The 72,089-nt window shown below is 41.7% G+C and overlaps 2 protein-coding genes across 2 annotated transcripts in view; both read left to right on the plus strand.

Moving 5' to 3' along the window:
• GALNT10 (polypeptide N-acetylgalactosaminyltransferase 10) overlaps positions 1 to 9,918 on the plus strand; it is a 298,618-nt gene extending 288,700 nt beyond the window's left edge. The window contains exons 10-12 of the mRNA XM_089682819.1: positions 5,598 to 5,714; positions 5,792 to 5,941; positions 6,241 to 9,918. Coding sequence (XP_089538945.1) covers positions 5,598 to 5,714; positions 5,792 to 5,941; positions 6,241 to 6,408 — 435 coding nt within the window. The 3' untranslated portion in view covers positions 6,409 to 9,918. The remainder of the gene's footprint in view (positions 1 to 5,597; positions 5,715 to 5,791; positions 5,942 to 6,240) is intronic.
• A 25,432-nt stretch (positions 9,919 to 35,350) lies between these two features.
• On the plus strand, positions 35,351 to 53,909 carry SAP30L (SAP30 like). Its single transcript, XM_089682820.1, has 4 exons — positions 35,351 to 35,650; positions 45,092 to 45,214; positions 49,580 to 49,678; positions 50,477 to 53,909. The coding sequence occupies exons 1-4, from the start codon at positions 35,459 to 35,461 to the stop codon at positions 50,606 to 50,608; spliced, it is 546 nt and encodes a 181-aa protein (XP_089538946.1). The 5' UTR covers positions 35,351 to 35,458; the 3' UTR covers positions 50,609 to 53,909.
• The last annotated feature ends 18,180 nt before the right edge of the window (positions 53,910 to 72,089 follow it).

The following is a 72,089-nucleotide window of genomic DNA, read 5'->3' on the forward strand; positions in this document are numbered from 1 at the left end:
AGGACCTCCATACCCAGGAAGGGGTCAACCTTTTTGTGTGGCAAAATAATATTAAGGTGTAAGTCCAGCAAACGGCTTTAAAGACAAATAAAGTACATATTACTGATGTAAGGCCCCTTTCACATGGGTGTCATCCATTCAGTCACGTCCACAGTTACATTCATTTTACATCCATTTACATCAGTTTTCTGAATGGAACATAAATGCAGAAAAAGAAATGGGCCTGAATGGAAGCGGACGAAAAACTGATGTAAATGAATGATGATTACATCCATTTGCCCATAGGAATACGTTGCTATTTGTTTTTCATTTGTCTACAGACAGATGAAAAACGGACAGATGGAATGTCCGTGTGAAAGGGACCTAGGAAGCTGTTTTAACTGCAAACTAATTTCACAGTCTGGTGGATGACACCACTTTTTCTGTTAGTTTTAAGATGTAGAAGGGATACAATGGTGTCCCTTCTCCATACCTAGCCTGCTGGCTAAGCAGCAGCAGCAGCAAGTAATGAGGTCATCCCTCTGCTCTCTCCTCTTGTCAGCATGACTCCCAGTGTTGCCATTCCCTTTTCCAGACTGAGTGCTGTTGTGCAGAGGATCAAATCCACTGTCAGGTGGACTCTTCCACAGGAAAGAAGAATAAAGCAACCGGATGCATGTGCTCTTGCATTGGACAGTGGACTCCACAATGTCATTATTCCCACATGAGTAAGAAAGGAATGCAAGCCTTGCAATGTGTCAATGGACCAGTGAAATCCAAAGAGAACTGTATATAAGAAACAAAAACAGGGTGCACAGGCCTGGTGCATTACCTTAAAAATGAGATTTATTTATAAATTGTAAAATACTCACAAGAGAAATATAAAAACAGATAAAAATTAGAAGCATGTTGCATGCAGAGTGGTCCAGGACACTGGCTCTGAAGAAGAGGTACAGCCTCGAAACGCGTCATCCACCAGCTGTCCAGAGGTTCACAGTTCCCCACCAGACCACCTTTAGGGGTTCCTGAACCACTCTGCATCCCTTATGACATGCTTCTCATTTTGATCTGATTTTATATTTCTCTTGTGAGTATTTTACAATTTATAAATAAATCTCATTTTTAAGGTAATGTACCAGGCCTGTGCACCCTCCTTTTTGGACTCTGCCACAGAACTGTGATAGCAGGGCAGCAGCAAGGTGGTTTGGTGTAAAGCAGGAAACAGGAGTACAACCTACTAAGCCCATTGACACATTTCACCTGACAAGCTGCTTTGGAGGTACATTACGTTTCAATTACAGTAGTAATGGTGCAGTTTAAAAACCATGTCGGGTGTGAATGCCAACAAAAAAGCCACACTGACATATCCCAAAACTTTGAGCACCCTAAATCAGTGCTATCAATGGATGTATGTCTTTAAGCATACCCAAACTACACTGATAGACTATCTTAGTGTGTTACATTCTTACAAAAAGTATTTATATAATTTGCCTCAGCACAAAAAATGAAAAAACTATAACCTCATCTATACATTAGGCAGAACTTTTATGGTGATAAATAATAAGAAAAAAAAACAACCCAAAATCATTTTATAAATGACAAGCAATGTAAAGCCTAACACTACGCTTAAAGTCCCTTTAAATAGTTTGCCTGGGCTGGGCCAAGCTGACCCAAACAAACTATTTACTATCAGGTCCACTTGCTTGGCCTCCGCTACATACAGTATACAGTGCTGTGTTCCAGCAGAGGGGTGAAAACTTCCTGTCCTGCTCCCAGAACAAAATAGTGTCATCCCAAATGCTGCTCAGCCAATCATGGGAAGCTTTATATTCTATGAATAAATGCAAAGCTTCTCCTTGTTGGCTGAGGTGAAGATCGTGATGTCAACTGCTTGCCTCTCCACCTCAGCCAATCAGAAGAAACTGTGTATTCATTCATAGAATATAAAGCTTCCTGTGAAAGGCTGAGCAGAGATTAGCCCGACAATATTTTGTTCTGGGAGTGGTAGGTGAAACCCCCATCCCATTGCTGGAACACAGGGCTTTATATTGTATGTACCAGAAGCTTCCAGCAAGCGCACCTGTGCAGAAAATTGTTTGGGCTAGCTTGGCCCAAATGAACAATTTAATGGGACATTAAAGGAAGGCGTTCAAACTTTTTTTTTTTTTTAAATATGTGGGCAATTGTCTGTGCATATTTGCCCTTTTGCATTATAATTTACTGGTAACTAGAATCAGAACTGATGTGAATGTACAGTATATATGTAAAGCGCTGTGTAAATTGACGGCGCTATAGAAGTACCTATAATAAATAAATATTTAGGGTTTTTTCTTTAATAGTTTCATTTGTAGAGGATTATGTTCCTTATTCTATCAAATAAAAAGATTTTACATATACTTTAAGTACCAGACCAGTTTACATACACTATATTGCCAAAGGTATTGGGACACCCCTCCAAATTGTTGGATTCAGGTGTTCCAATCATCTCCATGGCCGCAGGTGTATAAAATCAAGCACCTAGGCATGCAGACTGCTTCTACAAACATTTGTGAAAGAATGGGTCGCTCTCAGGAGCTCAGTGAATTCAAGTGTGGTACCGTGATAGGTTGCCACCTGTGCAATAAGTCCATCCGTGCAATTTTCTTGCTACCAAATATTCCATGGTCAACTGTTAGTGGTATTATAACAAAGTGGAAGCAACTGGGAACAGCAGCAACTCAGCCATGAAGTGGTAGGCCACGTAAAATGACAGAGCTGGGTCAGCACATGCTGAAGAGCACGGTGTGTCTGCAGTGTCCATAGCTAAAGCCCTCCAAATGTGTGGCCTTCAGATTAGCAAAACAACAGTGCGTAGAGAACTTCATGGAATGGGTCTCCATGTCCGAGCAGCTGCATCCAAGCTTTTCATCACCAAGCGCAATGCAAAGCGTTGGATGTAGTGGTGTAAAGCACACCGCCACTGGACTCTAGAGCAGTGGAGACATGTTCTCTGGAGTGACGAATCACGCTTCTCTGTCTGGCGATCTGATGGATGTGTCTGGGTTTGGCAGTTGCCAGGAGAATGGTACTTGCTTGACTGCATTGTGCCAAGTGTAAAGTTTGGTGGAGGGGGGATTATGGTGTGGGGTTGTTTTTCAGGGGTTGGGCTTGGCCCCCTAGTTCCATTGAAGGGAACTCTTAAGGTGTCAGCATACCAAGACATTTTGGACAATTTCATGCTCCCAACTTTGTGGGAACAGTTTATGGATGGCCCCCTCCTGTTCCAACATGACTGCGCACCAGTGAACAAAGCAAGGTCCGTAAAGACATGGATGAGCGAGTTTGGGGTGGAGGAACTTGACTGGCCTGCACAGAATCCTGACCTCAACCAGATAGAACACCTTTGGGATGAATTAGAATGCAGACTGCAAGCCAGGCCTTCTCATCTGACATCAGTGCCTGACCTCACAAATGCGCTTTTGGAAGAATGGTCAAATATTCCCATAGACACACTCCTAAACCTTGTGGACAGCCTTCCCAGAAAAGATTAAGCTGTTATAGCTCCAAAGGGTGGGCAACTCAATATTGAACCCTACGGACTAAGACTGGGATGCCATTAAAGTCAATGTGCATGCAAAGGCAGGCATCCCAATACTTTTGGCAATATAGTGCTCATCAGCTACAGTTGTGTTCAAAATAATAGCAGTCAGACATCACTAACCTGATCAATCACTGTTTTTGGTAGAAATTATATTTCTACATGGCAAATAATTTACTAGCAGGTGTAGTAGAGTAATAGAAATCCAACAGTCATGACATGCATGCTGCTAATTCTGTGTAATTGAATCACTCATTGAAAGGGGCATGTTCAAAATAATAGCAGTGTGGAGTTCTATTAGTGAGGTCAGTCATTCTTTGAAAGACAGGTGGCAATTATTGCCCTTATTTAGGGAAGGAAGGCAGCAAATGTTGTACATGCTGGTTACAGTGCATTTCTCTCTGAAATTCTGAGGAAAATGGGTCGTTCCAGACATTGTTCAGAAGAACAGCGCACCTTGATTAAAAAGTTGATTGGAGAGAGGAAAACATATAAAGAGGTGCAGAAAATGATAGGCTGCTCAGCTAAAATGATCGCAAATGCTTTAAAATGGCACCCAAAACCTGAAAGACGTGGAAGAAAGCGAAAAACTACCATTCGAATGGATAGAAGAATAGCCAAAATGGCAAGGACTCAGCCAACAATCAGCTCCAGGAAGATCAAAGAAGGTGTAAAGTTCCCTGTGAGTACTGTTACAATTAGAAGACGCCTATGTGAAGCCAAGCTATCTGCAAGAAGCCCCCGCAAAGTCCCACTGTTGAAAAAAAGACGTGCTGAAGAGGTTACAATTTGCCAAAGAGCACATTGACTGGCCTAAAGAGAAATGGCGCAACATTTTGTGGACTGATGAAAGTAAGATTGTTCTTTTTGAGTCTAGTGGCCGGAGACAGTTTGTCAGACGACCCCCAAACACTGAATTCAAGCCACAGTACACTGTGAAGACAGTGAAGCATGGTTGTGCAAGCATCATGATATGGGGATGTTTCTCATACTACGGTGTTGGGACTATTTATCGCATACCAGGGATCATGGATCAGTTTGAATACATCAGAATACTTGAAGAGGTCATGCTGCCTTATGCTGAAGAGGAACTGCCCTTGAAATGGGTGTTCCAACAAGACAACGACCCCAAACACACCAGTAAACGTGCAACATCTTGGTTCCAGACCAACAAGATTGATGTTATGGAGTGGCCAGCCCAATCCCTGGATCTTAATCCAATAGAAAACTTGTGGGGTGACATCAAAAATGCAGTTTCTGAGGCAAAACCAAGAAATAGAGAAGAACTGTGGAATGTAGTCCAATCATCCTGGGCTGGAATACCTGTTCACAGGTGCCAGAAGTTGGTTGACTCCATGCAACACAGATGTACAGCAGTTCTCAGAAACAGTGCTTATACAACGAAATATTCATTAAGTGATTCAAAGGAAAGCAAAATCTTCAAACATTTTTCAGTTTATATAGTGAATGTTTGAGTTTGTAAAGAAGAATACAAACACTGCTATTTTTTTGAACAGTCTAATAATCACTTTTCTTCAATTTTTTTAGAGGAACAACACAAATTTGATATATTTTTCTTCATGTTTTGATTTGGAATAGAATGTGTAGTGTTCCCAATGCATTTGTGTGTATGGAAATACAAGCTATTAGAAGGATTTTGAGCTTTATTCACTTTTTTCCACACACTGCTATTATTTTGAACACAACTGTATGTGTCAATTGCTTTGACAGGACTGTATGCATGGGCAAACTAAAGGTTAATGTGAAGCATTAGGGTTACTTCTACAGATCTGCCAATCAGTTTCAAACTTGCTAAAGTTGTGCATCTAATTGGTGACTGAGCAGAAGTTCTTCCAATAAATACGTGTATACAGACTTTCAGTAGGTTAAAAGCGATCTTGATCTACAAGATATTATAAAAAATGGTCAAGGTAGAGTTTTCTTTTAAGCAATGTTTACTGAATCCATTTATTCAATGTTATGATTAATTTTTAAAAACGGGGAATATTGGTTTAGTCTTCTTTTTTCCTCCCTTCTACAGATTCGGAACAAGAAGACAGGCCTCTGTGCAGACAGTAAGCATGCCTCTGTGGGCTCTGAGCTACGACTGGAAACCTGCACCAAGGGGCGTAAGGCAGATGCATGGAATACTGTGCAGGTAGATAGGATGGATGGCTCAGTCTTCTTTACATATCACAGCTCAGCAGGAAAAAGCTAACACAAACTTTCTTACAGGTATTCACCCTGGGATGGAGAGAAGACATACGTCCTGGAGATCCATTGCACACCAAAAAAGTATGCTTTGATGCCATATCTCACACCAGTCCTGTCACACTCTTTGATTGCCATGGGATGAGAGGGAACCAGCTTTGGAAATACAAAAAGGTCAGTAGGTCTAAGTGTTTCCTTTATAGGCAGGAAAGGGTGCTAGGTGATGGATGGATGGACGGACAGGTGGACTGATTGAGAGAATGCTATAGCTAGACTGCATCTGGCTGTCTGCTCAGAGTTTCTCAGATCAATCTCAGTCTTCCTATGTCAGTCTGTCTGTTTGGTATTCAGTAGCTGGTCATAGACATGTTCCTCTCTGCCATCTCTGTCTGTCTGTCTATCTATCTTTCTATCCTATACATTTCCACAGGTACACCTTCACGCAAATAATAATCTGCCTATTCTGTTCCTAGGATAAGACCATCTATCACCCCGTCAGTAACAGCTGTTTAGACTGCAGCGAATCAGACCGCAAGATCTTCATGAACATTTGTAACCCATCCTCCGAGACACAGCAATGGACTTTTGAAAACACCAACTCCACAATATTAGAAATCTTCAACAGAGATCGGGGCTTATAATGCAAATGGAAATGGATATACATATATAAATAGGAATATATATTTTAAATCTATATTTTTTACTGATGGGTGGGTGGGAGATTTGTTTCTTTTTGGCAGGAATTTTTTTCCGTTCTTCATTTGTGTGTAGGATTAACAAAAAAGGGATATTCTGAATGCAGAAATGCAGGTTTTGCTATTTATCCGTGATGCTGTGAATGAACATTACTTGATTTAGAGCTGAAAATTATTGAAAGTCAGGCACGTGTTGTGGTTGGCCTGCTGGACAGGAGGTCTCATTGCCCCTGGGAGGCTGACACAGAGGTCAGAAATTGACATACACTTGCACACACATACACTCCAAACTTGAACTGTTACAGCCATGCTGGTGGGGGAGATCTCTGCAGAGGGTCAAACTCTGCCCACTTTAAATGGAAGAATTTACTCTGGGTATAGTAATTCAATATTTTGGACTTTAGATGAGTTTTTACTGTGGCACCAGGGTGCCTTCTATTTGCCTCTGGATGAAGTGTGCTAAACGTTTGTTTAGAGAGATTAGATTTACCAGGTGGACTTGAACTGTAGGTCTGGACACAATTACTGTAAACCTGATGCAGTACTTATCTGCAATATGCTGCAAATTCAGAAAATATCAGTTTATCTTGCCAGGAATGCAGTGAGCTCCTGTTATCCTGTAGTGAACTGAAAATGCTGCCTTTGTTGCAGCTGAAGACCAATTAATACTATCAGCCGTGCCTGAGTTCTCTTCTACTGGATCACAAAACATCTCCCCCTTTCCTCAGCTCAATAATTTAAAGGCTAAGTTTACTTTTCAAGAAAAAAATAATAAATGCATTTTTTTTCTGCAAAAATATTTGCATTTATTATTTTTTCCTACAGGAGCCTGCAAAGCATTGCACCTGCAATCAGTGGATCGTGGGTGCACTGTCATGCTCCTGCAGACACTTCCTCCAGCTTTTATGCCTGTACTCCTCTACAGGCTTTCTGTTAGAAAACTGGAGGAAGTTTCAGTGCTCTACAAGAGCACTCATCAGTGCCAGACTGGACTTTTTTTCATTTGCAGAGATCTGGAGCCCTGCACAGCCTTGCCAGTTTTGAATGTGATATCAGCTGGGGTGGAGAAGAACCCCCACCCAGTATCGCAGGGAAGGGGGGGGGATGAGGGAGGTGCTGGAAAATATTCCATCTTACATATTACACCCGTATTTAGAGTGTAACCGGTTCCAAATGTAAATTTGGTCTTAAAAATGGAACTTTACTATAAAAAAAAAATTAGGATTTGCGATTTGTTTTTTAATACAGAAGAGACATACTATTATTATTATTATACAGGATTTATATAGCGCCAGATTTATATAGCGCCAAGAGTTTGTGCAGCGCTTTACAAAATGAAGGTAGACATTACTGTTACAATACGGTTTGGTACAAGAGGAAACAGAGGGCCCTGCTCGTTAGAGCTTACAAGCTATGAATTCCTTCTTTATTAAAGTATTCTTACCCGCCTGTTCCCAGTGTATATGCGCAGCCTGGTGTATAATTTTGGCATATGCCAAGATGAATGAACACAAGCGCATGTGTAGGAGTGGCATCATCCTTGCCTGGCCAAACAGAATGGTTGAAGACCAACCAAAGATGTCAGCAACCAGCGAGGGAGTTCCAGGATACCACATCTCTGGCGTGGAGCTGAGCATAGCTTCACTTTAAGGAAGAGGACTGGGCAGGGCTGACAACACTACTTGAGATTACAGTGCAGCAGAGGCAGCATTGTCGGCTCACTACAGGAAGTTAGGAGTCACTGGATTTCTGGCAGTTCAAAAGATGTTTTTCTGAATGTTTTTCTAAAGAGAGAGAGAACATGGGGAAATATACATACAGGACATAGCAGGGATGTACTCAATAGGTTTATTTTGCCCAGACCTACAGTTTAAAGAGAAAGTAAAGGGCACTTTTGGTGTGGACATATTTGGACTTATTATTGCAGTGTTTACCCTAAAGTATCAGGCTGTGACTTTCACTTTTTAATAAGCATCAATATTTTTGTTACGGTATCAAATAATTCTTTTAAAGAGCAGTTTGTCTTAATTGAATTGACTGACATTCCTTCAGATCTGAATACACCTCAAGTGCAGTACTGGGAATGTTGTCTGTCAGCATTGACTATTGCATCTCTGAAGAATATATCGGTACATAGCAACCAGACAGCATTTTGGGGAAGGGGTTGCTCTTTCTTCTTTATGGGGAACCTGTCCGTTCACGTCACACCTACCTTTTAGCTGAGGTTCCTGTCCTGGGCTGGAGGCTGACCTCTTCCAATTCTTGGGATTAGAAAAATTCTGGCTATTTGCACACATGTACAGCTTCATGCTCTGTGATATGTTGCCTCAGAGGTACAGGATGTGACCAAACTTTTATAGACACCTGACCATCACACCTACTATGCAGCGTAAAGTACGTAAACACCACTTCAAATACTGAGTTCTGTCTATTCAGTGAAGGGTTCTAATAATGCTACAGCATACAATAAAAAGACATTGTAGACAGTTGTGTGATTCCAACTTTGCGGCAACAGTTTGGGGAAGACCCTTTTCTGTGCCAGGTTCATTAAGGCATGGTTTGATGACAATTGATTTTGTCATGTAGAAACTCTGTGGTCTATGCAGAGCCCTGACATAAACCCCACTGAACACTTTGGGGATAAATGGGAATGCTGATTGTGAGCCAGATCGTCTCATTCAACATTAGTCCCTGCCATCACAAATGTTCTTTTAGTTGAAAATGTACACATTTTCCCATGCAACCTGCAATACTTTGTAAAAAAAAAATAACCTTCCCAGAAAAGCGGAGGGGCCAATTCAATAACATCCAAAATTTTGGAATGGAATATCCAATAAGCACACATAGGTTCAATGATCTGGTGAACACAAAGTTCTGGTCATATAGTATAGCACTAGTCCCAACGAAAAAGAGGGTGATGTCTCCCTACACTTAATTGGAGCTTCTGCAGGAACTGATCAAAGGTGGTCTAACAGGTCCAATTTAAAATGGAACAGTTTAAACACAGCATCACAGAAATGGGAAAACCTGCAAAGCATATTAGTAAACAGCAAATGCCGAAACTTGAAATATTTTCTAGTGCCTTGCTGGACAAGAGGACCATGGGAGTTGGGTGGAGCCCGTTCAATTTGTTTTTTCATCTTTACCTCTCAATAACCAGGAGCCATTTGTATGACTGTGTTTTACAAACCATGTTTGAGTGCTTTTATTTGCATGTCCTAGCAATGAAATACAGCTTCCAAATAAGTTGTTGACAGTGAAAGAAGGCTCTCTTATGAGCTGCTATTTTCATCAGCTAAGATAACGTTTTTGTCTTTACATGTATATTGGAGCTGCCATATGGATACAATTTACAGGGATGCTTTGTTGCTTAAGAGCGACTAAACTTCATAGCAAAGAGTTAGTTTATGTGAGCTACTAGTAACATGCACGATTAAGATATTTGATGTTTTTGAAGCTTTGCTGTGCAATGTTTTGCCATTTGAGACAAACGGAAGCACCATGTTTAGTTTTGGCTTTTTCCTATGAGGTTACTGGACTGGAAGTCAGTCAGTTAGTTATTTCTATTATGCATCACCTCCCAGATAGCCATCTACTTTTTGAAAAACCCCTGAGACTTCTAACCAATATGTAACAGAACTGTACTAGGCTTGAAACAGCAAGGCAGCAAAGCAATAAGACAACGGTATTGCTGAAATTCAGTTCTTTGTGGTGCCTATGCTTAGCCAGCCAAACACTTGACTAATTTCATGTGGTTCCTAATGAACAAGTCAAAAATCGATCTGACATCCTTCATCTTAAAAATCAAAAGAGCCATGAGCGAACAGTGCCTGCATCCAGTCAGACACAAGCATGGTTCAGGATTTTAACAGCTGGCGGCACCATTTGTCAGAATATAATAACCACAGTGGGAGATTTGTCCACCGGCACTGTTTAGCATAAATGAAGAAATGTGTTCGATTTCTTATATTCATCCCGCAGTCTGAACAAAAAAATATCAATATGCTAACTTAAGTCTTCAGTTCAGTCCCTGTGGAGCCCAAATCTGCAGGAGCCTCACCCCTGTCATTCAGCTGTCAAATGTCAGAACTTCATTGAGTGGTGGAGACTCTGGCATTTAAATAATGATCGGCGGAGCCGGGTCTAATCTTTGATATAACACAAGATATGAGGCGAGCGCAGATAATATGGTAGCCGCAAGCACAAAAGGCAAGGTAACAAACCCACAGTAATCAAGTCAAATGTAAGTGCAGAGCTAAAGCACCACTGACAAATGCAATCATAAAGTGCTTATGTGAATAAAAGTGATCATACAATATTCCAGAGGAATAAATCAAATAAAACGTCTCCGATCACATAGAATCATAAAAAACTCTAAAATTCTGAATATAAATAGTGGATAGTCCGTGACACTGCAGGTCACAGAAGTGCCAAGTGATATATGTGTGCTTATTTAGCAATAATGGTGATTATACATAGTCCATGGCACTACAGGTCACAGCAATGGCCAGTGTTTGTGGAACTACAAGGTGCAGCAATACCAGCTGGGATGCTCAAGAGTGCTCATGATCCAATATGGGAATCCACCAACATGGGAATCCATCCACCACCACCACCATGTGCACTCACCAGAACGCTACTTGTATACTAGCATTAATGCTGATCCTTATAGGGGGTCTCAGGAAACCATAAATAGGGACTGGACTTCTCCTAGGAAGGATCCTTTGCTGGTTTTGCATAGCCCTGACCCTGGAGAAGTCCGGTCTCTACTTCTAAGGTGGTGGATTCCCATGTTGGATCATGAGCACTCTTGATCATCCCAGCTAGTATTGCTGCACCTTGTAGTTCCACAAACACCGGGCATTGCTGTGACCTGTAGTGCCACGGACTATGTATAATCACCATTATTGCTAAATAAACACACAAATATCACTTGGCACTTCTGTGACCTGTAGTGCCACGGACTAAACACTATATTTAGAATAATTGAGTTTTTTATGACTCTATGTGATCTGAGATGTTTTATTTCACAGGAATATTGTATGAACATTTCTATTCACATAAGCACTTTATGATTGCATTTGTTACTTATGCTTTAGCACTGCACTTACATTTGACCGGGTCTGATCTTCACTTGGACAGCAAGGCAATCTGTACAGCCTGGATCCAAAGAGACACAGAGACTGATCTGAAGACCAACACCAGGTGTCTACATTTCAGCACATCTGTTCAGCTCTATCACACGAATGGTGAGGCCAATAGACCGTTGTGTGCAAGCAACCCATGTACGTGTATAGAAACATGGCAACTGAACGGCCACAGCCACTTGTCATAATTTGGTGTACAAAGGCAGATGAACAGCCCCAAACGCACACAGCCTACAGGCCTCATTGTCTGTGTGAATGAGGCCTTACTCTTAATAAAAGTTTACTCTCACGTAACACATTTAGCATGATTGGCAACACATAACTGACAGTTCTGCATGTTTGTTGCCTGAGCCATTCCTCTATATTACTCTGAGGCCAATGGAACTGTTACACAAATCCCACAAGGTCATTGTAAAGCTAGATTTCTATCAACCTAATCCATATCTGAATGGGTACAGACTGATGCCGGAGTCAGTACAGTTACACCATAGCTTGTAATATTGCTTAAGCGTATCATGTAAAGTTGTATTCGTTCATAATCTGCTTATCTCGTGAGGTCTGAAACTGTGTTTTCACATAACCACCTACCTACCTCTTAATCCTGGAGACCGCAGCACAATGCATAGTGTATGTCTTGTTACTGTATATACACTGCTGATCTTTAACTGGTTATGCTTTGATGTAGATTTATAAACTGTGCAGGTTATAAAAGAGCCCACGCATCCAAGAACAGCCAATTAAAATCTACAGTGAAGGAAATAAGTATTTGACCTCCTGCTGATTCTGAATGTTTGCCCACTCATGAAGAAATGATCAGTCTAAAAATCGAATGGTAGGTGTATCAAATACTTATGGCCTTCACTGTACCTGGCCTTATGTGATAAAGTAATTGCCCCCTAAACCTAATAACTGTTTGTGCCACCCTTGGTAGCAATAACTGCAATCAAGAAATTGCGATAACTGGCAACGTTTGACTTATCGGTCCACAGAATATCTACCTAAAAGTATTGGGGATAATCAGTATGTTTTTTGGCAAATGTGGGGTGAGCTTTTGTGTTATTTTTGGTCAGCAGTGGCTTTTGCATTGGAACTCACCCATGGATGCCATTTTTGCACAGACTTTCTTATTGTTCAAATCATTCAAAATCAGCAGGGGATCAAATACTTATTTCCTTCAATGTAACTGGGAATACATTTTATAAGACGCTGTAGCCTGGCTAGGTAAGCATATGGAAAGGCAGGTATAGGCTGCAGTGGGGGCAGGCGTACAATTAAAACTCTTGCTTTGCCCTGCATAGGTAACCTATATCTCATTTGTTTGTTATGGATAGAGTAGGCAAGGGTTAGAGCCTCTATCAGATTCTTATTATGTTCTGTGGTTACGGAGATTTACCCCTTCTATTTGCTCTGGTAACCAGTATCATTGGGAAAAAATTACAAGAAAATACAAAATGTTGCCACTATATTTGGAATATAGGGACAATCATACCAAGGGGACACTTGTTGCAGTGACAACTGTCTGAGAGAAGATTTCCCAATACTTTGGAGAGCTTTTCGTTCACTTCCACTACAGGACAGAAAGTGACGGGAAAGCTCCCCAGTTCAGCATAGACTGAAAAACACATGATGGGTTTTAACTATTTTCTGCTCTATCCAAAATGAAAAAAAAAAAAAAAAAAACTTATAGAAATAGAAGGGTCTGTTCTGTAATGTCACAGTATAAGAAGCACTAGGACACATTTATGAGCCATGTCTGAAAGCAGGTGTCTGTGGGTCAGGTGTATGAATTGTCTTCAGGAGACTGGAATCATGGACCCTACATTATTTGTATGTTTGGGTGGTAGTGTCCTGGACTAGCCACAAAGATCAAAGAGGTGGGCTTAGAAACAATGGGTGGAACCTCAGAATTTGATATATTTATAAAATTTCATATGACATGGAAAATGTTCTGGCATGGTGTATGGAATCTGACACTTTATGTATTGTTTCAGAGTGGGCCCTACAGGGTGCATTCAGGGACTCTCATCCACATGTCATATGTCATGTCAGCGGCTGTGTCCATGTAGCTGCATTTACCAATAGAAATGAATGAGACTCTGTCACAGGGATGCATGCAACACCTGTGCACCCCTTGTCGGGAAAACATTGACCTGCATCGGGCCCTCAGTAAAGCGCCCTGTATGAACAAGCCCTAAGCCCCCAGTCACACCAATTTAATTTGTTAGTTCAAAATTGCATGACAAGCCGCACCCTATTAGTGCCTATGGAACTGTTCAAATCAGTGGACTAGATTCGGCAATTGGTTCCTGCACTTTATTTGGTGATTTCATGATATCAGCAAGCTACACATAAAAACGCACTGACCTGTGGCTTTGAAGTTGCGCTACTTCAGCTGAAGTAGTGCAATTTCAAAGCCACATTTGGTGTGAACCATGGCTAATAGTTCAGGTTGGTAGATCAATTTCTTTCATATACTTGCATCTTTGCAACACACTGCAAATCTGTCAGATTTCATATTTTCTTTTTTTTTTTAAATCTGATTAGAGAAAAAAGGAAGAATCTGATTAGTAGATGCAAGCAACACATGCTTTATTTTGCCATGCATCCCCTCCAGCTAAAGAGGTGTCAAGGCTCCCCTTCTTATTTTTATATGTCAGCAGCTTGGCTGTAGACATGGCCCTCTACCTGGACAGATTTGACATCTAGAACATCAGACAGAAAACTGAACAGTTTCAGAAACTGATACGTCATATTTCCCCTTATTACATATACATTTTTTTTGCTTCCTGTGGCTTTTGTAAGTAACAAACATATCTTCTGTGGACCAGCTAAGTAGGCCACGTAGAACCAACAAAACATCTATTGTGCTTTTGAACTATGTTAACCATCCTGCTAGTAGCTGGAAGTTTCTGAAGAATGATGGAGGGAACAGTCCACCCAAATTCATTCAGGTTTGAGTAGAAGCTTTTCTTGTGCTGCTGGTGAAGAGTAATAAGCCTGTGCGTGTTCAGACCTGAATTCAGACCCGTGTGTACAAGCCCACCTGTCCAGGACAATCATCTCTGGTTGGAGCATTGCCCACCCTGCAGCTGCACATATACACACTTCTTGTAGAATTGCAGCTGCAGGGTGGGGAATGCTCTGGCCGAAGACAATTGGCCAGTACAGGTGACAGCTACCTCGTGGGCTCGCACATGTCAATTTGAATCCTATTCCAAACATATCAAAGCTCACCCCTACTGGTGAAGTCTTAAGTTGGCCAACCATGGCTCAAATGTCACTTTGATTCCTGTGAATCAGGAGAACCACCTGGCTTGAAAAATATCAAATGAGAAGTTGAAGGAACCAGACAGAAAAAAGGCAGCTGATCGGCTGCAGTTACTATTCCAGGATGCTGACAACCACGGGTGCCAATTATGAGCGCAGGAGCCGGCAACAGGAGATTCATTCATCCATGCTGCTTGGTGTGTATGGGGAATCTATGGAACAAGTGTTTTATTCAGTTGCTGAGCTGAAGGGATAAATCTTTGTGCTTTGTTACTTTAATAGCTCCATTCTGTAATGTAAAATTAATGTATATTTAAAAGTCTGACAAAGATTTTTTTTTTGTTCTGGCTTCACCTTTTGTAGGGTTCTGAAAACTCAGCTGCAGGTATCTGTGAGCCAGGGAACCCTAGGAATATGAAAACCAATAGGTGACTCTTCTCATTACCTACCTAGAACAGAAAAGGCACACCCACTTGAACTGACCCTTTAATTTCTTTTCATTTAATTTTTTTTAATTTTACTGTTTTCATATCCTGTACTTACTGTTATTTTCTCAAAGCCTCAACTTTAAATAATGTATTATACTCTTGTTTCGGGTATGTGAAAATGAAATTGCCAAAAATCACATGTACAGTATTGATAATGTTGTGAAAAGTTTACCTTTTATTTCTTGCCAGTGGAAGAGAAAATGACAAGTATTTCTGTATCATAGAAAATGTGTGAGCCTTATAGAGGCCGTTGTAATACCGATACAAATGTGTAGCCCTGGCTAAAGTATCAGGTGCTACTCAGAATGGACCTGTCACCTTGTAGCTGACATAATACTGTAGAAAAGACAAGAAGGAAGGAATGCTTTGCTTGTTAAATATAAATGTGAAACTTTTAGTATGTTTTTAAAGCTAAGGTCTTCCCTTTTCAATTTAATCTCTGCTTCCCATTTTTTGCCTGCTTCTATGTGGTTTGGTTTAGGCTAGGCTCACACTACTCACACTACTGCGATCCAATTTTGAACTGACTTTTAGTGCAATTGTAGTGCAACTTAGATGCTACTTTGAAGTGGTTTGCATATTCTACGGGGCCAAAATCGTTCTGGAATTGTACCAAAGTAGTAGAGGAACATTTTCCAAAATCGCACCATGCTGTGTTGCATTGATGTGAATGAGCACCATGGAGAACCATGTGATTTCATTGCCATGCAATTGTATGTGACTCAAGTCTCATCTGAAATCGCACTAGTGTGAATGGAGCCCTAAGCTGAACTCTAATATATGTGAGCTGTGACCTGCCAAAGAATTTTTTATTTCTCTCCATCCCATCCTGGAAATGCCACACAGTGTAGCCATATCTGGCAAGGCAGGACCTAATTTTTTTCTGCTGTAATTTACGAACCCCACCTCAGCCTGCAATTGGACAAAGGAGAGGTAGCAGATCTCTCCTCCTATCAGCATGTTCCTTGCAATGCAGCACAATTGACAGGCTCCTTGTGCAGCCTTCCTTCCCCAGTCTGAGCTGTGCTGTACAGAGACTGCAAGGCTGATACAAAGTCAAATTCAGGTAGTCAGCCCTTCTTGCATTAAAAAATACACTCAAAGATATCTTCATTAATACAGAGCTGCGTCTTTTATGTCTGCCTGAAGTTCAGCTTCAAAGGGTGTGATTTTGGCTGCCATTGGGCTTGAACCCCTCCTAGCGGTAACTATACAATTTTGTGCTTCATTAAAGCCAGCCATAGATGGATTGAATCTCGACCGGTTGAGCAGGGACCAGCCAAGATTCGATCCAGCTATGGGCAGGCTGGTTGTACTGAAGGCACTCCATCAATTGACTTCAGTACAACCAGCCTATCTGATTTTTTTTTTAATTTATTTACTGCTGCCGGATATAGCTGCCAGCAGTGATCATTATGTTCTGCTGACAGGGAAGGCTCCACGCTGGTAAAATACAAGAGGGCTGTTGGAGGGATTACCCAATCAACACTAACTATGCTGATGGGGGGGGGGGGGATTGACCGATTTTCTTTCCTTCCACCAAGTAAATTCTATATTCTATGAGCTGCTGGTGAGATGGCCTAGATTAGAAGCCGCAGCTGATGTTGAGCAGAGCTTCAGTGTTTTTCTCAGCCATTGGAGCTATGCGATACTGCGCAGCCTGTTCTCCATAGGCCCTAAGTGAATAGCCATCTCTCTGTAAATGGTGTTGATTAGGCCCTATAGAAAAAGGTCCCCTGCACTGTACTGTGCAGCTTCCGACTGTTGAGAAGAGGATTGAAGCTCCGGCTATGGCTCCTGGACCAGCCCACCCATTGATCAATAGTAAGTAAATGGTGGTATAGTTAGAAGGGGGTGTCAGTTGGGATTAAACTGTTTCAAAGTATAGTTACACATTAAGGGAGGCATTCTCATAGTTATTGTATCTCTTCTGTTTTTATTTGCTTAGTCCAGTAATCTTTTTAGACCTTCGTTTGTCTTTACACCAGCATCTCGGAATAACAGAACAGACCACAACTTGTCAAACTGCTAGCAATACATATAGCATAGGTGAAGGGTTATCAGAATCAAAATCATCAGTAATCATTTACAGTAGTATGCTGTGATTAGGTAGCTCTGCCTGGATGTCACTCCCCCAAAGACCCTTTGGCAGAGATCACAAAACCAGAAAAAGTGGGATGATAAATTCAAGGATTCTGGGAACAGGTAAGTATTTGTGACTTGCCTACACCATTTCTACTACATGATTAAGGGGATACATTATTTAACAAAACCGTTATTTAAGCTGTAGATCTGCTTTCAGTATACTGTAGTTAAACTTTCAATGCCTGCAGCATCATGTTCCTGCAAGGTGACAGGTTCTCTTTATCCCATTGCTATGTCATAGGTTGTCTGAGTTTGCTGTGGTTCTTGAAGAGAGAATATCTTCTTTTTTTTAGCCATTTCTACAAAAGACAATCTTAATGCTATAATTCCTCTAACTATAGGGACGTTTCCTTCTGATCGGTGGGGGTGGGTGATTTTAGCACTTTAACCTTAGTGGCTTGGATAATCCTTGATGAATTTTCTGACATAATGCATTGCTAGGTTTTTAAAGGCTGAAAGACGACTTATTTTGTAATGTATTTAAATTAAATAAATTTTACAAAGATTTCCTAAAGTGTGCTGTGGTCATGAGTCTGTAAATTGTTGGGCTTGTCAAGGTGACTTCGTCAATGAGAAGTTTAGACTGCAGCTGAGCTGCTTCTGGGACATAATTTAGTGACGGTGGAAATATTCAGCCAATAAATATCATTCTTTCCTTTGGTAGGGATAAGGGTGGCACCACCATTCCTAGGGGCTCATGGATTTATGCCAGCTAACAAATTAGTATTACAGGCGTACCTCGGTTTATGCATTTAATGCGTCCTCCGGGACCTCTTGTATTGCGAAACATTTGTAATCCGAAATGGGATTTCCCATAGAAATGTACTGAAAACCAATTCATTCGTTCCAGAGGTCAGAAAAAAGTAAAAAAAGTATTTTATGTGTTCAAAACTCTTTGTAAAGTGCACTTTAAAGGCATGAATACTGTACAGGGACATGCTAAAAATTAATTCATAAATGCGCTGAAAACCAATTAATCCATTCCAGAAGTCAGAAAAAAGTAAAAAAAAAGTCTTCTGTTCAAAACTCTTTATAAAGTGCACTTTAAAGGCATAGTACTACTATACAGGGACATGATTAAAAAAATTTCAGAAATCCATTGAAAACCAATTAATTCCAGAGGTCAAAAAAATTTAAAAAGTCTTATCTGTTCAAAACTCTTTATAAAGTGCACTTTAAAGGCATAAATACTATACAGGGACATGATTAAAATATAATTCATAAATTCGTTGAAAACCAATTAATCCATTGCGGTGGTCAGAAAAGAGTAAAAAAAAACCTCTTTATAAAGTGCACTTTAAAGGCATAAATACTGTACGGGGACATGATTAAAAATTAATTCATAAATGCATTGAAAACCAATTAATTAGTTCTGGAAGTCAGAAAAAAGTAAAAAAAAACTCTTTATAAAGTGCACTTTGAAGGCATAGTACTGCACAGGGACATGATTAAAAAAAAATTTGTAAATGCATTGAAAACCAATTAATCCGTTCGTACTGTGAAAAAAATTTGTAAACCGAGGTTTTATTTTCAATGGATTTTCATTCGTAAACCGAAATTTATATTAACCGAGGCGTTTGGAAACCGAGGTACATCTGTATATGTGAGTAGTGAAGTGGTGGATCTTTTGGGGGTTGAATAGTTTCCTCGTCGAAACAGAGAGCCCAGTAATGGATGCAAGCAGGTTGCTATGCACAGCTTTATGTAAACCTACCAGTAATTTTACATCATCAGAATATAATGTACACCAACAGTATCATTTAAAAAAAAAAAAGAAGCTCCCCCCTTCTGTCTTTAAAAATCAGGACTTATTCTGCAGCCAGTGATTTTGCCTAGGCTGAGGTGATATCAGATTGCTGCAGACAGGAGGACGTATTTCCTAAATCTCCTTTCCCCCAGTGATCAGACTATACATTGTAACTGTGTAGGCTGCAACAGCAGATGATCTTTAGGAGACTTCAACAGGAGCTGGCCCATGTCAGATATCTGCAACTGCTGCCATGAGCTGCACAGACACCAGGATTTACAAGATTGTGTCATCTCTGAGTTACTATAGTCCATGAAGTAGATGCTGACCATGCATAATGCCTGAACAGCAGATGAAGACATTTTCAGGTGGAGGACTATGATCTCTGTGAGAGGCAATGAAAACTTGTGTTGTGCTAACATTACTTGGCATGCATGTGCATAATATGAAAACAGACTGTATATCAGTTGACAAGTCTGATTTAAAGAGGCTGATAATTGGCTAGCAGCTAAGTTACAAATTTGTGTAAAAGAGTTCATAATGTCCAGAGAATTAGGACCCAAAATGATCAAATTTCTTCCAACTCCTAACAAAATAATTTGAATATTTTGCAAATTTTACACAGAAAAAAAGGAAAACCTTTTATGTCTTGATGGGTCATTCATACTGTCATACTCCTTCGACCATAGCTACCTTCATTAAAAGTTGTCATTTATGCAAGGAATCACAAGTCCAAAAATTCTTTGAGGTTTGGAATTCTACATTTCACCAATGGTTACACTGCAGAGGTAAAGAGATATTCCGGCAGCTGCACATCCATCCCCGCTCATGCAATCACCAGATAAAATCAGTCTCAGCTCACACCATCCAAGCCATGCCCCCTGTGTGTTTCGCCCCACCCCATGACCTTCATGATGAAGCCCTGGGGTGGGGCAAAATGCTTTGGGGGCGTGGCTTGGATGGTGCCAGCTGAGGCTACTTTTATCTGGTGATTTCATGAGTGGGGATGGTGTGCAGCTGCCGGGAATACCTCTTCACCTCTGCAGTGTGTCTTGGGTCAGGACAGACCCACTCCTAGCCTTCAGCCCTGCAATGCATGGTTTCCACCCCATAGGACTATGGTTGCCTGAGCGGGGCCCCTAAGCTGCTCATCAATCTTTAGTACAATGCTTTCAATATACCCAGTGGTGCCAAACCAGATTTCTAACCATCAACTCCACTTTGTTATAATCTGTTATAATCCCACTAACAGTTGACCGTGGAATATTTAGTAGCAAGGAAATGGATCAACTTTTTGCACAAGTGGCAACCTATCAGGGGACCACGCTTGAATTCACTGAGCTCCTGAGAGCGACCCATTCTTTCACAAATGTTTGTAGAAGCAGTCTGCATGCCTAGGTGCTTGATTATATACACCTATGGCCATGGAGGTGGCCATTGGATTCACCTGAATCCAATGATTTGGAGGGCTGGCCCAATACTTTTGGCAATAGAGTGTAGATAGACTAGGATAAGATAAATAGATGGATAGACTAGGATAAGTACATAAACTAAAGGATTTGGTGTACTAGTGGTGTTTGATACCTAAAGTAGATAATAACCCATACTCTAAATTACAGTTATTTTCAGTATTAATCATAAAGGAAAAGAAGAATAAAAAAGGGCAAACAAATGCAGACAGTGACAATTCTAATTCTCTAATTCTGCATTTGGATCTGTGGCGGGTGGAGAAGTCTCCTTACATTGGTGGCCAAAAGAGAATTCCCCCTTATGTTGGTGGTCAGTGTTGAAGAACACATTGGTTGTTAGTAAGAATGGTACCCCTTTACATTGGTGGTAAGTGGGAGGAATGCCCCTTATATTGACGGTCAGTGGAAAGAACGCCCCACACAAACCGCTGCCATTGGGCACTTACCTTGGAGACCAGAAGAAAAACTCCTTTAGTTCCATGCTGCTAGGAGAAATTAAGCTAAGCAAAATATTTAAACATTTTGAAAAATACTTTATTATACCAGAAATATAGTTATAGGGCCTTTATAAAAAAAAAAAAAAAAGGGAAATCTCAGAATAAAAGCAGTGATCTCATGAAAAAAATTCAACAGGCTCGCTGTACTAAAGTCAATCGATGGATCGACTTCACAGCAACTAGCCTGCCCATAGATTAATCGAATCTCAGCTCTCCCTGCTGAACCAGCTGAGATTCGCTCCATCTGTAGCTGGCTTTAGGCTTTTTTTTGTTTATTTTCACTTGTAACACCTTGCCAGTAATTTCCTGACTTGGGGCGTCTTCCCTCCACTGGAAGAGCAACGAAGGTGCCTTTGGACAGCAGCATTGTCAGTATGGGAAAGGATAGTGTTAGGCTGGGTATACACAAATTGAAATTCAGCCGGTTCAGCAGGAACCTGTAAATTTGATGTGTTTGTGTCCCTAGAACAGTGATGGCGAACCTTTTAAAGTGCCCAAACTGCAACCCAAAACCCACTTATATATCGCAAAGTGCCAACACTGCAACTAAACTTGAATACTGAGGTTTTAGTTTAGAAAAAAACAACCCATACATACACAACATACATCTTTTGTCTGAAAAGAAAAACACAATAACAGAGCTTCCACTGGTCACCATCACAAGGGGGAAAAGTTCCACTGGCCACCAGCACAAGGGGACAAAGTTCCACTGGCCACCAGCACAAGGGGGTAAAGTTCCACTGGCCACCAGCACAAGGGGGCAAAGTTGCACTGGCCACCAGCACAAGGGGGCAAAGTTCCACTGGCCACCAGCACAAGGGGGCAAAGTTCCACTGGCCACCAGCACAAGGGGGTAAAGTTCCACTGACCTCCAGAACAAGGGGCAAAGTTCCACTGACCATCAGCACAAGTGGGAAAAGTTCCACTGACCATCAGCACAAGGGGGCAAAGTTCCATTGACCATCAGCACATGGGGACAAACTTCTACTGACCATCAGCACAAGGGGGTAAAGTTCCACTGACCTCCAGAACAAGGGGGCAAAGTTCCGTTGACCATCAGCACAAGGGGGCAAAGTTCCATTGACCATCAGCACAAGGGGGGGAAGTTCCACTTACCACCAGAACAAGGAGGCAAAGTTTCACTGACCACCAGAACAAGGGGCAAAGTTCCACTTACCACCAGCACAAGGAGGCAAAGTTCCACTGACCACCAGCACAAGGGGGTAAAGTTCCACTGACCACCAGCACAAGGGGACAAAGTTCCACTGACCATAAGCACAAGGGGGCAAAGTTCCATTGACCATCAGCACAAGGGGGCAAAGTTCCACTTACCACCAGAAAAGGAGGCAAAGTTTCACTGACCATCAGAACAAGGGGGCAAAGTTCCACTTACCACCAACACAAGGGGGCAAAGTTCCACTGACCACCAGCACAAGCTAAAATCTTATGTTAATAAAAACAAATGTATTAAAAGTCACAGCCAGTCCAATATATATATCCTTGGTAGCGCGACCTGCCATGCAAAAGCTCAGACGATTCAAGGCTAATGAGTCGGGGGTCATGATGCCATTGCCTGGCACTGCTACTCCTTTCCAAGCATGTGCATGGCCCCTGTTGCGCTGTTATCCGATGCTCGGCTGCTGGGGCAACTTGGCTTGCGTGTTGACAAACAGAGCTCTGTGTGCCCGCTGCGGCATGCGTGCCATAGGTTCGCCACCACTGGTCTAGGGGTTGTCTTTTTTGTAGTTTATTGCTTTAGGAACTTTAACAAGAGACGGGGTTAAAGCATGGAATACTCCAAAACGCTCAGCACTTAGAGATTAGAGTACAATCTTCTCCTAGAGCAGTGATGGTGAACCATTTTGAGCGCCCAAACTGCAACACAACCTTATCACTGACAGCACTGGGTGCGCAACCCTGGGGGTGCACAGGGGGTGTGTTCCATGAGGACGTCCATGGAAGCCTTCCCAGAACTAGACAACCGCACTGTAGCCTGCTTTCAGCTATAGCACGGTTGGGAAGCAGTTAATCTCACCTCTGCAGGGTCGGTATGGCTTCCAACCCGCCAGCTCATTCCCATCCATACTGAGCATGTTGCCCCTGGCCCCGGAGTAGTGTGGGAGCCGTTTACTTTCATCCACGCTAGACACGTCACCACTGGCCCTGGAGCAGTGTGGGAGCTGCTTCCTGTCATCCACGTCCATCCCCGGGTATGTCACCCGTGACAACAGAGCCATGTGGGAGCCACTTCCTCTCATCCACGCCCATCCCCTGATACATCATCCCTGACACCAGAGACGTGTGGGAGCCGCTTCCTCTCATCCACGCCCACCCTGGCCCCAGAGACATGTGGGAAATGTAGTTCAAAGAGGAGTGTGAACAAGATCTGGATGGCCGGTCAGTGTGTGCGGTCCGTGTGCGCTCATCTTCCTCTTCTTCCTGGCATGCCCACTGAGATGGCTCTCCGTGCCAGCTCAGGCACGCGTGCCATAGGTTCGCCATCACTGCCCTAGAACATAAAAAACATTGTAGCAATGGACTTTATATAGTGAATGGCACTAAAAGAAATTCAATAAAATGTTTACTTTTATTATACATATACAGCACCGTGTCCAATATTTTCAAATAAGGTTCACTGATCTTTTTTCCATTGCAGCATCCACATGTCATCTCAATACCTTTTGAATATTTAAACATCCTCAACAGGAGCACATGTGAACCATATCTGGAATATAAGATAAAATTATAGATCAGTGCTCAACATTTCAAGTCCTGAGCTACTAGCCAGGACTTAACAGTTACTCGCCACCAGTTGCCCCACCCAACTCCTACCCTGCCCTACCTCTAATTCCACCCCTCAATACGCCCTCATAAATCATCTTATGAAATGCCACTGTTCTATGTTTTATGCAGAATAAAGGAAGGAAGAAGGGAGGAAGAAATGGAGGAGGGAAAGGAGAGAGGGAGGAAGAAATGGAAAGAAGGGAGGAAGGAAGGAAAGAAGGGAAGGGAGGAGTGGAAGGAACGGAGGGGTGGAAGGAAGGAAGGTCTGACAGTCTCACATGGATGGTTCCCGGCTCACATGCACAGTCAGAAGCATCGCAAAGCTGCTGACTGTTCTGTATACAATTTCCCACCCACACATCCTCTTCTGCATAGCATGGACTGGAGTGTGGCGGGCACAGAGGGAGACAGAGCAGATAAAGCCTCTCTCCTCTCCTATTGGTGTGGAAGATGGGGGAGGGGTTTGGGCATTGAGGAGCACACGGGAGGCCTGCAAAGAAATTGAAGGATTGGTACATCGGTGGGGGGCAGTTACAAGCACCGATCTCCCTGTATGGCTTTCAATGAAGCACCTGGAAGCTCTTCTCCTCCTTTCTCTCCCATGGCTTTCAGCTGTTTAATTGAAAGCCATACAGGAAGTTTGTTGTTTGTCACTGCCCCCACCACCGCCCCTCTCACCCACCCCTAGTCCCAGCACAGCTTGCCCACGTTATTTCCACTCGCCCAATACGAGCAGGTGAGTGGAAATTTTTAGGGCTGTTATAGATGCTATAACAGATGCTATAACAGATGCTATGTCTCTTAATAAATGCAAAGCGTTCTCTGTACAAGGTGGAAAGGTGATATCGCCCTCTCTACCTCATTCAATCAGAGAATACTTTGCATTCATTCAAAAAATTCAAAAAATTTTCTGAATGGCACCCGTGCCAAGCAGCTGACCTCCTGTATCCACTTGTGGACCAGTGACGTACCCGTATGTTGCCGGACTTCATGTGGTTATATCGGGTTGATGCCTGCAGCTGTACCTGGTACAATTTTTTAGAGCTGACAGTCGGCTCTCTTGTAAAAGCAATCCTAGCAGCTGACTAAGCACTGGGCTGCTTTTCCAAGTAGCAAGAGGGAACGCAACCCCCCCCCCCTCTTCGGCGGCTTTCTCGGGCTGTCCTTTCCCATTGGGACACCTGATCAACTGCTTTCACCGGCCGATCATACAGGAGTACAAAGACCAGAACCACTCTGTTAGCCTCTGTCATATAGGAAACCGGAAGCGATCAGCATACATCACTTACAGTTTCACCAAATGTAAACGGTGCCATTTTTAAAAATGAAAAATATTTGATCACACCGATCTTTGTGTGATCAAATGATTTTAAGGTAGAGGAGGGACAACAATAGACCCCAGATCTTATAGACCCCAGATCTATCCATAAAGAGTACCTGTCACTGCCTATTGTTCTCTATCCATAAAGGGTACCTGTCAGTGCCTATTGTTGTCTATCCATTAAGAGTACCTGTCACTGCCTATTGTCACAAGGGCCTGGGTTTAGTGTTTCCTAAGCCTGGTTCACACCTATGCAAGTTGCAATCTGCTGCGAGAAAAAAAGTCCCTGACCCAAAGGAAACCAATTTAAATGGACTGTAGTGAGTTACTGCAAATGCAAAAGGTACTGAACAACACATAGGTGTGAACCAGGCCTTACATTCCTTGTGACAGTAATAAAAATTATTCATTTTTTTTTAAAGCAACAGTGTAAAAATTAAAAGAAAAACAAAATTTAAAGCACCCCCATCCCCCCGTGCTTGTGCGCAAATGCTAACACATGCTTCAATCCTGCACGCAAGCAGCAATTGTCCCACACATGTGAAGTATCATCACGAATATCAGATCATGGGCAGTAATTCTAACACTAGACTTCCTGTCTAAATCTAAAGGCTTTTAAAGCATCGCCTATGGAGAGTAAAATTTGCATTGATTGTCCCTGTTGCATGGGTGTACATGACATGTTTGGAATTACCATTAATTGGGTGATGTATTGTGGTTTTTTTTTTTGCATTAAAATTTTTTAAAAGTGTACTTTTTCCCCAAAAATTGCATTTAAAAACTGCAACCCAAATACTGTTTGACATACAAAATTGCAACACCCACCAATTTATTTTCTTGGAACACTGCATTAAAAAATATTTAATGTTTGGGGGTTCTAATATTTTTTCTAGCAAAAAATACTGATTGTTGCATGTGAACAAAAAGTGCCAGAAAAAGCTTGGTCTTCAAGTGGGTATTCACAATGCATCAGGCTGGCCACTCAGCACGGGACCCGGAAGAAAGTGGAGAGGACTGAAGTAGCAGTGCTGATTTCCAGCTTCCAGGGGGAATCAGGCAGGTATGTCATATACACAGTTACATTGGTCTGACTGCCAGGTCATTTAAATTGATCAAGCAATTTGCCCCTTTGTATACCAGCAACTTTGTTATTCATAGCACTGTGAGGAAGAGGGAGAGTATTCTCCAGAAAAGTATTTCCAATATACTGTATCTGTCATCATGTATGATCTGACTTTTTTTTTTTTTTTTTTTTTTTTTTTTTTTTTGTGGATGACCCTTTACAAAACGTTACTTTGAGGTCATTAAATGCAGTCCCTCATACTGGCCTATCCAAGTTGGCCAGGTCCATCTGATCCTGATGGCCATGATTTCAGATCACGCTAAAATTGTGGCACAATATGCATTTGAGTCCTATTAATTCTCAATGGCACCCCGAACGTGGTTAGCAAACTCGCGTTTTGTCACTCCATAAATACAGCAAAAAAAAAAAATGACGGGATTATCTATGGGATCACTATCAGTTACATTTTTAAAGTGACACGTCACTCAGTGATCTCAATTCATCAGTTTTTTTTACTAGGCAGCAAAATCGCTAGTTACAATTACTCTTAAGACAGAATTCAAAGTTATGATTATTATGACTTTAAATACAGTTAGGTCCATATATATATTTGGGCACAGGCACAATTTTAGTTTTTTTCAGGTACAATATTTACCAAAACATATTCAAGCTAAAGCTTTATAATGGATATGGGCTGAAATTGCACACTCTCAGGTTTAATTTGAGGGTATGTACATCCACATTGGAGGAAGGGTTTAGGAATTACATCTCTTAAGAGTAGCCATCTCCCATTTTTCAAGGGACCAAAAGTAATTGGACAATTGAATATAATAATAAATTAAATGTTCATTTGTAATATTTTGTTGAGAATCCTTTACTGACAATGACTGCCTAACGTCTGGAACCCATGGACTTTACCAAAGACTGGGTTTCCTCCTTTCTCCTCTTTGGATCATTGTCTATCTGTATTGTGAAGCACCGTCCAATCAACTTTGCTGCATTTGGCTGAATCTGGGCTGACAGTATATCTCTAAATACTGCAGAATTCATCCGACTGCTTCTGTCTTCTGTCACATCATCAATAAACACCAATGACCCAGTGCCACTGGAAGCCATGCATGCTCATGCCATCACACTGCCTCCACCATGTGTTACAGATGACGTTGTGTGCTTTGGATCATGAGCTGTTCCAAGCCTTCTCCACACTTTTTTCTTCCCGTCATTCCAGTAGATTAATCTTAGTTTCATCCGTCCAAAGAATGTTTTTTCAGAACTGGTCTGGCTTTTTTAGAAGTTTTTTGGCAAAGCCTAATCTGGCTTTTCTGTTCTTCATGCTTATGAATGGTTTGCACCTTGTGGTGAACCCTCTGTATTTGCTCTTGTGAAGTCTTCTCTTGATTGTAGACATTGACAATGATACACCACCTCCTGGAGAGTGTCCTTCACTTGTCTGAATGTTGTGAATGGGTTGGTCTTTACCATAGAGAGGATCCTGCGATCATCCCACACTGTTGTCTTCCGTAGATGTCCATACCTTTTAATGTTGCTGAGCTCACCAGTGCGTTCTTCTTTCTTCAGAATGTACCAAACTGTTGATTTGCCCACTCCTAATGTTGCTGCTATCTCTCTGATGGATTTCCTAAACCCTTCCTCCAATGTGGATGAACATACCCTCAAATTAAACCTGAGAGTGTGCACTTTCAGCCCATATCCATTATATAACTATAGATTGAATATGTTTTGGTAAATACCTGAAAAAAACTAAAATTGTGCATGTGTCCAACTATATATGGACCTATTGTTGGGGCCAGCTTGGCCCATTAGGGCTTGATTACACTTGGCTAAGTTTTTAACTCTTAACAAATGCTCTTATAGTATCAGTATAGGTGTCAGCCAGACGTTAATGAGCTTTAGTATGGGCGTTAGACTGGCATTTTTTAAAGTGTTAAAACCTCTCCCCAAATAGGGTTGCCACCTCTTCACTTTAAAACACATTAATTACACAGGGGCAGGGGCTGATTAAAGTGGTAACTAAACTCACTGAGTGCCTTATGTGCAATACATTAGCCTCAGAATCTGTGTATTTAATATGTGTTCTGTTTGGAATGAGGTGGCAACCCTATCCCTAAACGCCCTATAAGTGGTTTTCAGGGGTTTGTGAGCGTTTTACAAAAACGCACAACAAACGCCTATGATAAACTGTAATGTTACTAATGCACCACAACCACACTGCAAATGTCCTGCAAATGCCTGCTAATGTGTTTGCAAAGCATCACTATAGACTTGAATGGGAAGCATTGAAAGGCTTCAAATTCCTCCAGACTCGACATGAGGCTTCAATTTTGAAGCGACACAAAGCTAACACTTCATGTGTTGAGCATGTGGACAGCACTGTGTGCTGTCCATAGCCTCATTTGCATAGGGATTTGAGCAGCCTTAAAAAATGCCCCTCAGACGCCTGCTTTCATTGCCCATGTGAACTTACAGAGCGATACGGCTGCTGTGCGCTGTAGTGGACCGTAGTAGCATTAGGTACAGTAAGAAATGCTGTGTTCTGGCAGCACTACGAGTGTCGTCACATCTGCTGACAGAATTAAAAATAGTCGGGCTGAGTGCTTCTCCACATTCAGAAGAATTTTTATCAATTAAATCAAGACTTCCTCTAATTGGCTGAGGTGGAGAGGCAGGCCGATGATGTCACAATTTCCACCTATTAGAAGAAGCCTTGTATTCATTGATAAAAATACAAGGCTTCTTCTGAATGGTGGAGAAGCACTCAGCCCGACTCTCTATATTCAGCAGCAGCCAAGATTACATTGAAATGTCGCAGCAATCTCTGTGCTACAAATCAGTGAATTAAAGCAATTTGTAGCAGAACGCAACTATGCTCTGGCCAATTGCCAGCGACTTGATTGCGCTTGTAACTGACAATCCTTGTTAATCACTGGCATTAGTGATTTGTAGCAGCAATTAATCTTTGTGGAAAAATTGGCTGTGTCATTATCAGCCTAAAGGTGGCCAAACATGCAGGGATGTAATCGATTTAGGTGTGATCAACTGCAAACAATCAATCAGTGATTAAAACATCGAACAATGCTCACACGCTATTCTGAATTTTGATGACTGAAAACATCATTTGAAAAGATGATCAATCAGTTATGAATGGAAACTATTAAAACAATTACCCCTTTTACTCAGTTCTTAAAGCAGTATTAAACCCAAAAGCAAACATTTATTATATTGCAGCAATTCGTAGATGTGATGGCTGCATTAGTTTTCTTTTTTATGCTTTTTTTCTTTTATTTTCACCTGGTGATCCTGCCAGTATGTCTGTTTTTCAAAGGAAAAAGCTGTCCTGCAGATGTAGCATTTACATAGTTACATACAGTAGTTAGTCTGGCTGAAAAAAGACAAAAGTCTATCCAGTTCAACAATTAAAAAAAAAAAGTTATAATCCTATACCCACAGTTGATCCAGAGGAAGGCAAAAAAACCCAGCAAAGCATGATCCAATTTGCTCCTGCAGGGAAAAAAATTCCTTCCTGATCCCCCGAGAGGCAATCGGATATTCCCTGGATCAACTTTACCTATAAATGTTAGTATTCAGTTATATTCTGTGTATCTAAGAAAGAATCCAGGACTTTTTTTGAAGCAATCCACTGAGCTGGCCAGAACCAACTCTTGAGGGAGTCTATTCCACATTTTCACAGCTCTCACTGTGAAGAAACCTTTCCGTGTTTAGAGATTAAATCTCTTTCCTCCAGACCTAAAGAGTGCCTCCTTGTCCTCTGTGATGATCTCAGGGTGAATAGCTCTACAACCTCATTGGCTGAGACAGCAAGCGGGAGCCATTGGCTCCCACTGGTGTCAATCATAGCCAGTCAGCAAATGAGGAAATGAGGGGGGAGGGGCCAAGCCATAGCTCCAGGTGTGAATGGACACACGCAGTAGCGGGTGCCCCCATAGCAAGCTGCTTGCTGTGGGGGCACCCGACAGAAAGGAGGAACCAGCTTAGCCTGCAGGGGACCCGAAAATAGGAGGATCTAGGCTGCTCTGTGCAAAACCACTGCACACCACAGGTAAGTATAGACATGTTTGGTATTTTACAAAAAAAAATGAACCTTTAGAATCGCTTTAATATTATGTGCTGGTTGCAGTGGTTGATTTGCTCCCAATTACTTTGATTAGTGATCATTTCCCAGGAGGGGGCCCTGTCTTGACTCTGCCTACTTATTATAAAGCTCCATACACACTGAGCATTTTAATAAAGCTGGTAGAGTTAGCTGTGTAAAGTTGCATTAAAAACGCACGTTTTTCAGTGATTTTGCATTAGCAGTTAGCCACGTTTTTCATCATTTTTTTACACACACGAAAAAAGTTTTTACTCAAATAAATGTCCTAAAACACCGGTTTGACACATTTTACTGCGTTTTTCAGTGTTAGAACATTTTTACAGCTCCTCTTGAAACACACTAATTCTGGGGGTTTTTCCCAGCCAAAAAAATGCCCCAGCTGATTAAAGCCTATGTGTGCATGGACACATAGGATAACATGCTGGGGAGTTTACTGGCTGTATAAAAAGATACCAAAAACCGAAACCGGCAGTTGTAAAGACGTCTAGTGTGCACGAGGACTAAAATGATCTGGTTCTCTTATTCACATGCAGGTTTAGTCCTGTTTGGGGGGGGTCATTCCTTATACTCCCCGACCAAAAACGGGCTGCACTATGATGTACAATCTGTACAATGTAATTGCAATAAGAAGGATCATTCAATAATGTACAGCAAAGGATCTATCATCCACAGCCACCATCCATGCACCCAGACATGTCCCTGTAGAATCAATGGTCAGCATCCAAGCTGGTACCTGCGATTAGGACCTAGCAATGCCCTGGACACAGACAGTCTGCATTCTGGGACAGCGACTCTGCCAGCTAATCAACCAATCATAGCGCACAGAGCTGCTGCATCTTCTGGACACAGCAATGTAATCAGTATGAATGAATTACAATCTGTTCTCCGGCACGCACTTGGATATTTGTTCAACTGATCAGAAGCAACAACCGACCATTTTCATGAAATCAAAATCAATTACCAGCTTAATAAATCAATTGAATGGAAGGTAAAGTGTAAGGAAAGGTAAACCTTCTTGTTTTCGGAGAGAGTGGAGAGAGATTGGAGCACCTGTCACGTTTTTATAATTGTCTATGCCCCCGTTACAGAAATTCCCCCTCCCGAATTTTGGAATTTTGGGTTGTCACTAGAACACTAAGCCCTGGTTCACATGTGCGTTCCTGCTGGCCGTGTATTGTGTGGGCACAAGAGAGCCCATTCATTTGAATGGACTCCCGTGCCCCGTAGGGAAGAATTCCCTGCACTTCTTCTAAAAATGCAGCCCGCATAGGAACCTCGGTTCCCAGTGCAGTCGTAATTTCCAGTGCGGGTGGCGTGCCATTAGAATTAATGGCACCCGCCCGCAGGTCCACATTTCTCTGTGCGGGTGGTGCGGCTACATGGATTTTCATGCAGATCCACAGTGGCACCACCCTCTCATATGTGAACCTAGCCTAATAGAGGGGAAATCTTCCAATGGGGATGATAGTTCAGGTGACAGAAATTTCCTCTCATTTGCCGGCTGCCAGCTCCTTAACAACCAAATAAAATTAAACACATTCCTTAACTACTGCATGCCTGGCCCAATACGCAGTTACGGCACGCATTTATTTCCTTTTGTGAATTGGGTTGAATGCTGATTTATACCGGAAAGCAATATGCATGACGTCACTTCTGGGTCACCGATGTCACTTTTCCAGCTAGAATAACCAGGGAGAGATGTATTGCACTGTGATCTGCACTGCAATGTATCCAGTGGAGCCCAGAGGAGACATTTGTGGTCTTCTAGATCCAACATTGTCTCAACTGCTTTCCCACCACCCTGTAGCAGAAATACTGCTACAGGGCCAAGGGCTGCGCAAAATCACATATATATTATATAGATAGAGAGAGAGAGAGAGAGAGAGAGAGAGAGAGAGAGAGAGAGAGAGAGAGAGAGATATGTAGTCAGAAATCCTGCTGATTGATAGGGGATCAAATACTTATTTCCCTCATGAACATGCATCATTTGTTAGACATGCATTTCTACTGAATTTTTTGTTGCTATTCTGTCTCTCTGTGTTACAATACACCTACCATTTGATTTTTAGACTAATTTCTTTGTGAGTGGGCAAACATTCAAAATCAGCAGGGGGTCAAATACGCATTTCCTTCACTGTAACTGATGACCTATAGGGGCTTATGAAATGTTGCTTATAGAAAACATAGGTTACTAAGGTTTGTCACCATTTTACAGGCACATGCGTATTTAAGGTTTGGCATGTTGGGCATCTATTTACTTTGCAAAACCTCATCGTTTATATTTTACCAAAAATGTGGGTAATTTATTGCGTTTCCTAGGCCTTTGTAATATTATTGTGTGACATGAAAAATTGGAACTACCACTATTTTATTCCCCAGTGCCTCAGAAAATGTATCATGTTTGGGGGTGTTTTGTGTAATCTTCAGGCCTAAATTTTTTTTTTTTTTTTTAAGTGAGCAAAAAATACAAAAACAGCTCTGGCAGTGAAAGGGTTATCGGAGACAAGTCTGCAAAAACTGAGCATATTGGACTGGATGAATATACACTGCTCAAAAAAATGAAAGGAACACTTTGAAAACACATCAGATCTCAATGGGGAAAAATCTCCTGCTGGATATCTATACTGATATGGACTGGGTAATGTGTTAGGATTTTAAGGATGCCCCATCGTTTGATTGCAATGAAAATTATCAGCCTACAGAGGACTGAATTCAAAGACACCTCGAAAATCAAAGTGAAAACATTATGCAGCAGGCTAGTCCATTTTCCTGAAATTTCATTGCAGCAACTCAAAATGGTCATCAGTAGTTTGTATGGCCCCCACATGCTTGTATGTATACATGCCTGACATCAGGGAACGCTCCTAATAAGATGACGGATAATGTCCTGGGGTATTGCCTCCCAGATCTGGAGCAGGACATCACTGAGCTCCTGGACAGTCTGAGGTGCAACCCGGCAGCATCGGATGGACCGAAACATGATATCCCAGAGCTGTCCTATTGGATTTAAGTCAGGCAAGCATGGGGGCCATTCAATGGTATCAATTCCTTCATCCTCCAGGAACTGTCTGCATACTCTCCCCACATGAGGCCGGGCATTGTCATGCACCAGGAGGAACCCAGAACCCACTGCACCAGAGTAGGGTCTGACAATGGGTCCAAGGATTTCATCCTGATACCTAATGGCAGTCAGGGTGCCACTGTCTAGCCTGTAGAGGTCTGTGTGCCCCTCCATGGATATGCCTCCCCAGACCATCACTGACCCACCACCAAAACGGTCATGCTGAATGATGTTACAGGCAGCATAATGTTCTCCACGGCTTCTCCAGACACTTTCACGTCTGTCACATGGGCTCAGGGTGAACCTGCTCTCATCTGTGAAAAGCACAGGGCGCCAGTGGTGGATCTGCCAATTCCGATATTCAATGGCAAATGCCAATCAAGCTCTATGGTGCTGGCAGTGAGCACAGGGCCCACTAGAGGATGTCGGGCCCTCAGGCCACCTTCATGAAGTCAGTTTCTGATTGTTTGGTCAGAGACATTCACACCAGTGGCCTGCTGGAGATCATTTTGTAGGTCTCTGGCAGTGCTCATCCTGTTCCTCCTTGCACAAAGGAGCACATACTGGTCCTGCTGATGGGTTAAGCACCTTCTACGACCCTGTCCAGCTCTCCTAGAGTAACTACCTGTCTCCTGGAATCTCCTCCATGCTCTTGAGACTGTGCTGGGAGACACAGCAAACCTTCTGGCAATGGAACATATTGATGGGAGGAGGAGTTGGACTGCCTGTGCAACCTCTGTAGGGTCCAGGTATGGCCTCATGCTACCAGTAGTGACACTGACCCTAGCCAAATACAAAACTATTGAAAAACAGTCAGAAAAGATGAGTAGGGAAAGAAATTTCAGTGGCCTCCAGCTATAAAACCATTCCTGTTTTGGGGGTTGTCTCATTGTTGCCCGTCTAGTGCGCCTGTTGTTAATTTCATTAACCCCAAAGCAGCTGAAACTGATTAACACCCCCTCTGACCAGATCCATATCCTATATGGGGGTGTGATTGGGGGGGGGGTTGAGCAGCTTTCAGTTATGTATGGATTTGACTTGATCATAGCAGCTCACAGGGGACAAGACATGAATCTCCCTGATGGGACCCAGATGGCAAATAACAAAATCTGACAGGGGTCCTAATCCATCGATAAGAAAAAGTTTTGCCCCTAGTTCTGCTTTAGTCTCTTTCAGGCTGCCATCTGTACCGTTGGGGAAATATTCCCTCACTTTGCTTTCCTTTACTCCTGTGGTTGGGGGGCAGTAAAAACCTGTGGCTGAGTCGCAGTTTTAGCAGAAAGGGTGGACAGATACCGCCGCACAGTAAACATGATGTAGTGGCCCCTTTGTCTGAATAAAGAGGGGTGATGTCTCTGCATGTGTGTGCATTGCAGCGGGGACACGTTTAGGGCTACGAGGTGACATCAAGTATTCACACCACCTGGCAAATGCCCTCTGAGGAGCGATCCAAGGTGGGTCTCTATTCAGAGACCGACACACTTCGCTGTACACGGCACGGGAGACTTTCCTGTACGGTCAGTATACACTGGGACTAGGGGAGGACACAGCCGGGGCCCCGGTAATGGCGGCTCTCCTACAGGTTGCCGGGACTTCACACTTGTTTACAGTAGTGAACAGCCCGGCCATGGCACAGTATTGGTTCGCTCCGTACCCGGAAGAGGCGTGACCATTCCCTCCCCAAATGACAACTGCTCCGGCCAATCGTGACACCGAGTGTCAAACGCCAACCCCGCCCACCGACTGTTCTGTCCAGCCGGAGCTCGGCCGAGGGTGGGACTTCCGTTGTCAGGGTGCTGGCGACTCTGTTGCTGCAGTGTGTCGGGGAGAGGCCCGGCATGTCAAGACGGGCTGTGTGCTGACGGAGAGGCGGGGATGAACGGCTTCAGTACGGAGGAGGACAGCAGGGATGGGCCGCCGGCCCCGGCCGCTCCGTTCTTCGGACAGACGTGTTGTCTGATAGACGGGGGAGAGCGCTGTGCCCGGCCGGCGGGGAACGCCTCATTCAGCAAGAGAGTGCAGAAGAGCATCAGTCAGAAGAGACTCAAACTGGACATCGACAAGAGCGTGAGTCCCCGGAGGGATGTGTGTGTATTGTGTCATACATGTGTGTGCGTCATGTCATACATGTGTGTGTACACCCTGTGTGTGTATCATGTCATACATATGTGTGCGTACACCCTGTGTGTGTATCATGTATTACATATGTGTGCGTACACCCTGTGTGTGTATCATGTATTACATATGTGTGCGTACACCCTGTGTGTGTATCATGTCATACATGTGTGTGTATCATGTCATACGTGTGTGTGCGTACACCCTGTGTGTGTATCATGTCATACATGTGTGTGCATCATGTCATACATGTGTGTGCATCATGTCATACATGTGTGTACGTACACCCTGTGTGTGTATCATGTCATACATGTGTGTGTATCATGTCATACATGTGTGTGTATCATGTCATACATGTGTGTGCATACATGTGTGTGTATCATGTCATACATGTGTGTGCGTACACCCTGTGTGTGTATCATGTCATACATGTGTGTGCGTACACCCTGTGTGTGTATCATGTCATACATGTGTGTGCGTACACCCTGTGTGTGTATCATGTCATACATGTGTGTGCGTACACCCTGTGTGTGTATCATGTCATACATGTGTGTGCGTACACCCTGTGTGTGTATCATGTCATACATGTGTGTGCGTACACCCTGTGTGTGTATCATGTCATACATGTGTGTGCGTACACCCTGTGTGTGTATCATGTCATACATGTGTGTGCGTACACCCTGTGTGTGTATCATGTCATACATGTGTGTGCGTACACCCTGTGTGTGTGTATCATGTCATACATGTGTGTGCGTACACCCTGTGTGTGTGTATCATGTCATACATGTGTGTGCGTACACCCTGTGTGTGTGTATCATGTCATACATGTGTGTGCGTACACCCTGTGTGTGTGTATCATGTCATACATGTGTGTGCGTACACCCTGTGTGTATCATGTCATACATGTGTGTGCGTACACCCTGTGTGTGTGTATCATGTCATACATGTGTGTGTATCATGTCATACGTGTGTGTGTATCATGTCATACGTGTGTGTGTGTATCATGTCATACGTGTGTGTGTGTATCATGTCATACGTGTGTGTGTGTGTATCATGTCATACGTGTGTGTGTGTGTATCATGTCATACGTGTGTGTGTGTGTATCATGTCATACGTGTGTGTGTGTGTATCATGTCATACGTGTGTGTGTGTGTATCATGTCATACGTGTGTGTGTGTGTATCATGTCATACGTGTGTGTGTATCATGTCATACGTGTGTGTGTGTGTATCATGTCATACGTGTGTGTGTATCATGTCATACGTGTGTGTATCATGTCATACGTGTGTGTGTATCATGTCATACGTGTGTGTGTGTGTATCATGTCATACGTGTGTGTGTGTGTGTATCATGTCATACGTGTGTGTGTGTGTATCATGTCATACGTGTGTGTGTGTGTATCATGTCATACGTGTGTGTGTGTGTATCATGTCATACGTGTGTGTGTGTGTATCATGTCATACGTGTGTGTGTGTGTATCATGTCATACGTGTGTGTGTGTGTATCATGTCATACGTGTGTGTGTGTGTATCATGTCATACGTGTGTGTGTGTGTATCATGTCATACGTGTGTGTGTGTGTATCATGTCATACGTGTGTGTGTGTGTGTATCATGTCATACGTGTGTGTGTGTGTATCATGTCATACGTGTGTGTGTGTGTATCATGTCATACGTGTGTGTGTGTGTGTATCATGTCATACGTGTGTGTGTGTGTATCATGTCATACGTGTGTGTGTGTGTATCATGTCATACGTGTGTGTGTGTGTATCATGTCATACGTGTGTGTGTGTGTATCATGTCATACGTGTGTGTGTGTGTATCATGTCATACGTGTGTGTGTGTGTATCATGTCATACGTGTGTGTGTGTGTATCATGTCATACGTGTGTGTGTGTATCATGTCATACGTGTGTGTGTATCATGTCATACGTGTGTGTGTGTGTATCATGTCATACGTGTGTGTGTGTGTATCATGTCATACGTGTGTGTGTGTGTATCATGTCATACGTGTGTGTGTGTGTATCATGTCATACGTGTGTGTGTGTGTATCATGTCATACGTGTGTGTGTGTGTATCATGTCATACGTGTGTGTGTGTGTATCATGTCATACGTGTGTGTGTGTGTATCATGTCATACGTGTGTGTGTGTGTATCATGTCATACGTGTGTGTGTGTGTATCATGTCATACGTGTGTGTGTGTGTATCATGTCATACGTGTGTGTGTGTGTATCATGTCATACGTGTGTGTGTGTATCATGTCATACGTGTGTGTGTGTGTGTGTGTGTATCATGTCATACGTGTGTGTGTGTGTATCATGTCATACGTGTGTGTGTGTATCATGTCATACGTGTGTGTGTATCATGTCATACGTGTGTGTGTATCATGTCATACGTGTGTGTGTATCATGTCATACGTGTGTGTGTGTGTGTGTGTATCATGTCATACGTGTGTGTGTGTGTGTGTATCATGTCATACGTGTGTGTGTGTATCATGTCATACGTGTGTGTGTGTATCATGTCATACGTGTGTGTGTGTGTGTATCATGTCATACGTGTGTGTGTGTGTATCATGTCATACGTGTGTGTGTATCATGTCATACGTGTGTGTGTATCATGTCATACGTGTGTGTATCATGTCATACGTGTGTGTATCATGTCATACGTGTGTGTATCATGTCATACGTGTGTGTGTGTATCATGTCATACGTGTGTGTGTGTATCATGTCATACGTGTGTGTGTGTATCATGTCATACGTGTGTGTGTGTATCATGTCATACGTGTGTGTGTGTATCATGTCATACGTGTGTGTGTGTGTGTATCATGTCATACGTGTGTGTGTGTGTGTGTATCATGTCATACGTGTGTGTGTGTGTGTATCATGTCATACGTGTGTGTGTGTGTGTATCATGTCATACGTGTGTGTGTGTGTATCATGTCATACGTGTGTGTGTGTGTGTGTATCATGTCATACGTGTGTGTGTGTGTGTGTATCATGTCATACGTGTGTGTGTGTGTGTGTGTATCATGTCATACGTGTGTGTGTGTGTGTGTGTGTGTGTGTATCATGTCATACGTGTGTGTGTGTGTGTGTATCATGTCATACGTGTGTGTGTGTGTGTGTATCATGTCATACGTGTGTGTGTGTGTGTATCATGTCATACGTGTGTGTGTGTGTGTATCATGTCATACGTGTGTGTGTGTGTGTGTGTGTGTATCATGTCATACGTGTGTGTGTGTGTGTGTGTATCATGTCATACGTGTGTGTGTGTGTGTGTATCATGTCATGCGTGTGTGTGTGTATCATGTCATGCGTGTGTTTGTGTATCATGTCATGCATGTGTGTGCGTACATTGTGTGTGTGTATCATGTATGTGTGTATCATGTTATACATGTGTGTGCGCGTACATCATGTATATGTGTGTCATGTCATACATATGTGTGTATGTACAGTATAATGGGATGCAGTGTGCAGTATAATGTGTGTGTATATAGTATAGTGGGTGTGCAGGGGGTGTGTAGTTCCTGTATTGTCTTTACACAGTGCACAGTTTATGTGTGTATATATATATATATTGTCCAGTGTGTGTGTATATATATATTGTCCAGTGTGTGTGTATATATATATTGTCCAGTGTGTGTGTATTCAATCCATGTGTATATAAATATACAGCATCTCTATACCTACACACAGTGGATAGGAAAGTCTACACACCCCTGTTAAAATGTCAGGTTTCTGTGATGTAAAAAAATGAGAGAAAGATAAATCATTTCAGAACTTTTTCCACCTTTTAATGTGAAATATAAACTATACAACTCAGATGAAAAACAAACTGAAATCTTCTAGGTGGAGGGAAGTAAAAATAAAAAACTAAAATAATATGGTTGCATAAGTGTACACACCCTTAAACTAATACTTTGTTGAAGGACCTTTTGATGTGTTTCCAGTACTCAGTATTTTTGGGTATGAGTCTATCAGCATGGTACATCTTGCCTTGGCAATATTTGCCCACTCTTGTAAAAACACTCCAAATCTGTCAGATTGTGAGGGCATCTCCTGTGCACAGCCCTCTTCAGATCACCCCACAGATTTTCGATCGGATTCAGGTCTGGGCTCTGGCTGAGCCATTCCAAAACTTTCAATTTCTGGTGATTTGGATGTATGCTTTGGGTTGTTGTCATGCTGAAAGATGAAGTTCCTCTTCATGTTCAGCTTTCTAGCAGAAGCCTGAAGGTTTTGTGCCGATATTGACTAGTATTTGGAACTGTTCATAATTCTCTCTACCTTGACTAAGGCCCCAGTTCCAGCTGAAGAAAAACAGCCCCAAAGCATGATGCTTCCACCACCATGCTTCACTGTGGGTATGGTGTTCTTTTGGTGATGTGCAGTGTTGTTTTTGCACCAAACATATCTTTTGGAATTATGGCCAAAAAGTTCAACCTTGGTTTCATCAGACTATAACACATTTCCCACATGCTTTTGGGAGACTTCAGATGTGTTTTTGTAAAATTTAGCTGGGCTTGGATGCTTTTCTTCGTAAGAAAAGGCTTCTGTCTTGCCAGTCTACCCCATAGCCCAGACATATGAAGAATACGGGAGATTGTTGTCACATGTACCACACAGCCAGTACTTGCCAGATATTCCTGCAGCTCCTTTAATGTTGTTGTAGGGCTCTTGGCAGCCTCCCAGACCAGTTTTCTTCTCATCTTTTCATCAATCTTGGAGGGACGTCCAGTTCTTGGTAATGTCACTGTTGTGCCAAATTTTCTCCACTTGATGATGACTTTCTTCATGTTCCATGGTATATCTAATGTCTTGGAAATTCTTTTGTACCCTTCTCCTGACTGATACCTTTAAACAATGAGATCCCTCTGATGCCTTGGAAGCTTTCTGCGGACCATGGCTTTTGCTGTAGGATGCAACTAAGAAAATGTCAGGAAATACCTACTAGAACAGCTGAACTTTTTGGGGGGTAATCGGAGGCACCTTAAATGATGGCAGGTGTGTACTGACTCCTATATAACATGATTTTGAATGAGATTGCTTAATTCTGAACACCGCTACATCCCCAGTTATAAGAGGGTGTGCACACTTATGCAACAGCATTATTTTAGTTTTTTTATGTTTACTCCCCCCAAAAAAGATTTCATATTTTTTTTACAATAGAGTTGTACAGTTGATAGGTCACAATAAAGGTGGAAAAAGCCCTGAAATGATTTATCTTTGTCTCATTTTTTTACATCACAGAAACCTGACATTTTAACAGGGGTGTGTAGACTCGTGCCCAGGAGGCATGTTATTGGTGGTACTAAAATATTGCAGCTAGTACCCAACATTTTTTAGAGTATTTTACCTTAACATTTCATGTTCCTGATGTGCCTGTTGTACTGCGTGTTACCCCAACATTTCATGCTCCTGATGTGCCTGTTGTACTGCGTGTTACCCCAACATTTCATGTTCCTGATGTGCCTGTTGTACTGCGTGTTACCCCAACATTTCATGCTCCTGATGTGCCTGTTGTACTGCGTGTTACCCCCAACATTTCATGTTCCTGATGTGCCTGTTGTACTGCGTGTTACCCCAACATTTCATGTTCCTGATGTGCCTGTTGTACTGCGTGTTACCCCAACATTTCATGCTTTTGATGTGCCTGTTGTACTGCGTGTTACCCCAACATTTCATGCTCCTGATGTGCCTGTTGTACTGCGTGTTACCCCAACATTTCATGCTCCTGATGTGCCTGTTGTACTGCGTGTTACCCCAACATTTCATGCTCCTGATGTGCCTGTTGTACTGCGTGTTACCCCAACATTTCATGCTGCTGATGTGCCTGTTGTACTGCGTGTTACCCACAACATTTCATGCTCCTGATGTGCCTGTTGTACTGCATGTTACCCCAACATTTCATGTTCCTGATGTGCCTGTTGTACTGCATGTTACCCCAACATTTCATGTTCCTGATGTGCCTGTTGTACTGCATGTTACCCCAACATTTCATGTTCCTGATGTGCCTGTTGTACTGCGTGTTACCCAACATTTCATGTTCCTGATGTGCCTGTTGTACTGCATGTTACCCCAACATTTCATGTGCCTGTTGTACTGCGTGTTACCCAACATTTCATGCTCCTGATGTGCCTGTTGTACTGCGTGTTACCCACAACATTTCATGCTCCTGATGTGCCTGTTGTACTGCGTGTTACCCCAACATTTCATGTTCCTGATGTGCCTGTTGTACTGCATGTTACCCCAACATTTCATGTTCCTGATGTGCCTGTTGTACTGCGTGTTACCCCAACATTTCATGTTCCTGATGTGCCTGTTGTACTGCGTGTTACCCCAACATTTCATGTTCCTGATGTGCCTGTTGTACTGCGTGTTACCCCAACATTTCATGTTCTTGATGTGCCTGTTGTACTGCGTGTTACCCCAACATTTCATGCTCCTGATGTGCCTGTTGTACTGCGTGTTACCCCAACATTTCATGTGCCTGTTGTACTGCATGTTACCCCAACATTTCATGTGCCTGTTGTACTGCATGTTACCCCAACATTTCATGCTCCTGATGTGCCTGTTGTACTGCATGTTACCCCAACATTTCATGTTCCCGAGTGTTGTATTTAAAAGTATCCTGTTCTCTTCTGTTCTGCATTGTTTCCTTTGTGTGAAATACCTGGTGATCATACTAGTCCTCTAGCTTTCCTATTTCATACTGACTGTACAAGGCATGAGTGCACATCCATCCCTGTGTGGTCAGTTTTCTACTTGGAAGCATTGCCTGCCTGTCCTCTGTTAGCCAGGCTTGTGCAGACACTCCCCCTGATAATCACTGGGAAGATTAGTGTGCTGTTGTTTCTCTGCCTTCTGACATGTTCCCTACTTTAGTACTGTTTTCTACTGCTCAGTAACCCTTTGCTGCTTTAGACCTCATGCACACCAGACATTTTTCAAACTCTCCTAGAAGCCTTTCCTCCTGGCAGCAGAGTTTTGGCAGAAAAACCTTCTGATGCTTGTAAAAGTGTGTAAAGCATATAGCCACGTCAAGCATTTGGGCATTATTTATTCTGGCTAATGAAATGAATTATTTTATTCTGGCTATTCAAATAAATTAACTCTCAAACGTTAAATACGTTTACATGTGTTTAGAAGCATCAAGCGTTTTTTCTGCCAAAATGCTGCAACTCCTGGGCACACTGGCAGTGGGTTTTTTTCTTGCCTCTAAACTCTTCTAAGACGTGTGCACACATGGACACATAGGCTAACATGCAGGGCAGTTTAGGGGCAGGAAAAACCCTGCAGATGCCGCTAGGAGCAGCTGTAAAAACACCCAGTGTGCAGGAGGCTCTATACTGCTGTTACACTGTGTTCACTTCTCTATATATACTGGGCAATGGACTGTCTGTGTGTTTAGCACTGTGTACCCTGTGCTGCGTTCTACATCTCTCTATGGCAGTGGTCACTAAATGGCGGTCCAGAACCGGACCGAGGGGCAGTCCTGTCTGGACCGCAGCCACGCCACCGCCGGGTGCCCTCCCTCTGGGCCGCCGGGCTTAAGATGAACGGGCCGCACAGCAGGAGGTAATTGGCGACCGCTGCCTGGACAGGGTTGATACAGACCGCAGCCGCCGTTCACCTCCCATTGTACGGCTATGCCTAAAGTAGGGCTGACAGGAGGAGCAGAAGTGACGGCTCCAGTAACATGCAGGAGGTGCCGCTGACACAGCTGGCCACTGCACTGAAGGGACAACGGCAGACTCTCTTCTTCACCCGTCGGCACACTGTGCCAGGTCTGTAGCGGCGGTGGATGAGGCTGTCTCTTTGCTGGATGGCAATGTCTCTGTAGCCAGTTGGGTCCAGCAAAGAGACAGCCCAGTCCAAGAAGGGACATCGCCATCCAGGAAAGAGACATCCCTGTCCAGCAAAGAGACATCCTGCTGTGTTAAGGGATGCTGTGTTGTAAAGGGGGGCAGTGATGTGAAGGGAAAAGAGGACACTGTGGGACTTCTTTAACCACTTCCAGTCCGGACACTTTTACCTCCTTCCTGTCCAGGGCAATTTTCAGCTTTCAGCGCTATCACACTTTGAATGACAATTGCGCGGTCATGCAACACTGTACCCATATGATTTTTTTACCATTTTTTTTTATAACAAAAATTATAATTTTAAAAAAAATTTTTTTACATTTTAATTTTTTTTATATTTTATTTTTTATTTTTACATTGTCACCCTAGCAGTACAGTGTCACCATGGTGACACTGTACTATTTTTGGGGGTGATGAAGATTTTTTTTTTTTTTTTACACTAATTGCTTTTACACCCTTATAGGATGTAAAAGCAATCATTTCTCTTTCTCTCTGTCTGCATTCTTGCAGCCATTGAGAACTACTGAGTGAGCTGTGATTGGTCACAGCTTGTCACATGGTACAAGGCTGTTGTGAATAGCCTTGTACCATGTGACCTCTTTGATCATTCACAGATTTCACACGTAGTAAGCAATGATGTCAGAAGTGACATCTTGCTTACTACTTTGAATGTGATCACTGATTGGCCAATCAGCAGTCACATGATTGGGACCTCGTACAGAGGTCCTGTCCGGCGATCAGTGTTTCACTGTGTCCGGAGGATACAGCGGGCACCGGATCGCGGTGCTGCGCGCTCCCGGGGAGTGCGCACAAGCAGGGTGCGGGGAGGCCGTTTATAAACGGCCACCTGACCCTGCACTGCCACCGTCCGGCTGTTTATATACAACGGCCGTTCGGGAAGTGGTTAAAGAGGGGACTGCAGTGTGAAAGGTACACTAAAGATCATAATGTACCGGGGGACTGTGAAGTGTTCTATCGGTAACAAAATTCGGACTTCTGCTGGAAGGAAATCTTGCTGACCGGACCTCCGTAAATTTTAATTCAAGACCCCTGCTGTTTGCGAACTCTGAGACACAGAGAGGTTTTCTGCTTGAGTTTCCTGTGTGTCTTAAGAAATCCCATTGAAGTTGCAGATAAACAGCACAAACACACAAGGTCAAATCTGCTGAGCTAATACTGAAAGACTCACTATAGGTTATAAAATCAAGCCTGGTAGCAGGACATGGGGTTCTCGAAGGCATTGTGTTGTACACATGATACTTTTGTCATGGTTGCAGGGAAGCAAAATTAAAAAAAAAAAAAAAAAAAAAAAATTTTAACAGTTTTTGGAAAATCATAGCTGGCTACATTACATGCCACAGTAGCATAAAGTCTAAAAAGAATATCTCTCAAGTAGTGATATTTTGACTGGGAAGAGGCTACTTTTGTAGTAAAAGTGCTAATGCCCAACATCAGCCACTTAGACATTTTTCTTAGCCATCCTGCCACCCTTCTTGTTTCCATTTGAAGTGATTTATGATGTTTTTCTACCTCAGGTTCGACATCTTTACATCTGTGACTTCCACAAGAATTTTATTCAAAGTGTTCGGAATAAGAGGAAGAGGAAAACCAGCGATGATGGAGGTGACTCTCCGGAACATGAAACAGATGTGCCAGAGGTCAGCATGTCAAAACATTAATTTTGTTTAGGATTCCTTTCTGAAAATTATAGAAATGTATTTTCTTAATCATTCATTTACAGGACAGAAAGGTGATCATATCCATGACTACTTGGGTTATCCTGTCACCCTCCGTAACCAGACATTACCCCGCCCAGCTCAGCAAAGCCTCTGGTTTTAGCTAGTGTCCAAAGATACTGGATGGCCTGTTCCTTAATCCCCTGGCGAGACAGATGTGGGCCTTATCTAGATCAGTAGCTCCAGCCAGCAGGCCAAGAGAAGACTCCACCAGGACATCACATTGAGGAGTGGGGATGGCCTGTAATGTCTTTTCTGTCTGCCCTGCAGGCATCAATCTCTGCTGTACAGCGTACCTGGTGATCTTGCCGGCATGGTGCTGTACAGATCCAGGGCAGTGATCCCCCTGAAGGGGGAGTCAGGTCCCTGAAGGCTGTTTGATGCAAGCATGCCATCATGAGTGAAGACTGGGTCTGCGGGCCCTGCATCTGAACTGGTGAGCGCCTTTGTGCTTCGTGGACTAAGTGGCAATTTTAGCTATAGACTTGACAGGTTTGTGTCCTGAACCAGGGATCCTCTATTGTTTGCAGTGGATGCCGTAGTGCAGGGTTTCTCAACCTTTTTACATTTGAGGAACCTCTCAAAAAGTTTGAGATCTCAGGAACCCCAATGGCTGAATTCACACTGACTAGCAGTAAAAGGCAGGGAAAATGGATGTACATTTCCATCCATTGTATGTGTGTTAACTTGCGTTGATGCACATTTGCATGTGTGTTGATACGCGTTAGCGCACATAAAAATGCTATGTATTTTGCAAGTTTCCTGTGACATCATGTTTGTGAGTTGGGGACAAAATTATTGACAAAGCAAAGTTGTTTTTTATTTCTTTACTTACATTGCGCTGCATTGACGTGCGTTTTAACACGTGCTTTCATGTGTTGCGTTAAAATGCATACATGCTGCATGTTAACACAGCCTAGGTCAGTACTGTATTGTAGTGTGAAAAGAACACATACAAAAAAATTGGTTTTTACGTGTCTATGCTTTGACCTGCATTTTACAGGTGTGCTAAAGTATCAATGTACTAGTGTAACTAAATAATTTTCATATCAACAGGTCAGAAAACATTGGTGTTTTCAACTATCTGTTGATAGAACAACAATTGTTCTTAATATTAATATTTTCTGCACAGATGTTCAATTCTGGATTGAAGTTGAGGTAAGTAGTGTACAGGGGTTTAGCAGGGCACAGTAAGGGAAGAGGCCCAGGAGAGAACAGTACAAGGGGGACCTGGAGAGCACAGCATAATACAGGTAGAGCACAGGCGAGCACAGTAGTGCAATACAGGGGGGATGCAAGAGAGCACAGTACAGGGAGGGGGGACAAAATGGCACAGTACCGTGGGGTACAGGGGGAGGTGGCAGGTGGGTACTATATTGAGTTCTGTAAAGTGTAGTCCAGCAGCGGTTTCGTTATGCAGAGTGGCACAGGCAAGCTGCTGTAACGTATCTGCTGCCCTGATCCCTGTTCACCCTCCTCTCTTGTCCATCCTGTGTGATGTCACATACAAGCAAAGCGGAGTGGCAGCTATGTGGGAACGTGATCTGCTTGTTGCCTCCTGTTTGCGATTGACCAGTAGATTGTGGCGGAATCCCTATGGAAGTTCTGCGGAACCTCGGTTGAGAAACCCTGGCCTAGTGACTCCATGGGATCAGTTTTCTCTGACCTATGCCTTTCCTCCACTGCAGCTTCTTCCATCCCTCTTACACATGATAAAGGCAGAGGGCGTTCTTGTTAATATTCTTAGCTCTTGTTATTCTAAATGCTTGGCCGAACATAACATGGTATGCAGACATCTCTTGACAGATGAGCTGTTGCCTCTTCTGGATCGATTACACTTGCTGTCACATGGTCTGTTCCATTCTTCTTCACCTTTTCGGGCTTTGATGGCATGGCTGTTGAAGCCCAAATTTTTAGTGATAGAGTTTTTGTTTCTTTAATCGCTACCCTTCTTTAGGGTCGTTTCACACCGACATCATCCGTTCAGTCATGTTTTTTGCTAAGAAAAAAATGAAGAATACTGACTCAGGTTACATCAGTTTGCAGTTCAGTTTACATCGTTTATTTTTTGTTCTGGTTTTTTTTTTAATTGGCGGTTGAGGAAACTTGTCATAGATAAAAAACATAAACCAAAAATATTTCTTGCCTAAAAATGGACTAAGGCTGGCCATACATTATACAATTATCTGCAGATTTTTGGTTTAGATTTACCAAAAACCATATAATAGGAGGACAAACCTAAACAACACTTTCAGTTGTATCCAATTAGGCAGGCCCTTGCACTACATAGTTGAAGGTAAATCTAAAGGAAATTCGGCAGAAAATCTGCAGATAATTGTATAATGTATGGCCAGCCTTAAACTAAATAGACAGGCGACATCCATTTACATCTGTTCATATCTGTCTAAATGGAAAAGGATGCAGTCTTGTTCCGATAAAAAAAAAAAAAACAGATCTGAACAGACAAGGATGTAGGTGGATGTAAACGGATGATGAGCTGTTTATATTCACAAGCTATTTCTATTGGAATTAATTTCTGTTTATTTTCCATCTAAAATTGGATGAAAAAAACGAACAAACAGGATACCCGGGTGAAAGGACCCTAAGGTCCCGGTCACACCGATCCAACTTTGAAATCGGATGTCATTCCGACTTAAGGTGCAACTTGCAAGACACAGATGTCTATGCAAGTCACACCTGAAGTAGTGCATGTACTACATTAGAAATCGGTGTGACTCCAACCAATTCGGAATCGCACTGATCTGACCACTTTAATTGCAGACAAAGTGCAACTTGCCTTGTGATTTGCAACTCGCATGGCAAGTTGCTCCGGGTGTGACCAGGGTGTAAGACTAGAAAATCAGTCTCCAGGAAAGTGTACAGGTGTACACGGAATGCTTATTTCACCTGATGTGAAGCTCCTAAGTTTCATCACCAATAGTATGTTTGATATTTCTGTAGTTTGAAAATGTCTCTGGCTTGAGTGCCATCAGATGAAGATCTTTGCCTTGACCATGTTCTATCAAAGACCTATCATGTCTCATTCCTTAAAGTTAAAGCTTTTGAGCAGTGTTTCCCTTGTCTGTGTGGGCCCCCACTGCCTCAGTGGGACCTTAACTTGGTCTTGTCTGGCTTGCAGTCTTCTCCATTTGAACCTCTGAGAGATTTCGTCGTTGCTCCTTAGGTTGTCTTTTTGGAGGCTGTTTGCAGCTTGTGGGGTCTCAGAGTTGGCTACACCTACCTACAAGGAATCCTTCTTGGTGTTAAGGCCTCAGTCCTTTTTCCTCCTTAAGGTGCTTCCTTCATTCCACATGAACCAGGACATTGTTTTGTCATACTTGTGTCCTAATTCTAGGCATCCTAAGGTAAAGGTGCTTCACTTTTTTGATGTTGTTCAAACTGTTTTAAGTTTAAATCTGAATTCATAAGACTCAAGCTACTTCTCAATCCGCTATTTCTGAGTGGATTTGTCAGTTCATTTCTCAAGCCTATGATGCCATAAGCAAGGTTCCTTCTTTCCTGGTTAAGACTCCTTCCACCAGGAGTGACAGTGCTTCCTGGATTACTCAAAATCAAGGTTCTGTTGTTTAACATTGTAAGAATCTGGTCTTCTCTTTACACATTTACTAATTTCCACCAGATAGATGTTTATGCCACTGCAGACACCAGCTTTTGGCAAAAGGTCCTGGAGGCAGCTTTGTAGTGGGGTTCCTCCGTGTTCCGATTCTGGGTTTTGGTCATGTTGGCCTTGTTGCCGTGTTGCCTATCCCTTGTGTTCAGGACATCCCACGTAGTCATAAAGGTGAACTCCTCTGTGATCCATAATGTACAGTTAAGAAATTTTGCGTTTTTGGATTACTTCTAAGAATCCTATTCTTGGACTGCATCAGACAACATAGAGATCCCCCCCCCCCCCCTTTTTGTGTTTCTCATCGCTTGGCGCAAAACTAAGGCTTAGCTGAAGTAGGAGGAATTGTGCATGGGTGTCAATTTCTGCCTACTTTTTTTTCGCCAGTGTCCATTCACCTGACAGTGGCCGCATAACCCATGTAGTCATGAATATGCGCTCTTCTCTGTCCTGTGATGTACTCCAAGAAAAAAAGATTTTTAAGGTAAACAAAAATTGGTGAAGTTTATATTGTCAATGTAAAGCCTTACTTATGGTGTCTAGGATCAGCCATTTCTTCATATATCAAAGGAGTTGCTTGATTGCTGGCTACCATGTTCTGCTTTAATTTCTCTTCTATCCTTATGAAAGTGGTAATTAGACTCTTTATTTCTCTGTAGGTTGATCTTTTTCAGCTACAAGTGAACACACTGCGCAGATATAAGAGGCATTACAAGCTACAGACACGCCCTGGGCTCAACAAAGCACAGCTGGCAGAGGTACATTTCATCACCCAGTGCTGGCCATACATATACTAATAAACAATCCATCACAGATTCAGCTGTAAACCATAGTCCTATATGTATTCGATCTGTGTAGGTATTTCCAGTTTGACTTTAATAAATAAAGTGTGTGTGTGTGTATGTGTGTGTGTATTATATATATATATATATATATATACCTATTTTAGTAAAGTGTTTCCATACACTTTACATAAAAAAAGTGCATTATTTACCTTTTAGGAAGCCTTTCCACACCCCAACTATTTTTCCATCTCCAATTTTGGCTGCCGTAGACTTACCTGACAGTCAACATAGGTGTTACACACATAAATTAAATCTATGCCCCCACAGGTCTTTTATATATTTCTAAGTTTTGGCAAATGTTATTGAAAATTTCCACTTTTGTTCTGCTCTATAAAATGCTGGTTCATATCCACCAATGAGGACAGCATGTGGTGTTGGGGTATAGATGCACATCATTGCCTAGTTCATTGACCTGATACCAACCCTTTGTTGGGTTTGCTTTCCATGAATGTTATATGACTGGGTGTTTATGGGTACAAAGACAACAAGCTGCTGCCCAGATAACAGAACATTTTGATCCCATTACCATACAAGTAACCACTTGTTGCCAATCACTACCACTAAAGGGCAGGTTTGCTATAACTAAACTTTAAACAACAATGAAAAATCTAAAATGCATTTTGTGAATCTTTATTCCATTTTCAAAACTAGGCCGTTTTATTCTTGCAACATCATTTTTTTTATTATTTACCTTCCTTCCCCCCCATACAGACTGTGAGCCGACATTTCCGAAACATTCCAGTGAATGAGAAGGAAACACTGGCCTATTTCATCTACATGGTAAAGAACAATCGAAGTCGCCTGGACCAGAAGTCTGAAAGCAGCAAACAGCTGGATGCATAGCCACAGAGACTATAGGACTTCGACCAGCTTTTACCGAAAACCAATGAACGTGTATATAAAATTCATGTGTGGTCGCGGCCACAAAACCTGTGCCATATCATCTTTTCATCAGCGGACAGGCTGATGGTCCCTATGTATGGACAGTGCATTTGCAGCACTGAACTCTGCATGGATGGATTTAATGGGGAAAGCCTATTCAGTGACTTTTTTTTGTTTTTCTTATAACAGGCATGTGCCATTCATGTATACTGCCTTGGACGTGCCATAGCACAAACGGATAGTTAACCTTCTCAATATGGTGTCAGAAAAATCACTGCACGGACCAGTTCTCATCATTTCCAAAAAATGCAAACCTTCCTTTTAAAACTGCTTGTCAATTATAATTGTTTGCAGAAAACCCACATTTTAGCTTTTCCAGAAAATGGCATATACAGTCGACGGGTCCCAATAGGTATGAAAAGACTGTGAAGCTGTTTAAAATGTCTATTATTTTATTGGCATACCTGTAGGCCATTTGGGTCTCCCCTAGAAGCCTAGCTGAAAAACTCCAAGTTGGCAATCCCCACATCCTTTCTTGTTGCCAGGTCATGAAAACCATTGGTTTTCATTCCTGAAACGCTGGCAGTGAGGGTCCCAATGGTTTGTTGCCCCTACATAGGCCATGTTCTGGAAATGGTGATCATAGCTTTTACATAAGTATCTAACAGGCTTTCAACAAGCTGCAAGTGTAAAAAAGCCTACTAGCAGCTTATTTCAATTGAGTCAGCACTCTAAGATCTGTGTTGAACCTCCAGAAACTGTAGATGAAGGGAACTTTAAAGTCTTGATCAAAGCTACTGGAAGTATGCATTTAGCTTTGATATATTTTGCTTTACACATTGCTCTTATACTATTGTTTTGTTTTTTTTTTCATTCAAAGCAGATCTTTGGTCAGATGTTAACTAAAAACTGTTAGCAGCTTGCTGAGGTGGTTAAAGTGTTACTAAACCCCGGACCCTGCATTCACTATATCTGGTCTCCCACAGTACACAGAACATGGAAATGCAATTATTTTAGTAAATATAGACTGCTAAATACCTTTTCTCATCAGCAGTTAGAGCAGTCTTGTGACTTCAGCAGAGCACTAGTTAAAGCTTGTAGAAGAGTTTTCTTTCTGCTCTAGGAGGATGTGAAACCCCTGACCCTCTGTCTGGAGAGTGCTGATTGGCCCTGTGCTGATCACATGCACTCTTCCAAGAAAAAAAAAAAAAACCTTTAGCAATACACACCAAACTGAGCATGTGACTATGAAATCAGTCTGTATCAGGTGCTCATTTGAACAAGAGGAGGGGCAGAGAAGACAGGATCAAACAGCCTTTTTACACAATGCAGAAGATTAACCCGTTAGGTTCCACATTGAGTATAACAAGCATGCTTTACTGCATATACAGACTGATTTTACTGTTCTGGGTTTAGTAACACTTTAAGAAGTGGCTGTAAAAAAAAAAAAAAAAAAACCTGAATGACTCTTCCTGGCAAATGCTGCTTCATAACCAAAATCCTAGGCATTTGATTACATGATCTCTGCTTAAGGGTAGGCATGGCCTGTCCAAACTCTGGCCTGTCCTTCCTGCAGAGATCACAAGGCCTTATACCTAGACATCTGTGAGCCCTATTGGAGGAAACTGGAACAGCATCTTCTCCAGGAAAGGTAGGATATTTTACATTTATTAATCATGTCCATCTCGGCAGCACCATCAACATAGCTTTAGGTTTACATCTGAGTAGAAGTTGGCTTTCACGTCTTGGCGCCCAGTCACTCATAACAGCCAGTCTCTGATCACGTTTTATTTGGCTCGCTTTTATAAACAGATCTGTGTTGGTTGTTTTGTGTTGCGGCTTACAGCGTGCTATGAAGATCTATTCTATATCGATGGGTCACACCATACTGCCACCATTGTAATCCATTTTCCCTGATCAAGATCTCAAACTCTCAGCAATAAGTGAGTCTCCCCAGAACTAGTTAAGGACTTTTTTTATTTTTTTTACAGTGTGTTTTAGTATTTCTACCCCCATCAACAAGATATTTCCACAGATGTATTTTATTCTTATTATATAGTGACAATGGTTTTCTTTTTTAATGGAGGAACTTTCACAAATTTTACTTTTTGTCTTTTAAAAGTAGGTATATATTCCTGAAACTTGGATTCTTTGTAATGTAGTAACCCTTCTGACCTGGCTATCCCCCATTCCTTGGACAGGAAATGAGGGTAAATCTCTCCACTCAATAAATAGATGGCAGTAAACCCTTCCTGGATGTTCTAACCCTCCTATTCCCTCTATTTAAAACCAGAAGAAATCACCTTTGATTAGAATTCTGTCATTATATGGTTGCAAAGGAAATCTGTAATGTGGTGGATTTTTGAGACATATGCTGCCAGAAAGGTAATTATCTTTTTTTCACAGGCTGTCTTTTCTTTACTTTGGATTTCATAATAATAGGTTCCCTTTTAAAGCTGAATTCCAGGCACAACTTATAATATTTATTCATCAATAGCCACAAAGGATATAAATCTACTTTGTGTGTATTAAATGCTTTTGAAAACCCAGATATTACCTTGTCAAAGTAGCAGTAACATCATCATTGTGCTGTGCAGAAAGAGAGGAGCTGTGGGAGGAACCCATCAGACACCATCTACTACAGGAGGCAAAGTTTCATACCTGATTACTGCACAGTTCTGGAAGTATGTCGGCCCACCACAGGATTCACTGCCTGGTTGCCTAAACATACACAGATCTATATAAACAAATTGATTTTATTACAAAGAGTTAAAACATCGTTAGGTCAACATATTGTAGAAACCACTAAAATCAACATATAAAGGTGGTGGAATAGAAACATGCTGACTTGCTGTGAAGATATACTCTCTCTTCAAACTGTCCAAGGGAGGAGAGAAAGGCGAGTAGACTTCAGCAGGGAAACCCAACACGTTTCAGAACTCTGTCTTTCCTCAGGGGTAAGCTGAAGAAAAGGGATGGCCAAAATGCATTCTATAGAATATAATGTACAATAATAAGATTTTGCAATTATTTGAATTAAAACCATGGAGTTGAAGAATATTTCTATATTACATACCATCTGATTCCTTTAATAAATTTACTCACCAAAATTGCAAAAGACCGAAAATTCTCCTATTAATGTGCCCACCACAAGGCTGGGTGTAAGCAAAGCGTAGGGAGAACAGGAGGGAGTTCTGGAATAAATATATGAAGCGCCTTAATCAAGTAAGAATACACATGCCTCTTGGGTCCTGGAGTTCAGCTTTAGGATTCTCTCAAGAAATGGTTAGCTTTTTTTTTTACCCTTACTGGGTGATGGGGGCCATTTTTAAATGTTGCTTCCAATGAGCGGGGTGAACATAAGACTCTGTGTGCTGACGTCAAGCCGCCGTTCCCGATGCCCAGATCAGCAGCCATCTTAGTAAGTCCGGCCGCAAATGTTTGTTTCTTCATGGAATTTTTAAAGCTATTAATATTGACCCATTTAATTTAATCAAATACTATACTATATACTTGGGCTTCGTGTGGTGAGCAATTTGGGGAGCGATCTGTAGAGGTTCCCTGTGACTAGGTTTTTTTGATAGGGTAATGAGCATTAACCTTCTGCATAGTGGTGGAGGATTTGCACTGTGGATATAGCACACTTGGAAACAGTGGAGATCTCTATGGGACATTTTTATTCCTTTTGGGATTTTACATATGGACTTTTATCACAATAATCGTTAAATACTCAATGATGTGACTGGCCTCACTTTGATGAAATGAAACCTCCTACATTTATACCTGTCTATCTGTAGTTTTCTCTTCACTACAGCCATTTAAAATGCTGAATTTATACAGCTTGTCTGAGAATGTAGAAAAAGGGGTTGGGGAGCTGAACTTACACTCTGCAGAGCTCAGTGAGGAGAGCTCTGCGAGATGATTGGAGAGAAGGGACACATTTCCCTCCACACAGGAATAAAGCTGAGGCTGCCAATCTGCTGGAGGTCCCTCCCCTGTCACCTTTTTTCTCTTGGTGTCATGAAACTTCTCAGATGTGATTAATGCTGATAGCAGAGGAACAACGCAGCAGACAGAACTGATACTTAGTGCTGTTAATTGAGACAAGCGTACACTACAGAGGGATATGCTTTGTTCATATTGCGTGTCTGAGGTTTACAGCCACTTTTTAATTTGGATTATGTGCATCTCCGAGACAGGAAGCTTCATACTTTGGGATCCCTGAAGTGTATGCATGCTTGCACAATGATATTCTATAGGGATGATACCATTTTTAGAGCAGTTTGCCTATTTGTGGTTTGTATAAGGGCTTTGCTGCATGACTGGTCTATGACCATCACCCTCACCCATCAATGCAAGCAACATGACCAGGTCATGGTATAGTAATCTATCTCCGAGATCTCTACACTGAGAATTGTAGCATGCAGGTTCTTTGTGCTGATGGACTTTGTATCATCTTGTTTTTTATGATTTAAGTTGATGAAATGGACAATGTTTTACCTTGTGCAGTAATAATGGAAATACTTAATCAGCCTGGCACTGGAATAGAAAGAGAGGAGCCATGTTTTCATATTCCTTATCCTAATGTAGAGATTCTGCAGGGACACAGACTGCAATATAAAATCTGGCAGTGGTTCGGATTTTTTGCATTCATGTTGCAAGAATTCTCATCATCCACAATAGTGTATCCCAACTAAAATAATTGTAATTATTTTTTACTCAAGTAATTATGAAAATGACAAATTAATGATTGTGAACCAGCAGGTGGAACGTGATGTCTCCTGAACTCTTCTTGATGTCTGCTTCCCAAGATTTTGTGTAGGCAGATGGTTACCAGTGTTTTTGGCTTTTTTGTTCTTGGGGGGGGGGGGGGGGGGGGGGGGCGTCTTTTCCTAATGTATTATATAGTATGCAGGCTGAGTCTAGATAACCTTGCCCTTTTTTTTTTTATTGTGTCCTTTCACAGAGTACTACAATTTAAAGGCATAGCACACCTTTGGGACCATGCTTCATGGTCGCATCCCCCCCCCCCTAAACTGCCCCCACCTGCCACCACATACCTGAACTCCGGGTGTTTCCTCCTGCAACAATGTGTTGGTTTTTTTATTACATTTAGTGCTGCAGTGCTTGGTTCTTTCTGCATATGACCATGTCATCCATTCACATGTTTTGTGAATGGATGCATTTTTCATTGAGAAAAAAACAAGGCTTTTTGTCATTGGCACCCATGCCGAGCAAACAACCCCCTGTGGGTACTTTGCAAAGCGGCAGCTTCTTGGTACAGGACCCGGAAGATGGCGGTGACTACTACATATTACAGTGATTCTCTGCTTCCACAGCAGTTCTACAGATACAACATATGCATTCTTACATTGGTGCAAGCCGGACCAATGTAACTATGCAATACAATTCATACCTGGAGTTCAACTTTTAAGTATTGCCCAAGTTGCAAAACCTAAACCTTCTGTTATTTATAAAATTTTAAATTTGATTTTAATAAAATCGTTCCAGTCCAAATGCATGGTGCATGATGTTTGTTAGTGAACAGAAATATCTGGGGAATTGAATCCTTTTTGTTTTCTTTTAACAATATTAATGTTAGATATTCTGTGGAAATATCTTTATGAAGGGCTTTTACTCTCTTTTGTTTTAAAGATACAAAATGTAGTATATAGATCTTTGTCTGTCAGACACCTGTCTGTGTAGCTATGTATTATATTGTTTGAAAATAAACACATATTCCTTTAGCTACTTCACTGGTGCTGCTGAAAGTTTGTCTTCACTGCTGTCTGTTCCTATTTAATAACATTGGTGGGGTAAAAGCTCAACTTCAGAATCCTGCAAATTTGCAGTTGCAGATTTATGTCTCCAGGTTCTAGGGAACCAATGAGAGTGTGTAAAGCATCAGGCTGGGTTCACACTGATGTGGTGCAGAATTGCAGCGTTTTCTGTGCAAATTCTGCACCACATCACGATTGCACCCGTTCATGCGAACTGCTGCGGGTGTGTATATTAAGACCCTGAAAACGGTCCACAAAACGTGGTGCGATGTGCAGAATTGGATCCCATAAGTGTGAATACCCATGTGATCCGATTCTAATGCGGACCCAAAAAAGGGTCCTGCACATTTTTGGTGCAGGTGCGGCATGATTGGAGCCATACAAAATGTATGGCTCCAATCACACTGCATACAAATTGCATGTGATTTGCACAGGAATGCAGTGTGGTTCCTGTGCTAATCACATGCGATGTACCGCACCGCATATATGTGAACCTAGCCTTAGAGCTTACATTTCATGCAATGTTCAGCTTGATGTTATATACCATATTTTTACTACTTTTAACTTTTTGTACCTTTTCTTTTTTTTTTTTTTTTTTTTTTTTGTATCTTAATTTTGCCCATTTTCCTGACCTGCTTTCATTTTATTTAAAGACTTCAATACTATAATATAGAAACTGATCGCTCTTAAAGACTTGTAGCAAAGGTGTGAAGAGACTATGTTAAACAGTGAGAATGTTTCCTATAATGAAACTGATAAACAAGTGTTGTCCACACTAAATGATTTATTAGCCGAAAATATACCTATAGGCATCGAAGGCCTAATACTACTCAAACCTTATTTAGGCCCAAATCCTTTTCTTATTCATACCACTCCAAGGGACCTTTCATTGATACATTCTACAATGTTTTGTATGCAGAGTTGTTAAATATTTGTAACACAACATCCACAATTAGATCTAATAACCACGCCCCCTTGAACGCAAGGCTTTGAAGCGGAGCCCTTTCATATGGTGCCACTCTGCTCCATTCAGCAGCGGTCCAGTAGTAGATCCCCAGCTGAATCAGAGCGAACAGAAAGGTTGTCAGTTTTTTTTTTTTTTGTTTTAACATCTGGGCCCATTCAATTTGTGTCCACATTTACACATTGGACAGGGGCAGACACATGATGGCTCTATGGGCAGCCAGATGTAAACAGACTATTGTGTCTGTTTACATCTGGCTACCTCCACTCTGTCATATTTAGGTCTGGGAAAAATGGAAACTGCCATTTAATTAGTCCAGTATACAGGGCTGCTGTTAGAAACCTTGGGGCCCCATACAGCCAACATGACAGCTCCCCCTTCAAGAAAAGAAAAAAAAAAAGTTTACTATGCTTCAGTTATGAATGAACACAGTGATTGGTTAGTACTGATCACACGTTGTGTTCATTCAGAAAAGGAAGGGGCTGATTAATGTGACATATTTATCGGACCCTTCTCCCACTCTTCATCCTGAAGGATCCTATTGTGTGCTTGCATCTGCAGGGGGAAGGAGAGCAGATGTGCACAGGTAGGATGATCAGCATGGTGGGGGGGGGGGGGGGGGGCAATTACTGGAACTGATCTCCTGTATGGCTCCCTCTCTCTGCAGCAGCTGAAAACCAGTGGGAGGGAGAGGAGAATAATCCAGCTTTCAGATGCTGCAGAGAAAGCCATACAGAGCATCAGTTCCACTAATTGCCACCCCCCCCCCCACCACCACCACCGTGCCGATAACCCTCCCTGCCTACATCCGATTCACCCAGCTGCTTGGGCCCCATACAAGAGGACTGATGGTACCCTCCTATCCACGGCCCTGCCAGTATAATCATAGATTTGCATTTATCACCTCTGAGTATGCGATATATGGTCTGACCTGTAGCTGTATACTTTTTTTTTTTTTATAAAGGGACAAGAGACCCTTCTGAAAAAGAATTGAGGATCACCGTAGATTCTTCAAAAGTGGTTCTTCTGAACATTGTTCTCAGACGTATATGTTTCAAGTTTGGTTTTTTTTAACACAATTTTTTTGTATTTGATACATAACTCTTCACATTGGTTACATTGTATATACAGTACATGCTTTTGAATCATTTGGTAATTGGTACTATGTAACAAATCCCACTTTTAGATGTAGCTTTTTAAAATGAAATTAGAGGAAACTGTTGTATCTATTGATAAGACTGGGACATAGTTAAAAACCCTAATATTGGTATCCAATTCATTTCACTACAATAAATTATTAAATTATGTATAAACAATGTTAAAAAATGTAGCAGCAGTGCAAACCTTCTGGGTTATTGTATACAATATCACATATTCAAGTTTTATTAATTTTTACATTCATAATTAATTGGTAAATTGTTTTTAATGTATTTATGATATAACCCATGCTCTATCATCATTTTTATAATTAATTGATTAATAAGTAATGCATTTTTAATTTTTTTTTTTTTTACTCAATTCCTTATTAGAATACATATGATGCATCATAAATTTTTTTTTATTATAGTTTTTGGAATTATTCTCTTAAATATTTTTGAATATACGAGAAGCATTCAAGTCAAACCTGGACTTTTTATTTTACAGATATAAAAAGGGGTTTCTAGCATGGCTCTATTACATGCAGTAGTAAGTGGGTCCTATTACTGATGGGTGGTGCACATGCCCTGGGTAGGCCAGAGACTGGTAATCAAGATGGCAGACAACAGTGTTAGCGCGTGCGTGGAACAGCGTATGTTGATAAAGTTTCTTGTGAATGAAGGTGTAAAACCTGCAGATATCTACAGAAGATTTCAAGCACAGTACGGTGATGGGATGCTCAGCCGCAGTAAGACATTTGAATGGTGTAAACTTTTCAGAGATGGCCATACTTCCATCAGTGATGATCTCAGCTGTGGTGGATTCCAGCCCACAGCAGTCATTCCTGTAAACATTCAGTGTGTGGAATGCCTAATCCTGGATAAATGACACATAACCTGTCATGAAATTGCACAAGAGACAAATCTTTCTGTGGGAACGGTGAACACAATGATGACAAAGTGACGCAGGCTGCCCTAGGATGTCTCAGACGTACTGACAAATGTTTCTATGCCGAAGCTTTCCAAGCATTAGTTAAACTCTGGGATAAGTGTATAAATGTAGCAGGGGAGTATGCTAAAAAATAAATGCAGTTTCCACTCCTTGAAATTAGTTCTTTTATTATATAAACGCAAAAGTCTTGGTTTGACTTGAACGTCCCTCATACTAAGAATTGGTCCCTGTGATGTTTTGATATTTACTGTATACTAGTAGCCAGTTTATCAACTTCCCATATATGTACAACACAGTTTATAGTATATTTACATTCACACGGGCACATAAACCTGTACCTCCACAGGTGTTCCTTGCAGCCAACTTGTCAAAATCAACGACACATGGAAAGATGCGGTCCTACAGATTTTCATGCTCTTGCCAGTGTATACATCTGTACAAAGATTATCTGCATCCAGAGCTGTGTGTCTAATCCAATGCTGGATTATGCTCTGTGGAGGCTCCTAGGTAGTCAAAACCTAGGGCCCAAGTGGGATAACATCGAGCTAAATAGTGTGCACGTCAGCCACTAGATGGAGATGACCATCACTATTGTTCATTACACGCACAGTATGTAGGTTGCACCAACATTTTTTACAATCTGACAGCTGAAAGATGAACTTTTAACCAACTGCCAAACCGGCACAGGATATATTCTGCAACAGGTCAGCTCATATAGGCACCGTAACGTACCTGTACGCTGCGGCTTTCTTCTGGGTCCACGCACACATCTGGAAACTTGAGCTGCCATTCGCTGTAGCTCAGCAGGTCTCGGTCAATGATTTGGGATTGGCTGAACAAATGACAGCAGAGAGCTGTGTGTTGGTAAACAACACAGGGCTCTCTAGAAAAGTATTGGGACACCCCCTGCAAATCATTGGATTCCAATCACCTCCATGGCTACAGGTGTATATAATCAAGCACCTAGGCATGCAGACTGCTTCTACAAACATTTGTGAAAGAATGGGTCGCTCTCAGGAGCTCAGGGAATTCAAGCATGGTACCGTGATAGGTTGCCATCTGTGCAATAAGTCCATCCATTTCCTTGCTACTAAATATTCCACGGTCAACTGTTGGTGGTATTATAACAAAGTGGAAGCAACTGGGAACAACAGCAACTCAGCCACGAAGTGGTAGGTCACATAAAATGACAGTGGGGTCAGCGCATGCTGAAGCGCACAGTGCGCAAAAGTCACCAACTGTCCGTAGAGTCAATAGCTAAAGACCTCCAAACTTTATGTGGCCTTCAGATTAGCACAACAACAGTGCGTAGAGAGCTTCATGGAATGGGTTTCCATGGCCGAGCAACTGCATCCAAGCCTTACATCACCAAGTGTAATGCAAAGCCTTGGATGCAGTGGTGTAAAGCACACCGCCACTGGACTCTAGAGCAGCGGAGACGTGTTCTCTGAGTGACAAATCACACTTGTCTGTCTGGCAATCCGATGGACGTGTCGGAGCTTGGCTGTTGCCAAGAGAACAATAGTTGCCTGACTACTTTGTGCCAAGTGTAAAGTTTGCTGGAGGGAGTATTCCCAGTGAATGGAATTCTTAAGGCATCAGCAAACCAAGAAGTTTTGGGCAATTTCATGCTCCCAACTTTGTGGGAACAGTTTGGGAATGGGCCCTTCCTGTTCCAAGGTCCATAAAGACATGGATGAGCAAGTTTGGGGTGAAGGAACTTGACTGGCCTGCACAAAGTCCTGACCTCAACCTGATAGAACACCTTTTGGGATGAATTAGAGTGGAGCCTGTGAGCCAGGCCTTCTCGTCCAAAATCAGTGCCTGACCTCACAAATGTACTTCTGGAAGAATGGTCAAACCTTCCCATAGACACCCTCCTAAACCTTGTGGAGAGCCTTCCCAGAAGAGTTGAAGCTGTTTTAGCTGCAAAGGGTGGGCCAAAGTCTAATTCAACAAGCTGAGGTTAGAAGCGGATTGATTTCTATGCACAAGTGAGCCGGATTTTGCACTCTCCAGCTTTAGTTAATAAACCTCATAGAGTCTCCTAATAAACACTGGAGCGTTACCATAATACATGTGCAGTTCATTTATCCATATGTATGGAATATTACTGTGGAAGGAGGAAGAAGTTGATTGAAAATTCTTCAGCTTCATATGGAAATTGCTGGGATATACAAAAGTGCATTATGACTTCTTTTGAGAAAGGAGGTCATATCTGTCTGGTGAGTGCAGCGTGTTTCTATCTAGGAATAAGGAAGGGCACTATTTCTTTCGGTGTCACCTTTCTCATCACTTTTGGATTTATTTAGCACTGAGCACCATGGTATAATTATTATTTATAATGGACTTTTAATTGAATACACTTTCAATTGTGCATACTTATGTTTACATTTATGGTTACATATATCCACCCATTTATTTATTTTTTTTGTAACAATTTACAGTATAACAAGTGCGGTCCAATTCTTAGTTTTGGATTGGAAACTTTCACACATTTTGGCCTTATTTTAGTCTGGCAACGGGCAGCTCCTAACAGTTTCATTCACACACAAATTTAGTTTTTTATTTATATATTGATCACAATTTTTATTGTGTTGAGAAGGGAGTGTGCATTGGACATCTCTTTACAGTTGTTTTGGTTTGCATGGGTGTGGATTAGAGATGGGAAGGCCTGGGGAAACATTTTAAAAATTGGGAAAAAATGTTTTTTTTTCAAAGCCATTTTTGTTTATTTCTGAAAAAAATTTAGAAACAAAATAAAAAAAAGTGTGGAATATTTTCTTTTAAAATGATAAATAATATAATCTATCACATGGTGTTCAAACTATATACCATGAAGACCTTAATGAAAGATTTCTGAGTGTTTGTAAAGTTCTGTCAGCTGAAGACAAGCAAATCCTGGAATACAATTCAAGTAACACTGTACTGGGATGAGAGAGGAAGGCAGGTGGGGATCAGTGCACGAGATACAATCCAGAAGCTTTCATGAGCTACTCTACATGAGAAAAAACACTACAGACCCCAGTATTGTGCCCTCATGTACTTTTTTCTCCTGCCCCCTCTGTACTTTGCTGTGCTCTTCTAGCCTCCCCTATACTGTTCCCTCCTGGCCCCCTATGCTTTTCTCTCCTGGCTCCCCCATACTGTTCCCTCCTGCCACTCCCCACACAAACAGTTCTCTCCTGTCCCCCTTCCACTGTTTCCTCCTGGATCCCCTGTGCTGTGCCCTGCTGACCTCCTGTACACTGTCTATCTCAGGTTTGACCCAAAATTGAGCATCTGTGCGAAAAGAGCAAGCACAAGTTTCACATTAAGGAGGCAAGTTTTAATATTTTATTTTTTAATTCTCTTTCTAAGAAAATTGTTATATCTACAGCATGCTGATCGAATCAATGCTCTGTGAGCTGTAATTATTTCAGGGGTTCCCTAAGATCTCAGACTTTTAGACAGGATCCTCAAAGGTAAAATGGTTAAGAAACCCTGATCTAGAGTTTGGAAACATTCCCACAGTGCAATATCTGCTGAGAACAAAGTTGCAATTTGCAGTGTAACAAAATGACTTTCAGTTTATAAGACTACTCCACACTGATATTTTTTATTTTTTCCCCAAATCTATATTTTCTGGAAAAATAAAGGGAAAAACTTTTACATCTTTAGTGCAAATATTAGTTTCAGAACGTAAAAAAAAAAATTATTTTTTGGCCTTTTTTTCATTTATATCACAAAAAAAAAAAATCCAGTGGTGATCGTATACCAATAAAAGTGTGAAAAATGGTATATATTTTGTTTGGGTACAGCATTGCATGACTGTGCAATTACCAGTTTAAGTAGCGCAGTGCTATATAGCAAAAAATGGCCTGGTCATGAAGGGGGTAAAACTTTCTGGAGCTCAAGTGGTTAAGAGACAAACTATAATATAAACCTGAGGTCTATGGTTTATGTACTTTAAAGTGATATTAAAGGCAATTAAAAAAAAACCCAAAAAAACAAACATGTCATACTAACCTGCTCTGCGCAGTGGCTTTGCACAGGGCAGCCCTGATCCTCCTCTTCTCCGATCCCCCACCGATGCTCCTGTCCCCTCTCTCCTTCCTAGTGCCCCCATAGCAAGCAGCTTGGGGGCACCCAAGCAGGCTTGCTCCTGAGCTGCTGCTCTGCTTTTCCATTCACACAGAGCACAGCTCAGCCCTGCCCCATCTCTCTTCTCATTGGCTCACTGGCTGTGATTGAAAGTTGTGGGAGTCAATGGCTCCTGCTGCTGTCAAAGTCAATGAGGAGGGAGAGCCCTGGAGAGCTGAGGCTCTCGTGCAAATTGCTGGATCGCAGTGGGGCTCAGGTAATTATGTGCGTTACATTTGATGCATCTTTCAGCATATCATTGAATATGACACGCTGTTCAGAACTGGTGTTCCTTTCCCCAGGCATACAAACACAACCCTCCGCATTGGGATATGAGTTCATGTGAATTAGGATCTTTTGAAGGTTCAGGAAGCGTACCCATCCAGAACTGGACATTAAGTCGGAGAAAGAGTCTTTTGGGCTAATAAAAATAATAGGCATCTTGTGCTGTCTGCTTTTAGGCTTTAAGAGATCAGCACAGAAACTGTGAGCAAGGCTTGGCACAGAAAGAGAGAAATTGCTCCCTGGGGTTTCTATTTTTTAGGCACCAATGGAGATATTTATTTATTTATTATAAATACTTATATAGCGCTGTCAATTTATGTTGCACTTTACATATATATATTGTACATTCACATCAGTCCCTAACCCTCAAGGGGTGTACAATCTATGGTCCCTAACTCACATATAGTTTAGTTGAGTTGAAATATCTATATATGATGGCCTTGTACAAACACATAAATAGTCCCTATAGCAAACTTGGTGCAAAGTTGGTACCTTTAGGGTCATTGCAAATGACCAGGGGCACTCTGCATTTGAAGGAAGAGAGTGTAGTTCCATTTTTGCTGTCAAATTTGAGAAAACCTCACTAGATGTGTTGTTATTCACACACACCTAAAAATACTTTAAATTATTTCTTACCTTTCTAGTTCTACTTCTTTTCTTTGGGGCATAGGACTACATGCTATTCTGCACAAATGAAAACATGCAATTATAGAGGCAAACTGAGAGAAAGTGTATTCACATCCAATGTATCACCCAAGCCTTAAGATCTTGAACCCTTTGCTAGGACAAGGTGCGCATCTAGTTTACAACTGATAAAGAGATCTGACAGCACAGTACAGACCCATTAATTATGGTAAACATAACTCCCCAGCCCCCTAATAAGTACTACATAGAAGAGGGACAACAAGTAGGATTTTTAAGCAAGTAAAATGTTAAGCAGAAGCTTTAAAATATATATATATATATATATATATATATATATATATATATATAATTTATGTTTTTAAAGTAATACTAGCTTCGCTATTAACTTGGTATTTAGTTTAACCGCTTGCCTGCCACCCTATAGCATATGTACTGGGTATGTATACGTGATTTGCATTTCCGGGTAGTGGCGTGCGCACACCGCCCTCCTTGCTATTGGCTGCTGGGGATATCAATCACCGGGTCCCAGCTGGGGATTCCCGGACAGAACTCGGTGATCGTCAACAAAGCTGATGGGAGAGACCTGTATATAAACAACACAGGTCTCTCACCCTTTGGCTTGGACATGCTGCTTTGTAAATCTCTGCACAGCATGTCTCCCAAGTAAAACAGCACACAGTTATCCCTTTGATTGCCCCAGGTGTTAACCCCTTCCTGCCCAGTGCCATTAGTACAGTGTCAGTGCTTTTTATTAGCACGGATCACTGTATTGGTGTCACTGGGGATGTCAGTGGCAGTTAGTCAACTCCCCACCACAGTCCTGCTATAAGTCGCTGATCGCCACCATTACTAGTATAAAAAAAATGAATTCCAGTATATTTACCGCCATTTGTAGATGCTATAACTTTCACGTAAACCAATTAACATACACTTATTGGGATTTTTCTTTAGCAAAGACATGTAGAGGAATACATTTTGGCCTACATTTATGAAGAAATTTTATTTTTAACATTTTTTTATTGGATAAGTTTTATAGCAAAAAGTCAAAAACATTGTTTCTTTTTTCAAAATTCAGTCTTTTTTTTGTTTATAGCGCAAAAAATAACAACACACAGGCTTTTAAATACCACCAAAAGAAAGCTCTATTTGTGGGAAAAAATTACATAAATTTCATCTGGGTGCAGCATTGCATGACTATGCAACTGTCAGTTAAAGTAACGCAGAGCCGTATCACAAAAAATGGCCTGGTCAGCAAAGGGGGGGGGGGGGTAAAACCTCTGGAGGGCAGGTGGTTAACACATTGAGCATAGTATAAGAAACATCCCCCGTAAATTATTTGTTAAAACTCCTATCCCAAAACTTACAATTTACAACTTTCAGTGCTGCTGGATCCTTCTCTATCAGTGTGTCTTCCCTGAACTTTCAGACAAATGTTAGACGTGGACAGTGCAGTCTCCAGTCAGCCTGTTAGCTGAAGGCTTATTATCACTTTAAAGTGGTATTAAACCAAAAATGTAATATATTGCAGCTTACCAACCTTTAGATGTGGTGGCTGCATTTGTTTTCTCTTTTTTAGGATTTTTCCCCTCTGTTTTCATTTTTTTAATTGTACAGTGTGTTAGTAAGGATAAGCAGTTGCATATTTTATATATTTCTTTTTATTAATATCTGGCTATACATCATTTTTTGTTTTTAACTTAACACTGTTACATTACAGGATATGACAAAAAAAAATTTCTGAGCTACATTTGAAATATTTTGATACATACTAAAAAGCTAAAAAAAAACCCTATTATGGCTGCTTTGTCATGTGGCATTCTCACCTGGTGATCTGGCCAGTAACACGCCTCCTGTATTAGAATGCCCCCACTCTTCAAAGAAGCAGTACAGGGGGCACCTTTGGAGGGCAGCATTGTTGCTCTGGGGGGAGAAGAGTGTTAGATGTACTAGCAGATTTACATACACTAACAAATGAAGCCAAACTCCAGCTCACACTGAAGTTACTGAAACCGTTTTTTTTAACTTTTGAGATAAAGGTTTTAAATAAATAAATAAACGCTGATCATTGTAAGCACCAATGTCAGTGGCAAATGGCTTGTCCCAACACTCTAAATTGCTACATTTGCGGGAGAGCTTGTTCTGTTGAAAAATAACTGACTTACTGGCAGGATCACCAGGTGAAAATTGAAAAAAAGAAAGCCTAAAAAAAGAAAACGAATGCAGCCATCACATCTAAGAATTGGTAAACTGCAATATAATAAATGTTGGCTTTTGGGTCTATTACCATTTTAAAGTGACTGTAAACCCTCATCTTGTAAAACAACCCTTTCAGTTTAAAATATGGGCAGCATAGTGGCTAAATGGTTAGCACTTCCGCCTGGCAATACTAGGGTCATTGGTTCAAATCCCAACCATGGCACCACCTGCCTGGAGTTTGCATGTTCTCCCTGTGCCTGTGTGGGTTTCCTCACGGTACTCTGGTTACCTCCCACACCCAAAAGACATGCTGGTAGATGAACTGATTCCTGTCTAAATTGTCCCTAGTATGTGTATGTATGAATGTAAGTTAGGGACCTTGGATTGTACACCCCTTGAGGGTTAGGGACTGATGTGAATGTACAATATATATGTAAAGTGCTGCATAAATTGACAGCGCTATATATATACCTGAAATAAATAAATAAAATAGAAATGAAAGGCAAAACATCTGTGTATAGATAGAAAAAAATACATATAAATACTTTTTCCACTTTTTTATAAGTGATTGCTTACTCTCTGTTCTCAACTGCATAAGAGCTGCAGGAGGAGAAACAGCAACACACTGATCTTCCCAGTAAATGGCTGTGCAGGGCTGGATGGGGGGGGGGGGGGTGTTAGGACAACTCTGGTCATTGGAGAAGGGCACGCTCAGTTCCCAGCACAGATAGAAAACTGACCATGGTGTGTTATCCTGCTTGGTGTGGTCAGTTTTTAATAGGAGACCAGAGACACTGGTGGGAACACCATGGATCTCACACAAAGAAAACAATACAATGAGAAAAGGATACATTTTCATACAAGTACATGGTATAGCACAGGGGTGGGCAAACTTTTTGACTTGAGGGCCACAATGGGTTCATATATTGGACCCGGGGGCCGGACCAAGAGTAGATGAATGATGTGTATGTGTCATCCATAGTAAGTATAGTAATATTCCCCCATAGTAAGCATAGTAATTAATCCCCCATATAGTAATTCATCCCCCATAGTAATTCATCCCCCATATAGTAATTCATCCCCCATATAGTAATTCATCCCCCATAGTAATTAATCCCCCATATAGTAATTCATCCCCCATAGTAATTCATCCCCCATATAGTAATTCATCCCCCATAGTAATTCATCCCCCATAGTAATTCATCCCCCATATAGTAATTCATCCCCCATAGTAATTCATCCCCCATATAGTAATTCATCCCCCATAGTAATTCATCCCCCATAGTAATTCATCCCCCATATAGTAATTCATCCCCCATAGTAATTCATCCCCCATATAGTAATTCATCCCCCATAGTAATTCATCCCCCATATAGTAATTCATCCCCCATAGTAATTCATCCCCCATATAGTAATTCATCCCCCATAGTAATTCATCCCCCATAGTAATTCATCCCCCATATAGTAATTCATCCCCCATAGTAATTCATCCCCCATATTAAATCATCCCTCATATAGTATTTCATCCCCCACAGTACTATTCCCCCCCAAGTAGTAAGCCATGTCCCCCCTGTGTCAATTCACTTACCTTTGCTCCGCACGTTCCTCTCGCCGTGTTCCTGCGCCGTTCCGGTCTTCAGAGCGGACTGTGAGAGGAGCCTAGCTCCCCTCCCCTCACGTTCGTCACGCTGCCCCGCCTACACACATCCTGACAGCCACATTCGCGGGCCGGATTAAAAGGTCTGCCGGGCCGTAGTTTGCCCATTGCTGGTATAGCAGGTGCATATCAGGAATATGAAATGGCCTGGTTAACACCTATGCAGTTTGATTTTATCAATTTCTGCTGTTTTTTGCAGTACATTTTGCATTTTTGCACACACATTTTTTTACATGTTTTTCATGCGTTTTTTCATGTGTTTTGCTTTTTTGGCCAATGTGTTGTTAACACATAACAGCATAGACGTGAATGTGTCCCTTAGGACCCCATGTTAGATGGACTGTAGTGCGTTTCTGTAAAAATCAGCAAAAAACACATAGGTGTGAACCAGGCCAAAGGGAACACATAACAGATATAAAGGAAGTGTTATCCCAATTTGACCTCAAAAGTAGAAATTCACTTCAACCTCTGCATACAGCAAGGCTTCTTCACAATAAGAGCTGTCAAAATGTAGAATAAACTCCCTTTGGAGCTAGTTCTAGCAAGCTCAGTTGATTATTTACCAAAAAAAAAAAGTTAGATGTGTTTCTAAAGGCACAGAATATAACTGGCTTGTGACCAGGGTGGATTTGATTTAAATCAAACTGATTTAAATCACGATTTAAATCACGATTTAAATCACTAGTCAGTAAGGCTTGATTTAAATCCTAGTTTTCTACATAAAGACTAATTCTTGCTGGTATAACTTTAATATGCAAGTAGATGAAGATTTTTAGAATAACAACTTTTCATATTAGTTTTTTTTCCCCAGTTTAGTAGGTTAATCATTAATATTTGGACAACTTTTCTGTTGTACTTAGGAAGGAGAAAAATTACCTTAATAATAACAATTTAAATAGATTTATTCAACTGAAACAATAACATTCCAGCATATGTTATTTGCTTAAACAAACATCCATGTTTGGTAACTAATTTGGCTAAACAAAATATACATATTTTAAGAAATTGTCAGCCCCTTCCTCCTCACACTTAGATTCACTTTCTTCTTGTGCAGATCTATTCCACTCCAAACAATCAAAAAAATATTGTTTCTATTCTATTCACTGAACTTCTTGAAACTTAGCAGTGAAGGGGTTGATTCTGTATTCATAGGTTTGTAGAAGTTAGGATTAAGGTCTTTTTCTTAACTCACCAATGTCAGTGGCAAATGGCTTGTCCCAACACTCTAAATTGCTACATTTGCGGGAGAGCTTGTTCTGTTGAAAAATAACTGACTTACTGGCAGGATCACCAGGTGAAAATTGAAAAAAAGAAAGCCTAAAAAAAGAAAACGAATGCAGCCATCACATCTAAGAATTGGTAAACTGCAATATAATAAATGTTGGCTTTTGGGTCTATTACCATTTTAAAGTGACTGTAAACCCTCATCTTGTAAAACAACCCTTTCAGTTTAAAATATGGGCAGCATAGTGGCTAAATGGTTAGCACTTCCGCCTGGCAATACTAGGGTCATTGGTTCAAATCCCAACCATGGCACCACCTGCCTGGAGTTTGCATGTTCTCCCTGTGCCTGTGTGGGTTTCCTCACGGTACTCTGGTTACCTCCCACACCCAAAAGACATGCTGGTAGATGAACTGATTCCTGTCTAAATTGTCCCTAGTATGTGTATGTATGAATGTAAGTTAGGGACCTTGGATTGTACACCCCTTGAGGGTTAGGGACTGATGTGAATGTACAATATATATGTAAAGTGCTGCATAAATTGACAGCGCTATATATATACCTGAAATAAATAAATAAAATAGAAATGAAAGGCAAAACATCTGTGTATAGATAGAAAAAAATACATATAAATACTTTTTCCACTTTTTTATAAGTGATTGCTTACTCTCTGTTCTCAACTGCATAAGAGCTGCAGGAGGAGAAACAGCAACACACTGATCTTCCCAGTAAATGGCTGTGCAGGGCTGGATGGGGGGGGGGGTGTTAGGACAACTCTGGTCATTGGAGAAGGGCACGCTCAGTTCCCAGCACAGATAGAAAACTGACCATGGTGTGTTATCCTGCTTGGTGTGGTCAGTTTTTAATAGGAGACCAGAGGCACTGGTGGGAACACCATGGATCTCACACAAAGAAAACAATACAATGAGAAAAGGATACATTTTCATACAAGTACATGGTATAGCACAGGGGTGGGCAAACTTTTTGACTTGAGGGCCACAATGGGTTCATGTATTGGACCCGGGGGCCGGACCAAGAGTAGATGAATGATGTGTATGTGTCATCCATAGTAAGTATAGTAATATTCCCCCATAGTAAGCATAGTAATTAATCCCCCATATAGTAATTCATCCCCCATAGTAATTCATCCCCCATATAGTAATTCATCCCCCATAGTAATTCATCCCCCATAGTAATTCATCCCCCATATAGTAATTCATCCCCCATAGTAATTCATCCCCCATATAGTAATTCATCCCCCATAGTAATTCATCCCCCATAGTAATTCATCCCCCATATAGTAATTCATCCCCCATAGTAATTCATCCCCCATATAGTAATTCATCCCCCATAGTAATTCATCCCCCATATAGTAATTCATCCCCCATAGTAATTCATCCCCCATATAGTAATTCATCCCCCATAGTAATTCATCCCCCATAGTAATTCATCCCCCATATAGTAATTCATCCCCCATAGTAATTCATCCCCCATATTAAATCATCCCTCATATAGTATTTCATCCCCCACAGTACTATTCCCCCCCAAGTAGTAAGCCATGTCCCCCCTGTGTCAATTCACTTACCTTTGCTCCGCACGTTCCTCTCGCCGTGTTCCTGCGCCGTTCCGGTCTTCAGAGCGGACTGTGAGAGGAGCCTAGCTCCCCTCCCCTCACGTTCGTCACGCTGCCCCGCCTACACACATCCTGACAGCCACATTCGCGGGCCGGATTAAAAGGTCTGCCGGGCCGTAGTTTGCCCATTGCTGGTATAGCAGGTGCATATCAGGAATATGAAATGGCCTGGTTAACACCTATGCAGTTTGATTTTATCAATTTCTGCTGTTTTTTGCAGTACATTTTGCATTTTTGCACACACATTTTTTTACATGTTTTTCATGCGTTTTTTCATGTGTTTTGCTTTTTTGGCCAATGTGTTGTTAACACATAACAGCATAGACGTGAATGTGTCCCTTAGGACCCCATGTTAGATGGACTGTAGTGCGTTTCTGTAAAAATCAGCAAAAAACACATAGGTGTGAACCAGGCCAAAGGGAACACATAACAGATATAAAGGAAGTGTTATCCCAATTTGACCTCAAAAGTAGAAATTCACTTCAACCTCTGCATACAGCAAGGCTTCTTCACAATAAGAGCTGTCAAAATGTAGAATAAACTCCCTTTGGAGCTAGTTCTAGCAAGCTCAGTTGATTATTTACCAAAAAAAAAAAGTTAGATGTGTTTCTAAAGGCACAGAATATAACTGGCTTGTGACCAGGGTGGATTTGATTTAAATCAAACTGATTTAAATCACGATTTAAATCACGATTTAAATCACTAGTCAGTAAGGCTTGATTTAAATCCTAGTTTTCTACATAAAGACTAATTCTTGCTGGTATAACTTTAATATGCAAGTAGATGAAGATTTTTAGAATAACAACTTTTCATATTAGTTTTTTTTCCCCAGTTTAGTAGGTTAATCATT

Source organism: Staurois parvus, unplaced genomic scaffold, assembly GCF_062004578.1.
Source record: "Staurois parvus isolate SC_StPar_1 unplaced genomic scaffold, SC_StPar_1.0 ptg000298l, whole genome shotgun sequence".
Lineage (NCBI taxonomy): Eukaryota > Metazoa > Chordata > Amphibia > Anura > Ranidae > Staurois > Staurois parvus.

Bases quoted from the DNA above. Each gene is read 5' to 3' on its own strand.
- SAP30L (XM_089682820.1), top strand. From the start codon at position 35,459: ATGAACGGCTTCAGTACGGAGGAGGACAGCAGGGATGGGCCGCCGGCC. The intron at 45,215-49,579 runs GTCAGCATGTCA...ATTTCTCTGTAG, and splicing joins ATGAAACAGATGTGCCAGAG to GTTGATCTTTTTCAGCTACA. The intron at 49,679-50,476 runs GTACATTTCATC...CCCCCCATACAG, and splicing joins ACAAAGCACAGCTGGCAGAG to ACTGTGAGCCGACATTTCCG.